Genomic DNA, 72,089 nt, shown 5'->3' with positions numbered 1-72,089 from the left:
GTAAAATGTTGTATCAAAATTAGTCAAAATAAAGTCGAAAACTGATGGAAATTATTTACTAAGGGACCAAACCTTGATAAAAGGTCAACTAGATAACCTTTTTTGAAAATAGTTTCTCTTATATTATTCTGACCACATCAGTCTTGGGTTTTATTATGTTTTGAAAAGGGTCATATTTATACAAAAATATGAATAGACTCAGGAGTGATCTCCTGTAAAAACAACATCGGGTCTGAAGAAAGACTAGTCAAATGTAGGCTGTAGAAAGGATATGTAAGGCACTCCGCTGTCTGTCTATTCAAATTCAATGTTTTAGGTAAAGAATACGGTAAAAGCGTGGTTTGCGATAGTCACTAAAAAACTTAACAGCGAGGTAGATATGCCATATACAGATATTCTACAAAAGTAGACGTTCTTGTTGTACATTAATACATTATGAAAGATTCTTCTCTTTGTTCTTCTTATTATTATTTCTGATCATGGGAATATCCTCCTCCGTAAGCATTATTTCCCTTCATAAGTATATTAAATAAAATTTTCATTGAATTAAGAAGAAACAAATAGGTAAGCAAGAGCTGTCACAGGAGACAGCGTGCTCGACTATTTCGATGCTGGATAGTGAAACTGGGCACATTTGAGGAAACTGGAGCTGTCACTGGAGTGTTTATTAACTCCAATGGTGAACGAAGATATTGCACAATTGCCTGAGTCTGTGTCAAAAATATTAAGTAATAAGAGAGGTACAGACAAAGTGTATCAAAACACTATAAGTATAGCCTAAGCAAAAAGTGGGCATAATTAATAAAATATTGGTGCAAGAGTTATGCATCTTGTGTCATATGATGTGGGTGATAATGTGGAACAACTACTTCAAGTTTGAATCAAATGCATATCATAATAACTGAGAGATAGTGAAAATGCATCAAAATTAACCTTTAATTCTAAGTAAAAGGGGACATAATTCATGAAAAATCGGTGCCAAAGTTATGCACCTTGTGTTAAATGGTGTGGGTGATGATGTTGAACAACTATTTTAAGTTTGAATCAAATCCATTCTGTAATAACAGTGATAGAGTGAAAGTGCATCAAAACTTTAACCTGAAATTCTAAGTAAAAAGGGGTAATAATTCATGAAAAATTGGTGCCAGAGTTATGCACCTTGTGTCAAATGATGTGGGTGATGATGTTGAACAACTATTTTAAGTCTGAATCAAATCCATTCAGTAATAACAGTGATAGAGCGAAAGTGCATCAAAACTTTAACCTGAAATTCTAAGTAAAAAGGGGGAATAACTCATGAAAAATTGGTGCCAGAGTTACGCACCTTGTGTCATATGGCATCCGCGATGATGCTGAACAACTATTTTAGTTTGAATCAAACCCATTCAGTAAAAACATAGATAGAGTGAAAGTGCATCAAAACTTTAACCTGAAATTCTAAGTAAAAAGGGGGAATAATTCATGAAAAATTTGTGCCAGAGTTATGCATCTTGTGTCATATGATGTGGGTGATGATGTTGAACAAGTATTTTAAGTTTGAATCAAATCCATTCAGTAATAACAGAGATAGAGTGAAAGTGCATCAAAACTTTAACCTTAAAATAAAAACTAAGTGGAAAGGGGAGATAAATCATGTAATATTGGTGCCAGAGTTATGGCCCTTATGTCAGATGATGTGGGTGACGATGAGGAATAACTATTTCAAGTTTGAATAAAATCCATCAAGTAATTACAGAGATAAGTTGAAAAAAGCGAAAGTGTAAAAAAAAAACTTTAACAAAGGTGGGGACGCGGAAAGACGCCGACGCCGACGCCGGGTCGAGTAGGATAGCTCTCCTTATACTTTGTATAGTCGAGCTAAAAATTAACGATGACAATAGCTACTTTTTAATGTTTCCCAATATTTCTAAACAGTAATTTGGGTACAAAATTTAAATTTATAACTTTAATAATGTTGAATATCTTATTATTAGCTTATTTCTATTATTCAAACGCGGTTAATCTGTTCCATTCCAGTCTGGGGATTATGGGTATTACAGTGAAATGACTGTGGGGTCCATTGGAACCCGATTTAGGATGAGTGTAATCATCTTTTAAAGTACATGATTATTTGAATATATCAATGTTTTTACATGTACAGTAATAAATGTTTATTTACAATTTCCGATTTCCACGAACTTAACAAACGGTTGATCACGTATGACAGGGCATTACCGCACACGGGATAGAAAAATAAGTAGAAAGACAAACAATAAAACATTCACTGGTGATCCACAGTTTTTCGTGCGCATTTTCATTAGAATCCGTATTTGCCAGTCTGGTCCCCGAATTGTGGCTAGGACAAGTTGTGCGATGTTTGATTTAGTTTGTCTCGTTTTTCATGACACAGAAGCATAGTAATATAAAATAATGAGCTATGGAGAAAAGTTCGACACTAAAAGAAATATTTAAAAGCCTTAAATACAGCTAGCACTTCATTTCATTTTCTTTTCCGATGTCTGTATACATTAGCATTGCTACAGTTGAAAACCCACTATCACTTTCGTTTTCGCTTGAACAGATGATTATTGGCGTCGAGTTCATCTTTCTTTAATCTTGTTTTTGTGTCGAGAGATATACGGGACTTTTGCATGCGCACACCTCCAGTTGCAAATGGCCAAAATATATTTCTGCTATAGATGCATTGGCACACAAAACGATGGTTTAAGTATGTAATCAAACCTTTATTGAAAAGTAATAATGTCTCAAATGGTGATAAGGATACTTAGTATATCTAACAAAATTTCTACTAAATATGAATAGATAATTATATTCATGAATATACCAATCAAAATGAAAATACATAAGTTCATTTCCTTCTCTGCATTTCCTTGATATGTATGATGTAAATGTATAAAACTTTGTTATGAAAATAATCTTTTTGTGCATATTGTTTAAACTATCTTTAAAAAGGTCGAATATCGACTGGCAATTAGTTTTATACAGAGGCCTGTAATGTTTCTTTCTGTCCACTGGCTTGTTAAACCTGTTGGCTGAACGACATGGGTTGAATGTATTGAAACATATTCAATCACCCTTTATCAAGTGCTTGCCGGAAACACTGCGATTTCGTCCTGCCATAAATCAGTACAATAGAAGTCCAAAACGCAGATAACTTTGAAATATTACAACCACTTCAGAACACTGTGTAGTCATGCTAGTTTCCATGCAACTGAAAGAAACTAAGTATACATCATCAAGAGAAACTGTGCATATTTACGGGACTTTCATAATCAATATTTTTTCAAGGAAGAACAAAAAGACACTGACTTATACCCTTTTATCGATGAGATCAGCATACACATCTTTAAAGTTATCAGAATATAATAAAATACTTATAAAATCTGGCTTAACTGTACAATTATTCAAAATTCAACAAGGAGGCAGTGTCATGAATTCATCTTTTATCAAAACGGACAAACAAATTGACAGTCAGGCCAAAAGACACATAGTGTATAGAGTGTGTAAATAGTGTAAATATACCGATACTCTTTTTTCATACTACCAAAACGGTTTTAAAGTTACAGCAATGTCTTCATTATTTGACCAATGGACAGATAGACAGGCAGAGAGACAGACAGACAGACAGGCGAATGGGCGTACAAACAGAGAAAAGTAATCAACATAAATATTTTCAGTTTTATTCATAATTCTGTACCAATTTGCGTTTGTACTTTGACAGGGTCCACTTTTTGTCATAGGTTTTAACTACTATCTGTCATTGATTTCAATATTTTGACACAGCAATAAAATAAGAAATAACAGACACACATGTTCACTTAACATTTGCCCTCTATGCATTCAACATAACTTATACTTTTACAGTTACCGCAGGTTGCAGTGTACTGTTGAAAACGGAATAAATCAATTGAATCTAAATCTCCTGGACTGAAAAAAAAATGCATTATGTACATCTCACTGCACCTCTTGTTGTTAATGTCTCAGTTTCTTGAAAATATTGGTATTTGAACAGGTTTTTATTATATTTATTTAAGTTATTTTTTAGATATATCAAATTAATGTTCTTGCTAAATATACTGAGCGAACTGTAAACAGCGTCATTATGGATAAACGTCTTGGCTGACATTTCACTCAGCGTTACACAATCAGCAGAGTGAAACGATATACTGCCTATAGAGCCATGTTATCACCTAAATACTGTTATATTCTAAGCATGAAGTGGCCATACCTAATTGCTGACCACTGCTGATGAAAACTAATACTACATTGACAAAGTGGTCTAGATGTATTCTGTTGGTGTATGAGAGATTTAACTGTAGTTTATTAAGTATAAAGTAAGATAATCAGTAGCAATCCATGTTCTAATATGTGTATTTATTTAGAGAAACTTCATAGCATATTAGTTCAATAAAACACAAAATGACATTTAAACTGATTAAATATCATTTTGTAGGTTCCACTGGTTTTGATACTAACATATGTAACATTTTACAAATAATCATGTGCTGTTTTCAAGCACCATTCCGTATTATATTTGTTAGATATACTAAGTATCCTTATCACCATTTGAGACAATATTACTTTTCAATAAAGGTTTGATTACATACTTAAACCATCGTTTTTTGTGTCAATGCATCTATAGCAGAAATATCATTTGGTCATTTGCAACTGGAGGTGTACACATCTGTATCTCTCGACACAAAACCAAGATTAAAGAAAGATAACCACGACGCCAATAATCATCTATTCAAGCGAAAACGAAAGTGATAGAGGGTTTTCAACTGTAGCAATGCTAATGTATACAGACATCGGAAAAGAAAATGAAGTGCTAACTGTATCTAAGGCTTTTAAATATTTCTTTTAATGTCGAATTTTTCTCGACAGCTCATTGTTTTATATTACTATGCTTCTGTGTCATGAAAAACGAGACAAACTAAATCAAACATCGCACAACTTGTCCTTGCCACAATTCGGGGACCAGACTGGCAAATACGGATTCTAATGAAAATGCGCACGAAAAACTGTGGATCACCAGTGAATGTTTTATTGTTTGTCTTTCTACTTATTTTTCTATCCCGTGTGCGGTAATGCCCTGTCATACGTGATCAACCGTTTGTTAAGTTCGTGGAAATCGGAAATTGTAAATAAAAATTTATTACTGTACATGTAAAAACATTGATATATTCAAATAATCATGTACTTTTAAAGATGATTACACTCATCCGGAATCGGGTTCCAATGGACCCCACAGTCATTTCACTGAATAGGCTAATAATAAGATATTCAACATTATTAAAGTTATAAATTTAAATTTTGTACCCAAATTACTGTTTAGAAATATTGGGAAACGTTAAAAAGTAGCTATTGTCACCGTTAATTATTTACGTATTTGTTTCTTCTTAATTGAATGAAAATTTTATTTAATATACTTATAAAAGGAAATAATGCTTACGGAGGAGGATATTCCCATAATCAGAAATAATAAGAAGAATAACAAAGAGAAGGATCTTTCATAATGTATTAATGTACAACAAGAACTTGACTAGTCTTTCTTCAGACCCAATGCTTTTTTACAGGAGATCACTCCTGAGGCTATTCATATTTTTGTATAATTATGACCCTTTTCAAAACATAATAAAACCCAAGACTGATGTGGTCAGAATAATTTAAGAGAAACTACTTTCAAAAAAGATTATAGTCCCTTAGTAAATAATTTCCATCAGTTTTCGACTTTATTTTGACTAATTTTGATACAACATTTTACTATTTCATTACCCATTTTATACGCGTGTATACGGCATGTAAAGCCGGGGTTTGACGTGCCTTTCATTCCTTTCCATGTCATCTGTGATAAACATAATGTAAACAAAACAGGAACAACAACAACAACAACAAACAAAAGCAAAGAAAATTAGCTTTTGAACGGTTTATTACAGATGTATTACATACATTTTATCATGTTTCTGACTGTATTCCATAAACTTTCATTCAATACAGTACAACTAAATAATGTTATTCGTGTCAATATTTAGTGTAACGATAATGTGAACACATTGTCATACCTTATCGTATTCGAAAAAGCGTAATACGCACTGTATTTTACATATTAGAGTTTCAACTCTTTATATACGTGAAAATTGATCCCGCAGTGTTATTTTCAGTGCATGGAATGTGCTTTGTGAGGTAAATATTTTATCGTTTGTTCAGTGTCGTAAAGTTTACTTAAGTTTCTGCCGTCCTAAAAAGTTCACGTTATTCCAAGCAAATGTCGCCTTGACTTCCGGCATATCAAAACCAGTCCGTACAAATGAGTCTTGTTTTTTCTTAACATCCACAAGCCGAATTATTTCCTTTTTCGCTTTCTCGGTCTCTCGTTTAAGTTAGAACTTGGTTTTTCCCACAGCGGCCTCTATTTCTGAAAGGTGATTAAAGACGCACTGGTATGACGTTTTTGGTCTGATAAAGACATCATTATCACCTCTTCTCTGTAAGTTTCTCTTCGTTCCAGTAACTTTCTCGTCTATACACGAACGGGATATTAGAGTGTACAAGTTCTTTGGGGTATCCTACGGGTTGCAGAAACACGTTAAATATGTAATTATTCAACATTTGGTCAGAGAGCTGTACCCGTTGTACGGGACGTTTAGACGGGGGCGGATAAGCCCCATAAATGTCAGCGAACGTAATTTCTTTGCTTTCCAACGCTAAGCGTAGAACGGGATAAATCGAACGGTTTTAAGTTTTAAATCGCCTTTATATAACACCAATATTAGGCTCCACCCATGCCGTTCTCGACCGATAATGAACATGTATACCTTATAGATATCAATAAATGATCAGCCAGATAAGGTCAACTGACATATACCAATTAATGTCAGAATCTAAGTAATTTGTATCATCATAGTCTTGTTAGTACCCGAAAGTCATAATCAAATGTTAGCAAAGGGTCAATTGAGAATGGTTGAGGCTGTGCGTAGCATTGTTATATTGTTTACGTCAATAAAGTAGCCCGACTGTCTGTCTGCCTTTAAAATGCTAAACATTACTAGATGTACATGTGAAACAGTGTGAATATGTAATGTCAAAACAAAACCTGGAAGGTTGTAACAAATGGCTATCACTTTATGACATTTAATTGTAACTGTAACTGCAGTTTTCTTTTCAGATTTAAATCAATATCTTCCGTGTAATAATTATAAGATTTTAAAGCATAGTACATTATGAAAGTTACTACCATTTCGGCTGCCAACTTCAAATTTTAATCAAACGTGTTTTTTTATTATTTGATATAATAAATGTTAACATCAAGAAATGATATCTAAAAATAAACACTAATGCAGTCTCCGTTGGACATCGAAAGAGTATAAATATTCTACTACTGACAAGTTTATAATTCAATAGCTAATTTATTTCTTCTGGTTGTATTAGCTCTGGTTTTAAAGGATATTGCAATATGACAGGACAGAATTTATTTTCAAATGGGTCATTTCTTATTATCATCATTAATATTATTTGTGTTTTCTTTTTTCGAAATTATGTTAGAAGAGCAGTCATTATTGTAATAATCGCACATTATTGCTATTGAAAGCATGAGAAAATTACTCCGAAGAATTATTATAGGTCTCGAAAAGTAATAACATGTATGATAAGCGCACTGCTAAATTTAAGCACGATGCTACATTTGTCCTATGAAAATATCGGTTGTCGAAACCGTTCGGAATATGTTTTAGAAAGATGTGGACCGCGTAAATTATACTGATAAAATATGATTTTGTTATACTTCTGTTTAAAAACAAATGCATCCATTTATTGCTGGTTTTTGTTACTTTAATAAAAAGACATGTGAAAAGGGAGTTCCCACATCATTGATGTAGAAAACTAATCGATGCTATGACAGTTTGACTGTGTATCTATCAATTTTCCTCTAGTTTTAGTGAGTTTTACTAAATTGTAAAGGGGTGAGATGTTTAATCTGACTTTGATGATAATTTCTTCTTCTTTATTTTCATTTCCAAAAAGCCTTACGTGTTTCTTCTGCTCTTGGTCGGCGAAATGGCGTTACCTTGGCTACCTTAACCAATGCGGAGCCAAGGTATTGTTCTTCAAGGGTCCGTTTGTTTGCTTCTCTTTTCAAGCATACCATTTTCATTCTGTTGTTTTCCGTAACTACCACTTGCGTATTTAACGGTAAATCCCTGAGTATTGGATTAACCTTCTCCAAGAGGGCATCGCTTTCATTTTTATTTCGTTTCTCTGCGCCGATCGCTACAATGTCCAGTATCGCAAGCAAAAGGGAAAACTGCCGACAATTGTCTATTCATTACAGCACGATTAAGACATATTTTAAGTTATCAGTTCAGTTCAGTTTATTCGGCAAATCGGCAAAATATATTGCCTTTGGCCATCTAACAAAGTGTAAAGAGAATATGGCCAAGACATACAATACAATGACAGTACAATAATAAAATGAAACACAAACATGCATGCATTAAGAAACAGTCATGCTATCTAGGGTATGAGATCTTTTAACAAAAGCAGCTTTTACATAATTTGATAATTTGAACAACATACGCTTACTATTTGTTGACATCACATGTGTAAATTTATTCAGATTTGGCCATGATACTGGCCCTAGATACTTTCGGCGAATTTCAGAATAAAGTGGGCAACATAACAAGAAGTGATACTCAGATTCAACATTCTTTTGATTACAACACTTGCAAATGCGGTTTTCTCTATCAATACCACTGTATCTACCTAGTTCAATTTCAAGATGGTGTGAACTTAACCTAAAACATGTAAGTTGCTTACGCAAACTATCATTTGTAACAAAGTCTAGATAAAGCTCATAGCAAAATGAAGTTTTATATTTGACATAATATTCTAGTTTAGACATTTCATTGATACATGAAGACCAGTTATCAAAGTAGATGTACGGATATTGTTTATATCGCAGATCCTTTAATCCCTTAATGTAATTCGTAATCTCTAATAGATTAGCTCGCACACGCGGAGCATGGCGATTAAAAATTCCAGTAACAGATTTGCGTTCCTTGTGCATTAACGGTTGCAGTTAGCATGTGGTTGATTAATTTACTGTAGCGATGTCCCACGATTCCATACGATTCTGATGGAATTGTATATGCAACATAAGCAAAAATACGAAAGACCGGGATGCAATACTATTCAAAACCGGAGATAATCACAGATCTGCAAATTCAAACACATAAATGGCGTGGGTTTGTTTCTAAGCGTTTTCGCTTGTCAGTAACTGCATACATAGACGAAGCCATGACCCTTAAACTGTTACACTAGATCAACTAGTTTTCATAGGTCTACGTACAGTGGCAACGGCAAACGAACACCAATCTACAATATGTTCTTGAAAAGTACACATCGAAAATCAAAATGGCTAGTTTTCATCAGTGTTTTATGTCTGATTGTGCTGCAAAATGTCGGTTTCGATATTTCCTTGCAACAGATGTAGACTGGTCTGTGAAATGTCATTTTTGGTTGTTGTTGTTGTCTACAAGTCTAGAAACTGCTTTCTTTATCTGGACCATCACAACAAGGTATAGCTGTCGCATGGCGCCCAACACTATATACATATAATTGCGATTAACGGAACGCACTCCGTTCGTACAACGCCTTAGCAGCAGAATATCTTTTATCCAACAAAACTTCACATTGTTCTCACCCGCAACTATGCGCTCTCGCAGATTTACCCGATATACGACGACTGATCGATTGTTATCGTTTAGAGCCTAAAACTATATGCATAATTCTATACTCGTGGTAAATTTTCGGTCTATACTCTACGTGGCATGGTTTATGCTTCATTGTGTCTGAAAGGGCGGATAGACCGTCATTAAACTTAAACACTGACTGACTGGTACAAATTGTACGTACTGCACCTATTCAAGCTGGTGAATGACGGACAGTTATTTAGGTAAAACGTTTGAACTAAGCTTGTGATCCGAGAGATAAGATCGATAATCAACGGTCTGAACCGATCCGTTATCGTGGCATTATCGTATACCTGTACGGCTCTGTGCTGTGTTACGCGTATTGAAAGCTTCATGACTATGTTTTGAAAACTGATCAACAATGTGTATGTCAGGCTGTGACACCAAGAACAAACAAATTCAAAACGTCACAAGAATCGATCAGCAAATATTGCAGGCCGTCCAAAAGTAGATCACGATATGTTTTTCGTTCTTGGCCCTGGCCTCGTTATCTGAGCGGGATGGAATCGTTTATCGGTGATAAGCAACGATAAATAAACTAAGCGCTGAGCTACATTTGCATATATTTAAGCTTAGTTGCACGCGTTCTAACATAAAATCAATATCACACGTACAAGTTGATATGCCTAACGCACACAGCGGCATCGTCTTAGCAATGCGTACGTTTCTTAGATTATAAATATGTAGCTTAGTATTTATTCTGTCAAATAACTTGAAAGTATTATGATAACTTTGGGCGAAAAGATATCCCTGAAGGAGCTAATCGCTGTGAAAGTTGAAAGGGTATTATATAGATTTCATTTTTAGTATGATAATTCGTTTTTAGTTGCAGTTTTCTAGCAAAGGAAGCCGAAAGCATGAATTGTCATGAGTATGTTTGCTTTCCCCTGAGGTTAGCGTATACAGCATGATAAATGTCAATACTTGCTACAAATTCTTCCATAGAGAAGGTGTTTGTTAGTGGAAGGATGACCAGGTTCTACTTTTTAAGACAATATCTGACGTCTTCGGAAAATACTTTTTTGACTTTCACAAAGTTTACCTTTTGTAAATTATTGTAACTGTATAGTAATTTGTAAAATAGAAAAACTACGGGGTTACTTCAACAACAGTCCGTGCAGTGTTTTACATATTGTTCTTGTCTTCTACAATATAGCGGAAATTTTCTCTAATACCCGAATTTATTGCATTTTACAATACAACGCTTAATAAAATGTATGCACTCTGGATGGTGAAATCAAAACTTAATTTGAATGAAAAGATGTCGTTAATATATCTATAGGGAGGCGTAAAATCTATTAGTAATAGATCTAGAAATGAAACATTCAATGCGTTTTAGACATTTTGTTTTAGTTAGGTTGCGCTGCACTAAATGTGTTTTTCAGACAATCATATAAATGCCACTGGCAAATCATGTGATATCAAGAAAAGGGATATAGGTTTCCCACGAGGCAGACTGTTTTTGTAAAAAGGCTCGAAAAGCAACCTGTAAGGTCTTAATTTGGTAATACTTAAAGGTATATCAGCTCAAAATTTCGTATTTAAAACATGAACAATTACTTCCTATAGTTTTATGTTTGTATGAACAGCACTATGCATTAGCTTTAAACTTGTACACACTGCATACATGTATAAATAAATACATAATAAACGTGTACAACCGCTGAAATAAAGGCTTAATTTTATGTGGCTCAATATATTAACATACAAACTTAATTGTATTTTTAGTAAAGTTAAATACATTTGAAGCTGATTTTATATATTTCAAGTAAATATAAAATATAAATGTGAAAGACGGCCATTGGATATTTTTAAAATGTAAGCAAATGACACTTGTTCCACCTTAAACGAGACAGCCATATTTCCTTAATTTTGAACATTTCCCATCAACCAATTATTAAATCTGTAAGAATATCAGCTTGAATCATATAACGCAACCAGTCAAAAATAGCAGACACGTCGGATGGAATCTGAAGTAATGATATATAAGTACACCATCCCGCATGGCCCGTAATGTTTATCAAAGACGTCATTATGCATATTAAATTATCTTTTGTACAGTAAGTTCGTTAAAGAAACATGTGTTTTTTTTTTCTGAAATCCACATTAAGATTCCCGGTAGTCCTTACATTTCACTTTTAACAGAAACATATCTATAACGTCCGCGCATACATGCCCGAAACGTTAAATTAGCTTTTCATCATCAGTTTCGTCCATTATTTCGTCGAAGTAAGTGAACAGCTTATCTAATTTCCTGGTACAGCTATTATACTCTCCAACGCTATTGTGAACGTTCAAGCAGATATGGTCCCTCTGCGACAGCCAGCCTTCAGTGCACCCGAGACACTTCCGCCAAGCGGAAACTACAAGTTTAGCATACTTTAACTGTAAAGAAAATTCTAACATACAAACACTTTGGCGGTGTCGCAAAACAAAATGCGACCAACTTTCTCCGACTTGTTGGTGATCGCTTTGGCGTAATGTATTTGCGATGAAAACTCTAGCATGCAGACGACCCTTTGCTGAGCTACTTCTAAACCTTTATTAAACTCCGCTGTTGCCGAATCCATGTTTTCTGATCGTCGCAAAATGTATTTAATATATAATATTCGCGCCTAGGCAATGACAGTTGAAGCCTGTATTTAAAGTGTGTATTACCAGGGAAAGTTGATGTGTATTGGGACTTAATCCAATGATTGTTCAATAATGTTTTGATCAAATATTTAGAATTTGTTTGTCAATTGTTTACTTAATCTTTGTTACCTGGGATACACAATTCTAATTATTAAACTTTACGATTTAATCCAATGATTGTTCAATAATGTTTTGATCAAATATTTAGAATTTGTTTGTCAATTGTTTACTTAGTAATCAGCTTTAATTTGCGCTTCAATGGCTACTTAAGTCTCAATGGGGATTAAGTTGCGCAATCAAACCGACTTAAGTGATAATCCGCTTATTAATAGGATTAGGTTGCTCAATCGATTACGTCATAATCCTTTTCCTTTTCTGCACATGCACAAAAAAACGCTTCAACACCGAAACACATCTACTCATCACTTATTAAGGAAAAGAAATTTTCGGCTCGCTTCGCTCGTTAAACAAATTATATCAATAGTATTCATAACTGATGGAGCGGCGGGACGGGATGACAGTGGAATTTGAAAGCCATCATTTTAATCGAATTGCATTTTATTGATTTACAAATTTATAAGATGACATTGCATCAAAATTTATGCGCCATATTACGTAAACTTCTGTGGTATATTTGGGAACGTTGTTCCCAAGGGGCATGTCCCCGGAACCCGCTAAAATTTCGCTACCCCTCTAAACCAAAACTCTGTATATCATTATCATCATTAATTATTTTTATATTTCAATATCTGTTTCTGTATATTTCAACGTGAAACATTGTCACGAAAACTTTAATTATATCAGGTGTTAAGTTGATCTAAATATAATATTGTCATGATTACTACAACGGTCAGCGGTTTGAAAGGAAATATATGTAAAGATTAAATCATTTAATGCCCTGATGTAAGTGTGACATTTTTATGGTGAAATTTGTCAACAGATTATGTTTTGGAAAAATTCAAAACCAACAGAATTTGACACGGTAAGATATGTTGAGAAAGCTACTGCTGGAATAAAAAAACATACACATGCTTCAGTGTGGGAAAATATCTAGAAATATGAGAAAATCAATGCAACATTTTCAGGACTGTTAGATACATGACTGTGTTATCCTGTACGGCAGGTAATATTGATAACTTACTTTTCCATTGCATTGATATAACATGGACTGTATAAGAGTTGACAAACGGTGTTCATCCAGCAATTTCACTCGCGTGCAGGCATTTCATATGCAGTAAATATGTCAAATTAGACATCCCCCCTTCCTTGAAAACCGCTCTTTAGTACTTTTGTACTTTCTTTTCTTCTATATTATATTTCAGTTCTACGTAAATTTTCTTTTTTAACGCACTATGTCACATTTGTCAGATATGTAATGTCTTACTGTATGCTCTTGTGACACGTTGTGATTTGAATTTAATAAAGGTAATGTTGTTGTTGCTGTTATTGTTGTTGTTGTTGTTGATAATGTTTCTCCCATATACAAATTTTCCCATAACTCATGAAAACGTATGTGATAGTTTTTTTCCCGTTAAACTCGGTGTTGATAATATGAATTTCAGGTAGTTCATATGCAGGGCAATTCGCAGTTGTGTGGACAGAACATATATCAAAGGAATTTCTGAATTTACTGAAATATTAGAAAAGCTAGAAAAGGATACACTGTAGATAGCAAAACCTTTTACATTATCTACGAACAAATGTTCTAAAATCATATTCTAGCAAGTATCCAGACATTGTTTTTGTTAAACATACTTGTCATATGAACAGACGTAAATGATCAATTATGTGTCATGTTTTCTTTTCCATGTTATATATGAAATATTCTATTTAATTCCGTAAACATTGATAATACCTGCCACGATGTTTGTTTGTTTTAGGTGAAATGCCGTTTTCAACAGTATTTCAGTCATGTAACGGCGGGCAGTTAACCTAACCAGTGTTCCTGGATTCTGTACCAGTACAAACCTGTTCTCCATAAGTAACTGCCAACTTCCTCCATTAATCAGAGGTGGAGGGCGAATGTTTTCAGTCACAGTATCTTTTATCAAATCATCACGGAAAACATATATACGCCTCGCTCGGGATCGAACTCTCGGCCCTGAGATCCGTACATTTGCGCTAATACCTGTCATGAATGGGGATAGAATGGTGAAAGCGATATCTCAATGGCGGTGTTGTTTCTCGTTTTGTAAAAAGACAATAAAATCTGTATGGAAACAGTGTCATGATATATTGTGAATTGTGTTCACAAAGGATTAAATATTAGGATATATTGAATAGCTGATCCAGGTTATTGTCCTGTTTTGCTAGAATTCGTGAACAACGTGAGGACAGTGTCAGCATCGACAATGTAAGCACGGCTAGTACGCCTGTACCGCTGGTATACATGGATGGGATAAGTCTGTTTGGTCCGAGACACCCTCGAGTTGCTGTCACACGTCGAGTCGTATCCATATGTGGAAATAACTTATCTAGGATACATCATGGGTCCATACATAAACACTTAAATATAGTACAATAATAATGTTTTCTGAGAAAAAATATGCCAAAAAGTCATTTTTAAAATTATTGCCCCTGTGACAATGAACCATTAGCAAGGTGAAAATCAACATTTTGACATGTACATTGCTTCCAGGCCCAAATTATCTTCTTTTTTTATCTAAATCCTTATCAATGATTGGCTGTCTTTTCGACGACAAGTGAATATTCTTTCAGAAAAATCTTACTTCGCAGCCTAGTTGACAACCCTTTACGCACAACAAGCGAGCAACGTCGTGCAAAGCGGTGGTTTTCTCTCGTACAATTTTGCATCAAAGTCTTCTCCCTAAAAATCAAGTACACCGTATCAGTTAAAAATAGCGTTACAAGTGGTCAGAAAAAGCTAAATGCAAACTAACAATACTAGGTTCAAGTTACAGGTTTGCTATTGAACTGTTTTGCTTTTTAAAATTATCTTGCCTAAAAGACGGTCAGTCATTTATAAGAAAATATTTTTAACGAAATGACTTTGCATGAAAACATATGTGGCTTTGCGCCCAGAGGGAATACCAACCACTGGCATGCGCGCAGTCTGGCAGATCCATGCATTCGCTAACAGTTCTGTCAATTTCCCAATAGGCTTTACGCGAACAGATGATCCATGACAATGCGCGGATACGCGCTGGTCTGGATCCATGCTGGTCGCAAAGCCACTATGTTGGTTTTCCTATGGCACGGCTCAAATATTTTCAAAGGATATTCGGCTTCTGTGGGGATTAATGTATTGAAACTGTTGGAGTGTAGTATGAGTAAAGAAGTATAATAAAGGTTGTTTTTTTCATACTGAGCATGCGTTTTCGCAATGTCTTCTTTAGCCATGCAAAGTTTTAATAAAATCACGTTTTGATTCAAAGTCATGACACTAAGTCTTGCATTCATTACTATTAATTCAATCAAGCGGTGGAAATCAATCCGGCGCAAATACATTACAGTTAACGGAGATAGCAGAGCTCACCGCCAACTACACTATTTATAAATAGTTACAAAAATTTGGAGTTCCAAGATTCGTGTATTAAAAAACCAGTCGTCATAATATTCCGTGTTTAATTTTTTGTACAGTAATATTTTGTGCTTCTCCGGTAAACGTCATTAGATACAGTATCTACTGCTACAGGACTATACTGTTGAATTTCGGTCCAGTCCCGTTGTTTCTATTGGTTGAAGAATTATAAATTTACAAATTTTGTTAATTATTTAAGCAAGTCAAAAGGTGACTTCAGCAACTACTCAGAAAAAAATGCGGACCTGGAAGAAATGTACCTTTTTTCTCAGAAAACATTATTATTGTAATAATAATTATATTTAAGTGTATATGGCTTCAAAGACTGATACACTATCCTATGCACGTTTCTTCCATCTGTGGTTGTATCAAGTTGTACCTGAGAACGAATTGATGCTGGTCACATCAAAGGGATACAGAGGATGCGCAGTATGTGACGTATATACGCTGACAACCTTGAAGATAAAGTGAAGCTCGTATCCGAAGGGATACCATTAAATGGTAGGTTGATACACATTCGAAGTAGAACGTCTGACTGGCTAGAATGTGATCGTTTGACCAAGACCTGTGTCAAAAACATTCCTGAAGGTGAATGACGACATTTAATTAATCAATGAATTCATGTTGAAGGTATTGGAAACAAAATATAATGCTCATTATTTCGTCAAATCGTACACTTCAAATATTTTGACGGCGTCAATACAATTGTGCGAAAAGTGCCATACAGAAATTCAAACAAAATAGATGAAAGCCATTTTAACCGAGCTGCTCAAAACTTTCTCTACTGGTAAGCTGTCCGGCGAATAGATTTATTCTGTATGTACACATAATTAATACATTGATGAAAATACATCAAAATAAACATTGTAACAGAACAGAACAGAACAGAATTTTATTAAACACTTGTCACGGTACATCGTCATGCATAATAAACAACATATTATTATAATACAGTGTCATGTTAACATGATCTTTTTAAAATATCATAATAATTATTCAACAAATAGTAATGTTTAATGATGAAAGATGGACAGTTATTATATAACATTCATAATATATTTATAATAATTCTATCAACAAGTAGGCTTAAAAATGTCGTTAAAATTGCTAATAGAAGACGCAAATATTAATTGTTAGCATTCACATTTAACATATTTTTAATAAACTTTACAAGATTTAATAATATACTCTTTTTATTTGTAGTAATAAGTTCAATAAAAAAAGTACATGGTCTATTATAATAGTACTTCTTAATGTATTTTCTTCTAATATCTATATAACATGGGCATGTTAAAATGAAATGATATTTGTCTTCAATATCTATAGTGTTACAACATAAACAGTATAATTCATTACGTGTTATTCTATTTTGCCCATATCAACCAGTTACAGTGAAATGGCTGTGTAGGTTTTAACTGATTTGTGGGTGCTGGGATATGTTTATACATCTTTATAAGAAGAAGCTACAGATGATTCATTGACATCCGGCCATAATTTCATGAAAAAACGTATTTTCTTAGCTAAGTCTGTTATTTCAAATGCTTGTTTTTGCCCATCACGCATCTTCATTGTTGACTGTTTCATCTATATAAGAACTGTATATGACTGTTGCATAGATCAAAGCACAACAATTCTGAAATTTACAGAAAAAGAAGCATAGAAATAAGAAATATAAGTTTGTTGTAGCGTGCTTAAATAGAAATAGTTTATTTGCATGACTGAAATAAGTAGGCTATTGCAGACAAATACTCCAAACCAAGTATAATTTAGCTAAACAACAATTCATATTTCTTGTACTTTACCTGACAAGTAAATATCAATATTTGTTTCAATTTAACTGTCTATTAAGACTACGGCAAAATAGTTCAGTCAAAGAAAGTGAAGATAGCAACAGGAATTCAGAAATCGTTTTGAACGAGTTTAAATCTTCATCAGGATTTTTTTTCAGATAATTTTTGTTTTCATTTTCCTATTCATTTTCATTTCTGTTCCCGTATTCTGCGTTTCTTTTGTTTGATTGTTTATAGTTGCATCACATGATATTGTGTTCATTATTCGCTTTAGTACATGCATCTTTGATATGGTACTAAATCTTTCTTATCTGCCATACCGGCTGCAAATATTTCTCTGTCGTGTCACAGAGACGGCGAGGGAATCTAAATTTTTTATGCAACAATGAAAAGAAAATTAAATGCCCTCCCTGGTTTTCGAACCCACACGGCATAAGACCTCTTAACCATAAAATTGATTGTATGCATTACCTCTGAGCTAATTTGTAATTGATAGTAAAACCTGAAATATTTAGATTGACAAGTTAGACAAAATGATACATTTAAATCTATTTATAGTCATGTTTGTAAATATCACGACATCGTTGGGACAAAGTCACAAGTGTGGTGTATCCCAATTTTTTGTCGCAACCTTTTATGGGATATGCATGTTAACTTGTGGACGTAAAATTTAATTTCTTTAAATTATTGTAGAAAGGACATATTTTCAAATTTTACTGACATGCTTAGCATAGATATATGGTTTCTTACTTTGACAGTGTGATTGCGCAATGTTTATGCTTTTGATAAAATGGCTCGAGTATGCCAGGTTAGGATAACACCTTAAATCTGCTAAAAATGTAACATTCCACTTTAAAAAAATCTTATTTTAACCATGGCCAAAGTAAGATAATTAGAGCTTGATGATCAAATTCTTGATTTAGTTTCAGCGAGTTCGCATATAGTCATATAGTGGCAACGAAAGCAAGATCTAATTAGATTAAACTCCCACTTTTTGTTTCCTTCATTAATTTAGTAAAATAGAATGGATAAATCATGAATGTATTTATTGAAAAAACCACAAGTTTCTCTTTAATGTTACAATTTAATTTTCAAGGAAATGTCCATGTGGCTTAAAACTTTACCACAGCTGCCAAGTGGTGTAATTTTGCATGCTACAATGCAGGAAAATTATATAAAAAAAATAAGTGAAATATCCCGACAGTTTCTATTCTTTTGTCTATCTAAGTTTCTTTTCTTCGCTTTAGTTTCCAGTTAAAGTGGAAATTGAGTTCTTCCCAGGCTGGTTTGAAAATACATTTTACTTTCAACACTAGATCTATATTAAGTACATGTATGTTCAAAGAAAGACGATTACTAACGTTGCACTTACATCTGTACATGTATCCTAAAACTTTGCAGTAAAATCCCTGGAAAAGCCGACTGAATTATGCAGCTATATTTGTTTGTCATACAATTCTTTTAATTCAACAATGGTTGAAGTACATTATGCTGGATGATGACGAAAATCGCTGTGCAGGCACAATAGACTGTAAAAACAAGTTCAAATCAAAGCCCTGAAATGACTGAGAACCAGTGCTCATTGAGTTATATTTCAATCGATACACCTGAAGAATCAGCATTTCATTGTGCATAGACCGATCATGACTTGAACGATGTTAGCAGAGGTCCACTAGACAATACATGCCAAATATCTAAGTTCTGAGCATTGTGGTTCAAGACAAGAAGATTTCAAAAGGTTTTTGTTATACAACTCTATGTAAAACTAAGTTTGCCCCGGGGCGGGGACCCTAACCCTAAACTCTAAACCTAAACCTAACCCTAACCCTAACCCTAGAGCGGAGTAATTCAGAATATTTCGAAAGTAAATATAAAGTTCATAATTATTCTAGAATCCGTTGCTGCTTGTGTCTGTTGTTTAAAACAGTAGTCCTCAGTTGCTCTCACACTTACACAATACCAAGATTATAAAAAATAAATATGGGACTACTTTTTACACGTCCAGAATATTTGTGTGATGCGGTCACATATAAATAAAAGGAAAGCTCAAACGACGCGAGATTGAAACTAGGTAGCTGATTAGAGCTATAGCCAGTTGCTAAAGCACTAGCTAAAAAGAGATATCCACGTTACCAGAACGCCATATTCCCAAAACATACCGAAGGTTGAACGCAAAACTGTCGTAAATCCTATCAAACAAAGAATGGCTTAAGAAAATATTGCGTTCAACCTTGGATATCCCGTCAGCAGTGTATCTACGGATGTGTATGTGATATATTTTTTACAAAAAAATACATAGACGATAAACCAGATACAAAAAGGAACATATTTGTGTGCCGCTTTATAATGATCAGAGGCAAAAACAACACTGGGGAATTTACTGCTTAATCGTACACAAACCCGGACTTCTAAACCCCTCCATGTTCCACAGTTACAAGACAGTGTAAATAAACATTATCCCTGTCAGGTGAATCCCTTAAACATGTAATTGTAATACGAGGTACAGTGTTTTTAACAGGTATGTAAACATAAAAATTCAGGTGTAAAAATATCTAACAGAAACGCCCCCAAGAACCATATGCACATGTACTGTATGACTTTCAAGAAAGCAGAGCGCCAAGAGAAACATTAATAAAGGTCAAACGAAACAGACCAAAAGACATATATATATATACAGCTTAATTCCAACAGCATATCGTCTGGGAGAACAGGAGCGAACTCACGACCCCGCGATTTCTCCCTTTTGAGATTAGCTAAAAAAGTAAAAATTAGAAAAAGAAAAACGACTTAAAATTGAAAATACGTACATATCACTAAGTTAATGTTCCAATAAATTGACCCACAATAATATATATATATCAAACCATACTGATTGATTTTGGTAAAACACCAATTTTAGATGTAGTGCATTGCGGTTTGTAGGGATATTGATCGTTTTGAGAAAAATACTGAGAAATATAGAAACCTATACCAAATGTAGATTGAAGTAAGTTATCGAAATTTCCCATGAATCTTTTTCAGTGCACACGATTGGAAAAAAAGTTATGACGTCATAAATTATGAGAGAAATAAGAACAGCAGAAAATTCATGACTGCTGAATAGTTTTAATTGTCATATTGATATACATAATGGCGGAAATGTTCATTCTAACAGATCAAAGCGCTTTTATGAAAAACAATAAAATATCTTATGCTCAAAATGAAAAGTTCACAAATATTCAAAGAGGTAAGAAAAAGACTAAATAAAGGTACTTAGTCAACGAATTTCTGTTATATGGCGCTACAAGTTTGATTTAACTCTTAGCCTGCTGCAGGCGAATTTAACAGCCTTTGCAAACAGCTTGGAACCAGATCAGACGCCGATTAAATCGGCGTCTGATCAGGTTCCAAGCTGTTTGCTACTCTGACAATATTTCTTCCAATTTTGGAGCAAATTGAATGAACTTTACTATTTTAGCAGATGACATTTCCAGCAGACGACAATTTATCTAGCATGCTAAGGGTTAATATCTAGCACTTCTGTCGTCAAATAGCATAATTATATACCTTTTCGTCTGTATGTCTGCGTAAGTTCAAGTTAATGCGTTGATTCTCCTATTAAAATATATAAGTCTAATGAATACATATTCCATTTAAACTTGAGATTACTTGAAGACATTTTAGATAGGAAACATAAAAATTGCTCTCTAGGTATGCTTTAGTGCCAGCAGACTATTAGGCATATTTTACCATCATCATTTGACGTCTACAGTGCTTTTTTTTTGTTTCACGTAAGGACATTTATAATACTACACACTGTGCCTTTCCACTGAACAGGAATTGGTCCCAGTCACATTATCAGAGTTTCTCGGTGCTTCCGAGGGATCTACTTTTCAGATTTATTTACTTCACAACAGCGGGTGGCGGCCGTAAAAAAAGTCGCCCCTACTTCATCTCTTGTGTTATTATATTTTCTGGTCCTTCCGGATAATTGATTTCAACTTATTTTGATTTGAAAATTGAACACTGCTTAAGCCGGTGCTAAGGGGCTTGGGCAGTGTTGCATTTTCCATTACTGCTCATGAACAGACTCAATCAAACCGAGTCTGTTTGTCTTGTTTCGAGGGGTCTGCCTTTCAGATTTTATTTTTGTTGTACTTTCAATGTTTGCATACTAGATGATCAGCAAGATAACACTTCCAAACATGTACCGGATTCCTAAATTACATATACAATCACATTAAGCTCGTTTCCTAGCTAATTTAAACTCTTATACAACTACTCATTTATGTAATTGTATTACTTATAATACATATTTTTGCCATAAATCAGGGTAGTGGTATTGAAGACTTCATATAATTAAAATGTACTTGTTGGATATTTGAAGCAACCCGTCTGCTATTACTTTACCGTTAGAGTTTTTTTTTCGTTGCGGGCCTACTTTGCGATGTATGACTCTATAGATTTGTTTGGGTGTTCTGTGCTTTCGGGAAATCTACCCTCACCTTTTTATGTTTCAATAACCTTACTAAATAAAGTCCTACAGAAGGAATGCCGTTGTCATCCACTGTAGAAATGTTCTATTAAATATTACTGTCGTAATTCAGATTTTCTTTTGTAATTTAATATCAATATTCTGTGACAAGGTTTATCAAAATATGTCCCTTATTGAGCATTTGTAACACTCTTGGTCATGGCAATTTTCCAGTTGCATTTGGTAAAATAACAAAACGTTTCATTACAAGGGGTTTAAACACGGTTTATGTTAGAGATATAGTGCATATTTGTTGTTCAGCACGTTACACTTTCCTCTTTGATTGTATCTAACCAAATAGGCGAAAGGCGCCATAGGAAGTACTTAAAGCCCATTTGAACTGAGTTGGTTCGATATTTGTCTGCTGCCCTTCTTCGTCGGATCCACACTGGTGTTTCTTCTGTTTTTGCACTGCCTTTTTGCTCTGCCTTCTGCAACGGCATGAAGTACATGCATAAATGATTCGTTAATAAAATCTTTAAACATACCCGTTAGAAGCATAGAACGTATCACAGCAAAATACTAGCAGACTCGATTTCGAGTCTGTTCCGAGGTAAAGTTAATATGTTCAATACCCCTCATACACACTATCTCCGGCTTTTAAAAGCGTAATTCTGTAATGGTGATTGAATTGACAGCATTTCTGTGTTTTATTTGCCTGCCGTGGTTGGTAGGATATAAATTTTACTGGTAAAATGGATTAAATACAGTTATTAAATACAGTATTAATTTTATTATCGGTTGCCATATTGATGACATCATTTCCGGATCCAGAAGACATACATGTATATTGTTTTTGCCTAGGACCAATGAATAATTTGGTATATGTGGCTTCATTTCTCAATCATTTTCGAGCGGGGATACAAACAGCATTAGAATAATGACTGTAATTGATTCAACATTCTAAATTTCATAACAAACTATCAAAGGTCCGTGATTTATAATTCGATTCTGCGAAAGTTGGAATTGTCATTCACACAAAGTATTGTCCGACATGTATCTTGAACATTAAGTATTGTTTCGAAAAGTAACGAGTGTTGCGTTTGAATATTTCAAAATCACCTAGATAAACCACTTTCACAATGTCTCAAGAAGAGAAAAGTACTCAAATCCGCAAAAATTATAAAAGTGATTGAATGAACGAAACTTTAAAAACTTTGTTACATGCATATGAGGATGATAAATATTGTTGAATTTCAGCATATTACGAGTTTCGTTTCCTTTATGTTTAAAATGTTACATTTTACAACCTTTGCGCATGCTCAGCATATAGATATATTTTGTAAGGATGTTTAGGAAGAAACAATTTAGATCATGACAGGAGAGAACTGGACACATCTAAAAGCATAAAAGCATATCTATTTTTGTTATTATTTTTGATTATGTTAAAAGTGCACTAACATGAATTTTCAGTAAGTGTAGAATGTATGTTTTATGATCGAATTCTCCATTTACTTTATTTTCAGGACCGTTCACTAAGAAAAGTTTTGGAGGGATACAAAATGCCTTGGAATTATGAAAGAGGGTTTTCTCGTTTGATTTATACAACACTTGATGTAGCTGGAGTTCAGCGTAAGTTTGTGACTTTTCGCTCAAAAGTTGCTGAAAAGAAAACGCAAATCTGGAATGATAAAAAGTTAACGAATGATAATGGCTGGAAGCAAGGGTGAAGGTATTAAAATGACAGAAAGTGATTGTGATTTTATGATTGTCATTGAAAACACCATTTGTGTAGACAGAGCAAATTTTACCGGACACTTTAACGTACTCGAGACCGATTATTCGAACACTACTCCCGGATACACAAAAGTAGTTCTGAAATATTTGGATGCAGGAATTGATTTGGAAAATTTCTGCATGTACAATTCCGTGGCTGGTTCTCCGTATGTTTCAAGCACAATGTTCAGAAATTTTTGCTAACAAGGAGTGTGTTCGGAGAATATTAGTCTACTCGTTTTTAGTTCATCTGGGTACAATACCAGTATATACGAGCGTACTTCAACTAATGGTCCCGCTACAACGAAAGAATTGGGAACTTTGAACGTGGATTTTGTTCCGTCTATGTATTTTTACGGAGGCAGTTATTTAAGTAAATGGGCCAACAGGGTAAGGTATTCGAACATGCCATCTGATGATTTAATTCACGAAATTTCTCAGACTGAAGGTTATATTGTACCTGTTGGGTATAAGCAAAGTGATTGCCAAAACATTGAATGGCGAATATGTTACACTACTGCAGAAATGAAACTCATATCATCACTTAGTGATACTCAAATAAAATTATACGTCCTGCTAAAAATGATTGCAAAGAAAGTATTGAAACCTGTATGTAGGCAAATTACTTCTTACATTGTGGAAAACGTTGTCTTATGGATGATGGAAACACAAGCCGCTTGTCATTTTGCTCCTGAATTACTGGTAAATTTATTGAAAAGGTCTTTGTTGTTCATAAAGTATTGCTTGTTAAACAATCACTTTCCAAACTATATGATACCGGAAAGAAATATGTTTGGTTTGGAGGTCGTTGGCTACGGAAAACAACGAACAACTGAATTTCTTTCACAATGTTTGGAGGACACAGTGTCGTTAGTTCTCAAGATTCCAGAATTATACAGATGTGTTTCATGTATGTTTGATAAACCAGAGAGAGTAATACGTTCGTATGGTGAATGGAGAAATGAAGTTGAAATCTTATACCTGATTTCATTACTCCAACAAAATGATAACATGATTTCATTTCCTTCATCTATAATTGAGATGGAACGGGAATATTGGAAAGATGAGAGGTATAATGAATCTGGTAGTACCAGAACATATAGATCTGCTTCGTGCAGGAGAGCTAGGAGAAATTATGAATCGATATCTATCTCGAATTAAAGGGGTAAATCCACTTTAAGAGTTTTGCAAATTTACTTTTTTTTGTTTTATAGGATTCGCATGTGAACTCTATGAGGCATTTAGTAATTGTTGTTGCAATTAAAACTCATCTGCTTAAAGATATTCCTCTAAGACAGAAACATTTTTGACATGAACATTAAACTTTGATTTGAATGGACTTCATGTCGCTATTGTATATGCATTCGATTATATTCTTAGAAGTATTGAGAGGTTGCTTAACTGTTAATCTAATATATTTGTATACATTTTATCATTGAAAATACTAAACTGAAACGTTAATAAAACATTATCATCTTTGTACCTCTTTCTCAATTTATTATATTTATCTATTTATTTGTTGGGTTTAAAGTCGCACGACACATTTATAGGTACGTTGGCACAGAGGTGACATGCACTACTCCGCTTTTTTTAATTGCACTCCTCTTTTTTTTATGTCGTTCCCACGAGATACTAACTCGAGGGAACGACTTAGTATGTCGTGGTAAGGAGCTACTAAGTCGTGGGAACGACATAAAAAAGAGAAGTGCAATTAAAAAAAAAAGTATTGCATTGAAAAATAAAGTAGCGCAAAAAAAGGAGTAGTGTAATAAAAAAAAAAGAATAGTACAATTACAAAAAGAGTAGTGCATGCTAGCTATGTCGAGGGAACGACTTAGTAACTCGTGGGAACGAGTTAGCTATGTCGTGGGAACGACTTACTATCTCTTTCCCGTGAGAAAGTAAGTCGTTACCACGACATACCTATCTCGTTCCCACGGGTTAGTCAACCCTGACACTGTATGTGGGCCCATCTCTGGTTGGTCTTTGTCTCATCCAGAGTCAATCCGCCCGAACTCGGTCTGGTGGTGTTTAGAGTGGGTCAAACCTTCCAACTGGTGGTATCTGTCATTCCGTCGGTAACAGTGGGGGTTGGACCCCAAGTCGGTTGGTATGAGCCGTTCCGTAAGGGCTTGCTTTGGTATGCCGACGGTAGAGGCCCCATATACCCTCTGACACTGCATGTAGGCAAATCTACGGCTGGTTTGTGTCCCCTTTGGTGTTAATCCACCCGCACTAGACCTAATGTGAGTTGGAGTGGGTTGGGCCCCAGTCAGTTGGTATGAGTCGTTCCGTCGGGAATACCTGAAATGTCACCTATACGTACGCCCATCTCCGGCTGATTGTTGTCACCTTATATTATATTGTCCAGGTCCATTTTCGGGCATCCGCCGTCGCTATATCGGAGTAACCCCGAGGGAACGACTCCATTCGACGAGGGATCCGACATTCTCCAACGCTCACCAGTCGAGTCCGAAGGGATTGACTCAGCAAAACCCAGCTAGTAATTGACCCACAGACAGTGTCTGGGTCACGTTCTGTCCTCCGCCGTCGGCAATCACGAGTAATTCCGACGGAATGACTAACACCAGCCGACGAGTGGTCAGACCCTTTCTAACCGCAGATTGACTGAAGGTGACAAAAAAGCCGGACACGAGTCCACATATATTGTCAGGGGCCTTTCGGACCTCTGCTGTCGGTATGCCAGAGCATTCCCGACGGAACAGTTCATACCACCCGACTGGGGTCCGACCCACTCAAACCCCTACTAGGTCGTCCATGATAATCACAGGTATAATAAATAAAACAAACAATTTGATTGGCTGACTAACTCGTGGGAACGAGATAGCTATGTCGTGGGAACGACTTACTCTGTCGTGGGAACGAGATAGTAAGTCGTTCCCACGACATAGCTAACTCGTTACCACGAGTTAGTAAGTCGTTCCCTCGACATAGCTAGCACGCACTACTCTTTTTTTATTACACTACTTTTCTTTTATTTGCGCTACTCCTTTTTTCTCAATGCAATACCTTTTTTTTGAAATTGCACTTCTCTTTTTTTATGTTGTTCCCACGACTTAGTAACTCGTTACCACGACATACTAAGTCGTTCCCTCGAGTTAGTATCTCGTGGTAACGACATAAAAAAAAGAGAAGTGCAATTGAAAAAAAGAGTAGTGCATGTCACCTCTGTGCCACCGTATATAGGTCATACAGCTCTGATGGCGGAGGACGACCCCAGGTGCCCCTCCTTGCATTATTTCATCACGAGCGGGCACCTGGGTAGAACCAACGGCCTTCCGTAAGCCAGCTGGATGGCTTCCTCACATGAAGAATTCAACGCCCCAAGTAAAGCTCGAACCCACATCAATGAGTGGCAAGTGATTTGAAGTCAGCGACCTTAGCCACTCGGCTACGGAGACCCCTTTATCAGTTTATTGGTGGGTGCTAGGATATATACAGTCAAACCTGACTACAAAAACCTCCCTTTGGAACTGAAAATGCTGGTCTCAATGAACAGGTGGTCTTTCAAGACAGGTAAAGTAACTTTTTTGGTTAAATGGAAAGAGATATTAGTGACTTTTGAAAGCAAGCTTTATGACATTTAGTGAGAGGTTGTCTACAGCACGGGTTTGACTGTATTTGTTAAGGAGAAAGAGCAGCATATGCTCTATTGATATTCGATATCTCAACGACGTTTTTGCAGTGGAAGTTGGATAAGGGAGTTCATCACTTCTTAAGACGTACTAAATTACCAAGTAATAGAACAAATAACCAAACAAGATTATGTGGGATAAGGCTGTGACTTTATTATAAATTTTCAAATGTAAATTATGGCATATTGTAAATATTTAACATGGCATATAGAAAAATAATGAGAAAATGTAAAAGACACTGCTCCAGCTAAGATGCATGGAAGTAACATAGCAGCATGAAAGTGCAGAAAACTATGATAATAAGCGCAGAATACATTAGACCTATTAGGAAATTGAAGGTTCTAGTTATTCTCACTAAAGAGAAAACGAGACGAACATGCTCTCAGAGATCCCTAGGAAATGAGATGATAACTATGTATTTATACGAATGTAATGCATACTATTAAGATTTATAATATGCCTTACCGAAATGCATATTACATGTATTGAGGGTCATTCAATATTTTATGAAAATAAAATATCATATATTCGCCAAAACGAGATATGCAGTGAATATCTAGCTCACGTTATACAACTGAACAGCAGATGTTTGACAAACATTTAAAGTCTACTGCCAGAAGACATTTTTTGCTATAGTACCTATGATTTTAGATGTACCAAAAGCTATCCAAATGGGCTGCATATTATATATATTGTATATCTTTAAACGTTGCAATATCATTCAGTTACATGTAGATCCATATTATCCCGAATAACGCGCTTACTATAATCCAGGGTTCATTCTAAAGTTGTTACATAACTGATGACGGTAGAATAGATGAACGTACAAACGGAAAGACAATGGAAACAGTGGAATAATTTTCATATTCTCTTTAGAACACTCTAAGTATAAGTATATGCATGGTAAAATGTAAGTTATTTTGTACTTGGCAAGTTTATCACTTTATCCATCTGTTGCGACGCGGACAGACGGACGAAAGCATGGTAAAATGTAAATTATTTCGTACTTGGCAAGTTTATCACTTTATCCATCTGTTGCGACGCGGACAGACGGACGAAAACACAAACAATTAGAAAAATTTAGATAACATAAATTCTCCAAAATATCCATCAACGAATAAAGTATCTTGAAAATGTCGGACGGACGAATGGCCAGAAGAAACGAAAATGAAATTATGTACATGTTTCAACAATATCTGACTATGAACCACGTTTTTTTGAAAAGAAACTCAGTTTAAATTACCAAATGATAGACTACGCGTATTGTCATAGCAACAGTTTTGACGTAGTTAGAAATATTATGCATATCTCTTTAACTTCAAGGGTCTAATTTTCCCATATGCTCGATTGAGCCCATTTCCAGATCAAATTAGAAGATGAGAATATTGTTTTCTACAAGGGGCAAAACTAGGTCGCTTTCACTTGTTCATGCAGTCGGATAATGTAAGCTGTTGCCTCTTAAACAGACTGTAAGTAAAATATAATATCAATGTGGAGCAACATTAAACTTTGATTTTCCTTATTCTTTCAATTTCTTCCTTTAGTTCCCTAAGCATTATTTAAAAACGTCTTTCCTGTTATGTGAAAAATTCTGAACGATTAGACATATGTTTGAATCTTTAGTGTTTTAGAATGCTATGCGATTTGTGAACGTGACACAATATGTACATCCAATACACAAAACAGAATGCCATTTGTTTAAAGCAAATGGAACTGACCACAAGTTTAACAAAACTTTAATGGTGGCCTTTCCCTTCAAATATTCATAACAAAATTTTCAGGTTTTTAAAGCTCACAAAATTTAACAATATTACGATATTAAAATGCAATATTTGTATAAAAATAGGAGAAATAAAAACAGAACAAATAGAATGAATACAATAGACGTAGGCTTAATATGATAATTATATAAATTTACAAAAAAAAAACTATTTCGTGAAAGGAATATCTTTCATAAAACTGCTGGTTTTGCCATTTTCAGGCGGTGTTTTAACAGGAGAGCCAGCGTGTTTTACTGTAAACACACCTTTTACACATGCGCGTTCCGTGGCAAAGAGTAATTGCATTACGGTCCCATGACAGATAATTGAAAAGAAAATGACGTCAACGCTGATCAAACAACACTGAATTAACAACATTTACCGACCTGTCCGTTGTAGGTGAGAAATGCATGATTGAAAAGGGATAGTAAACTTTCCCGTTCATAAGCATGGTTTTTATAGTATACCTAGTGGTAGGGTATAACATGTACGGTTTATTTTTTCTTTCTGATGCCAGTGGTATATATCAAAATATCAGCAGGAATATGTTAAAAAAAGGGTCTTGAATTGAGACTCCATTCCTTAGAGGTGTTGATATAATAATGCATGTGTGAAGTTTCCTCTATTTCTTGTTATTTTTAAATTTCTCAAATTGTTTTTTGTATCAAAATATTTAATTTGACGGTGCTAAATTGGAAATTATGCTAACATACATTATTATATATTAACTGAATGCGATATACACAACTTTCTTACTAAAGCATTAGCTTAAAGGTCATGTTCGTAGTATAACCTTAAGATATCGTAACAAAACCCAATTACAAGGCCGAATTCTGAAGCAATATTAAAATGAACAGTGTGTGCGTGTTTGATTTAATTTAGCGTCTTTTTCAACATTTTTTAAGTCTAAACGACGTGTCTATTTATAACAGAGAGCACAATGTCCAACTTTATAATGCAACCTCACTGACACGTCACGCCATGATACCCCACCTAGTCACAATATACTTATCCCGGGTCGACCTCTGTTAATACTGAGCACCAAGCGAGGAAGTTACTAGAACCATTTTTACGTAGTTGGCATGTCACGGCCGGGGAGCGACCTCCCACACTCGAAGCGGGCGCTATAACACTAGGTTATCAAGACTAGGCTGATAGGGATTAGGTCAGATATGATTATCCTTATGGTGTGACGGTTTGTTTGTATCTTATATAAACGTCTCATGTTCTTCTACTTTTACCATTTTATCTAATCTTTCTTTAAAGATTATAGAACTAGTTTATTAACTGCATCTGACAATACGTAAGTCGATGACATTAAGCTATATGAGCACTTGTGTATCGGTATTTTTGTATGTTGCATCCTATTATATCTATTCATCAAAATGCGGACAATTCGAAAATAAATAATAAGAATTAAGTCGAGTTTTTTGGTATGAAAAATTCTCCGCACACCGATATTTCTCATACCTTACTCAAACAATGAGTCATAATGCACACTTGAAATATGATGTATAGTATATGAAGATGTGATATAATATGTCTACAGGCGTCTTCGAATCCAAACTGTTCTACCTGTGAAGATAATGTAACCCGGATCAAGTTATATTTAGTTTTATTGATGGAAATTGTTCTACATGACGTGATTCCGTAATAAGCCATCTGGAAATATTTGACAGACAGCCCACAATTAATCCAACACAAATCCAAATTTATGTAATGACATTAGTTTCAGGTGCATTCTTTAGTACTATTTTAACACACTTTGTACTTTTCTTGAGACTAACAATAAATCGCGTTGTTTAAATGAGAATTTCAAAGTCTAGTGCGAGGTTTCAAGCATTTTACAATACTTATTAGAAGCCATTGCTGAAAGATTTCCTACCAAGCCTAATTTCCTTACCCGCCAAACTTAGGAAGAAAAGGTTATAAAATGCCGCCTAGGTGCAAATATGTAACTTGCATGTTTTTTTCAATGACAAAGACAATCTGTATGAAAGACAATATAGGAAACAACCAGCTCGTATTTATATCTTAACTGATACACGAAATCTTTTATTTTGTAGATTCACTTATGAATCAACTTTCTATGATTCCGCTACAACTAAAACAAACCAATCAGTACAGAATACATGTATATAGAATCGCCCAAAAGCTAAATTAGAATATCTATAAAACAGTACTTCACCGCTACTTAAACAAACCATCATTCTTGGAGAAACCAAGACATATAAATTCGATTGGTAAACTGCATACGTAGTCCTACTTCATCACCAGATGAAACGTCCTTTAAACTCCCATCAACATCTCATTAATTTAAGTTAAGTAAAACCAACACTTCAGTTGTTAAGATAATCAAAACAAAAAGAATCATAGTAGATAGAGGAGAAACCTTAGGGCTTTTCTGCGAATAATGTCCTTAAACATATGTATATAATTATATGAAAGCAATGCTGTAAACTGACGAAATACTTTTGCTGAATCAGTCAAGGGTGAGTTTTCCTTTGTTTATATTGTTATTTCTTATTAAAATCTTTAGTCATAGCAAACTCACATTTGAAATGTCATAAATCAAATGCTGGAATAAGATGAAACACAATAGCTATTTCGTTTTCATAGATCTAGCTCGAAGTTCAATAAAAACACTACATGAATATAAAAGGAAGTGAATAAAAATGAAAAAAATAATATATATTTATATATTAAAGCATTTCCTTTTCAAGTAAAATATCTACAATCTTATTTTCCAGGAAAGTAATCTAAACAGAGATAGCACAATTCACAGAAAATGTCTGGGAAAGCGGATGAAGACATTTCTCGATTGGTATATACAACACTTGACACGTTCGGGTATCACCTAGAGTCCGTGTCTTTTCGTTCAAAAGTCTATGATTATATGTCAAATATAGCAACTTTATGTAATTCTAGGGAAGGAATACCACATTCAGTTGTCTTTGTGGGTAGCTTAGGTGAAGGTGTTGGATTATCGGACAGCGATACAGATACAATGGTAATAATTGGTGACACCATATGTGTAGACAAAGCAAGCGCTCAAAGACACTTCAATATTCTGGAGCTGGATTATGCAACTTCTCCTCCTGGATACACAAAAATAGTTCCTGTGAGCTTGGATAAAGAAAAAGACAGCTATGCTTGGTTTAAGTCATCATATATGTACATATCTCAGACAGGGTGTCCATACATATCTAGTGCTGTCTTTTGTAAAACTGCTTACAAGATGGTAGAAAAAATATCCACTAACCGGTATGATGGCTTAAACAAAACAGAGATGACGAACAATGGCCCAGCAACAACAAGGACAATTGAAGCGTTAGGTGAACATGATATAGTTCCTTCTATATACGTTTTCGGTGGAGATCATTTACGTAAATGGAAAGACAGAACCAGACTGAATACTTGGCCATCAATTAATCTAGTTCAGGAAATTTCTCAGAAAGAAGGTTATATTGTACCTGTTGGGGATAAATTAAGTGACAGTCAAATTTTGGAATGGCGGATATGCTACACTACTGCAGAAAAGAAATTGATATCAACTCTAAACGATGTTCAAGTTAAATTATATGTATTGTTAAAACTCATAGGAAAGAAAATATTGAAACCTGTTTGTAAGGATATTACTTCATACATAGTAAAAAATGTTGTTTTCTGGGTTGTAGAAACAAATCAGGAAAGCTCGTTTTCTCCAGAGTTGTTGTTGAAGCTAGTACAAAAATCATTGTTTTACCTTAAATACTGTCTAGAAAATAATCATTTTCCAAATTATATGATACCAGACAGAAACCTCCTGAATATAGTATTCGGTCATTATAAAACAAAGGTCATACGTTTTTTATCCGATTGTTTGAAAGAGGAAGGGTCTATAGTTGTAAGGGTTCCAAAACTGCGTGAATTAATGTATTGCAAGTTGACATCGATAGAGAGAACTATCTATAGAGATTGGAGAAATGAGGTAGAAGAAAGATTGTTTAAATGTATGACACAAAGAGCTGAACACATTACTTTTAGTATGATGTTAAAGAGTACATTCTTGTATGACTTAGAATACGAATTCTTTAAAGATGGAAGATATATGGAGACAAATTTGAAATTTGTAAACATGTTCGTGCCGGAATGGTTTCAGTTAATGCTTGGAGGCAGAATAAGAGAAATCAACGAATTGTTTTTGCGAAGGCTTGAAGCAGTTCGGCCACTATAAAAACTGTATAGTAATGGTCTAAACTGTAACTAAATCGTGCAAACTTTTCACAGTAGATACAGATGTTTAATTACAAAAATCTTACCATTCCTATATGAAAACCATATGAAAGGATAATTGTGATAAAAAGTAATGGTAGGAAGCCAGAAAACACAAACAAACATCCGAACCAACAACCCAAAACCACAAAAACGTTACCTAAATTCGGCTCCATTGTTACGTATACTGTAACAGAGTATGTGAACGTCAAAGAATACAACGAAATATATGTATCTGAAATTAGCCAAATGAAGAAGTTGCTTTAATTATTCTTTTCACTTTATTGTTTAATTATCAAATCCTTAAAATTCACAGTTCGTTTATGTTTTATTTCCGAACGCTTAACGTTAAATAAGTATGTCATTGAAAATACATCAAATGTACTTTCCTTATATAGTTTAAATCTTAAGACATCATATAATCATTTTTTGTGTGTTATTATCTGGTATGCGCAATGTTTATGTCTATGGAGTTTTCTTCCTTGGACAAAATTAAACCATATACTTGTAATACAAAATTTATTTTGTTAAATGTCAGTATTGTTATTATTTTTGGTCCTTATATACGAATACTTGTATACCTCGAATCACTTAAATCTGTTTACACAATGACACATTGCATTCCAGTTGGAATAAAGAGGATTTAAAAATCAGAGAAGATGCTTTAAATCTCAAGTTTTCATTTTATTTCCTTTTTCCTCAAATATTAATTCTACACATTTAGGACGTATTTCTCATTTCAGGCTTTAGTAAGATATTGTGCTCATTTTCAAATCCCTTTCGTTTTATTGTTTTGGATATTGTTTTGCTGTTTCTAGTACCTCCACCCACCCCCTCCCCGAAAGTGAACAAAAAAGTAAAACCCAATAATTTGTTCACCCTTTGTACATTTATTACATTCACCGTATTCAAATTTCTTGTGTTTCTCGACATTGTGTTAAAGTACACCAACGCCATTTAGCACCCTGCGCTATTAAGTAAACAACTTCTAACCCTTTTTTCAAAAAAATCGAGCGCAGCTCATGTAACAATTTGGTTGAGGGCACATTTCAAAAAGAACATGAATTTTGTACTGACAATTTGTTACTTTACAACATACATCATTTTGACGTCATACTTAACGTCACGAATTAATCAAGACACTAATCCATTGAATAGTTTCCCATATCCGATGAAAATTGAATACAGTGTTTTGTATTTGTTTGCAACTAACAGACTGCATTTCATACAGTAAATGCATATGTATATAATTATTTGTATCACATTCATTACATTGACTGATTATGGTTGCTGATTTGTGTTATTTTGTTATTTCGTTCTGTCGCAGCAAACGTCGCCCCGCCAAACGTCATTATGGCGCCCGCCAAACGTCCCCGACAAATGTCTCCTTGACAGACGGCACACCTCGGAACGTCGCCCCAACAAACTTCGGCCCGACTAACGCTGTTTGCACCCTCTTCCCCATTGAACATCGCCCTGACAGACGTCGTCTTTTCGCCTTCTGGAATGACATGGTAGTATTAACTAAATTGGAGACAAAAGGTAGTAAGTAAGAGTTTAATATTAATGAAATATTTGTAAGTCCCTAATGAAGTGTTACCAGAGCGTACTGCCCACTCTTACCCCAAACCCTTACACATCCAAATATACGACCTACAATTACAAAAAATATTTTGCATGAAATGTAGATAGACGGCAATACGCATGTGTACGTACATGCGTGCGTCCGTCCGTGCGTCCTTCCGTCCGTTCGTCTACTATATGTCCATATTATGAATTTGTCGAACTTTGGAAAATCGCTTTAAGCTTGCTTCAGTGACATGGATTGTCGTTCGAACAAAAACCAGATCCCTATTTGAAAGGTCAATACCATACTTGGGTGTAGACGTTTGGCAAGTGTCATGACAGATCTTGTCCGAGGGAAACCTTAACACTCGTACAGAAATCATTTTTGACTTCCTCAATAATATAGCTAGTGCCATGCAAAACCCACGCCCTAAAGTCAAGCGTGCGGCGTTTTGTAGGGCGACGTTCGGCGAGGCGAAGTTAGGCAAGGCTACATTCAATGGAGCGACGATTGTCAGGGTGACGTTTTGCAATGCGACATACAGCCTGGCGACATTTAGCTTGGTTCCCGGCATGTACTAATATTACGCAGCAGTTAAGGGGCAGGTAATCCAGACTAGGGGACGTTTGGTTGGGCGACGTTCGGCAGGGCGATATTCGGCTGGGCGACGTTTGTCAGGGCGACATTCGGTGGGGCAACGTTTATCTGGGTGATGTTCGGCGGGGCGACGTTTGGCGGGGCGACATTCTGCGAAACGACGTTTGTCGGGACGACGTCCGGCGGGGCGATATTTGGAGGGACGTCATAATGACATTCGGTTGGGTGACGTTAGGCGGTGCGATGTTCAGCGGGACGACGTTTGGCGAGGCGACATTTGGTGGGGCGACGTTTGTCGTTTTGTCGCTGCGAAAAAACGAATCAGCAACCATAATTCTAATACTTTCGTTTTTATTTAAACACTTCTATCGATGTACTAGGGTAGAAAATGTTAAACTATTGATATATGACCAGTGAAACTACAGTATTGCGTTTTGACCATCGATATTTCTATTCCTGAACCCCATATCTCGAAAGTCAAAATCACGAAACCTCGATGATGAGCGTCGAAATCACGATAGTGAAAACTCAAAACTACGACGGTAAAAGTCGAAATCACGAAACCATGATGATGTAAACGCTATATCTTTTTGCGTCTTCACCATCCTTGTTTCGTGTTTTCATCATCATGCTTTCGACTTTCGTCATCGTAGTTTCGACTGTCAGCATCGTAGTTTCGACTTGCATCATCGTGGTTTCGACTTTTACGGTCGTGCTTTCAACTTTCGACTGGGAGTCGAAACTACAATTGTGAAAGTACAATGAGTTTTCACCATCGTGATTTTGACTTTCACCATCGTTGTTTCGTGTTTTCGCCGTCCTTTATGTTGAATTTCACCATCGTGATTTTGACTTTCATCATCGTAGTTTCCTGATTTCGACTTTCGAGGTATGGGATCAGGAATACATTCTCGATGCTCCAAACGGAACACCGTATGAAACGCCTTTATATTTTGAGCAAAGAAACGTCTCCTATTACTAGGGTGTCTTAGACTATGTGATAAACTATTTTAATGTCTTTGGTCAAAACTGCAAAGCCGATGAGAACTACATAGCTCATATATATAATTTTCCTCAGACAACCTTGTCAGTACCAATACTATTCAACGATTTACATAAGAGACTGAAAAATAATTTCAGGGAGCAGACAAATTACAAAATGTATCAAACAAAACTTTAAAACATTAAACCAGTAATGATCTACTAAATTCCTAGGCTGGAACTATATACCTACATAATTTGTCTTTTGATGAGTTCCCTGCGGAAGATGTCTTAAATATGTAAGAACCAATCGGCCTGTACAGCTTACTAGTAACCTCTTACAGGGTGTTACTCGCCTTTTGGATGAAAGTCCCTTTAGCCAATGTAGTTTGGATGTTCAATGGATATCTAATTTAAAGGCAAAACTGTTAAAACCTGTTTTCATGAACCGCTCAACCGAGGTCTCCGCACATGCATTCAACATAACCGGTGTATTTCATACATTAAAGGAACAGATACTAAAACATTGAGTTATAATGCGCGCTTGAGATATGATGTATTACATATGAAGATATGATATAATATGTCTAGAGGCGTCTTCGAATCCAAATTGTTCTGCCTGTGATAAAGTTATATTTAGTTTTATTGATGGAAATTGTTCTATATGACGTGATTCTGTAATAAGTCACACACGAAGCGAAATCAGGAAATATTTGGCAAACCCAACAAAATTCCATTAATGTAATGACAATAGTTTCATGTGCATTCTTTTGTACAGTTGAAATACACTTTGTACTTGAGACTTACAGAAAACCGCATTATTTAAATGAGAATTTCAAAGTCTAGTGCGAGGTATCAATCATTTTACAATACTTATTAGAAGCTATTGCTGAAGAATTTTCTATCAAGTCTTACTATCTCACCCGCCGAACTTAGGAAGAAACTGTTATAAAATGCCGCCTAGGTACAAATATGTAACTTGTATGTCTTTTTTCAATGACAAAGACAGTGTGTAAGAAAGACAATATGTAAGAAAAAACAGCTCGTATTTATATCTTAACTGATACACGAACTCTTTTATTTTTTCCACTACAACTAAAGTAAGCCGATCAGTACAGAATATATAGAATCGCCAAACAACTAAACTATAATATTTATAAAACAGTAATTTACCGCTACTTAAACAAAACATCATTCTTGGAGAAACCAAGACATGCCATTGCGATTGGTAAACAATATAATTCCTACTTTATCATCCATTAAAACGTAATTTCTTTTAAACTCCCATCAACAGAAATTACAAAACATCTCATTGAATAAATGAAACCAACACTTCAGTTTTCCAGATAATCAAAACAAAAGGAATTATAGTAGATAGAGAAGATACCTTAGGGCTTTTCTGCGAATAATTTCCTTAAACAAATGTATATATACGAAGGCAATGCTGTAAACTGCCGAAATACTTTTGCTGAATCAGTCAAGGGTAAGTTATTCCTTTGTTTACATTGATATTTTATCAAAATCTTTCGTCATAGCAAAATCAAATTTGAAATGTCTGAAATTAAATACTAGAATAAGAGGAAATACAATAGCCTTTTCGTTTTTCATAGACCTAGCTCGAAGTTCAATAAAGACACTACATGAATATCAAAGTAAGTGAATAAATATGAAAACAAAAATATCTGTATCTTAAAGTATTTTCTGTTCAAGTAAAATATCTACATTTTTTCCAGGAAATAAACTAAACAGAGATAGCACAATTCATAGAAAATGTCTGGGAAAGCGGATGATGACATTTCTCGATTGGTATATACAGCACTTGATACGTTCGGATATCACCTAGAGTCCGTGTCTTTTCGTTCAAAAGTCTATGACAATTTGTCAAATATAGCAACTCTATGTAATTCTAGGGAAGGAATATCACATTCAGTTGTCTTTGTGGGTAGCTTAGGTGAAGGTGTTGGATTATCAGACAGCGATTTAGATGGAATGATAATACTTGGTGACACCATATGTGTAGAAAAAGCAAGCGCTCAAGGACACTTCAATATTCTGGAGCTGGATAATGCAACTTCTCCTCCTGGATACACAAAAATAGTTCCTGTGTATTTGGATGAAAATAATTTGAGTCATATTTTGTTTAAGTCTTCATATATGTACACATCTCAGACAGGGTGCCCATATATATCTAGTGCTGTACTCAGTAATTATGTTCATAAGTGGGTAGAAATATTATACAGTAAAAGATATGATGGCTTTAAAAATGGAAAGGTGACGAAAAACGGTCCTGCTACAACGTTTGAAATCATGGTTTCATGCGAGCAGGATATAGTTCCTTCTGTATATTGTTTTGGGGAAAAACATTTAAGGAAATGGAAAGACAGAACCAGACGTAACACGTGGCCATCAATTAATCTAGTTCAGGAAATTTCTGAGATGGAAGGTTATACTGTGCCTGTTGGGGATAAATTAAGTGACAGCCATTTTTTGGAATGGCGGATATGCTACACTACTGCAGAAAAGAAATTGATATCAACTCTAAACGATGTTCAAGTTAAATTATATGTATTGTTAAAACTCATAGCAAAGAAAATACTGAAACCTGTTTGTAAGGATATTACTTCTTACATAGTAACAAATGTTGTTTTCTGGGTTGTAGAAACAAATCAGGAAAGCTCGTTTTCTCCAGAATTATTGTTGAAGCTAGTACAAAAATCATTGTTTTTCCTTAAATACTGTCTAGAAAATAATCATTTTCCAAATTATATGATACCAGACAGAAATCTTCTGAATGTAGTATTCGGTCATTATAAAACAAAGGTCATACGTTTGTTATCCGATTGTTTGAAAGAGGAAGGATCTATAGTTCTTAGGGTTCCAAAACTGCGTGAATTAATGTATTGCAACTTTACAACGATAGAAAGAACTATCTATAGAGATTGGAGAAATGAGGCAGAAAAATATATTTTAAATATATGACACAAAGAGCTGAACACATTACTTTTAGTATGATTTTAAAGAGTACATTCTTGTATGACATAGAATGGGAATGGTTCAAAGATGAAAGATATATGGAGACAGTTTTGAAATTTGTAAACATGTTCGTGCCGGAATGGTTTCAGTTAATACTTGAAGGCAGAATCAGAGAATTAGAAGACTTGTTTTCTCTAAGGCATAAACTAGTTCGGCCACTATAAAAACTGTATAGTAATGGTCTAAACTGTGACTAAATCATGCAAACTTTTCAAAGTATATACAAATGTTTAATAACAAAAATGTTATCTTACCATTCCTATACGAAAACCATATGAAAGGATAATTTTGATAAAAGGTAATGGCAGGAAGCCAGAAAACCTAACAAACATTGTTACTGTAACAGAGTATGTGAACGTCAAAGTATGCAATGATATATATGTATTTGAAATTAGCCCAGAAAGAAGTTGCTTTAATTATTCTTTTCACTTAATTGATTAATTATCAAATCCTTAAAATTCACATTTCGTTAATGTTTTATTTCCGAACGCTTAATGTTAAATAAGTATGTCATTGAAAATACATCAAATGTACTTTCCTTCTATAGTATGAATCTTAGCCATCATATAATCATTTTTGTGTGTTATAATCTGGTATACGCAATATTTATGTCTATGGAGTTTTCTTCCTTGGACATATATAAACTATATACTTTGAAATACAAAATTTACTTTGTCATATGTCAGTGTTGTTATTACTTTTGGTCCTTATATGCAAGTACTTGTATACCTCGAAACACTTGAATCTGTTTACACATTGAAACGTTGCTTTCTACTTGAAATAAAGAGGATTTAAAAAACAGAGAAGATGCTTTAAACCTGAACTTTTCACTTTATTTCCTTTTTCCTAAAATATTTTAAATCTATACATTAAAGACGTATTTCTCATCTTAGGCTTTAGTAAGATATTGTGTTCATTTTCCAATCCCTTTCGATTTATTGTTTTCGATATTGTTTTGCTGTTTCTAATAACGCCACCCATCCCCCTCCCCGAAAGTGAACAAAATAGTAATACGCAATAATTTGTTCACCCTTTATACATTTATTACATTCACCCTATTTTTCTTGTGTTTCTTCACATTGTATTAAGGTACACCAATATTTTAAGCACTCTACTCCATTAAGTAAACAACTTCTAACCTTTTTTTCAAAAAATCGAGCGCAGCTCATGTAACATTTTGGTTGAGGGCACATTTCAAAAAGAACATGAATTTTGTACTGACAATTTGTTACATTACCCCATACATCATTTTGACGTCATACTTGACGTTACGAATTAATCAAGACACTACTCCATTGAATAGTTTCCCATATCCGATTAAAATTGAATACAGTGTTTTGTATTTGTTTTTGCAACTAACAGACTGCATTTCATACAGTAAATGCATAGGTATATAGTTATTTGTATCACATTCATTACATTGACTGATTATGGTTGCTGATTTGTGTTATTTTGTTATTTCGTTCTGTCGCAGCAAACGTCGCCCAGTCGAACGTCGTCCCGCCAAACGTCGCACCGCCAAACGTCGTTATGGCGCCCGCCAAACGCCCCCGACAAATGTCTCCTCGACAGACGGCACCCATCGGAACGTCGCCCCAACAAACTTCGCCCCGACTAACGGTGTTTGCACCCCCTTCCCCATTGAACGCCACCCTGACAAACGTCGTCTTTTCGCCTTCTAGAATGACACGGTAGTATTAACTAAATTGGAGACAAAAGGTAGTAAGTAAGAGTTTAATATTAATGAAATATTTGTAACAATTACAAAAAAATATTTTTCATGAAATGAAGATAGAGGGCAATACGCATGTGTACGTGCGTGCGTCCTTCCGTCCGTTCGTCTACTTTTGTCCATATTATGAATTTGTCTAACTTCGGAAAATCACTTTAAGCTTGCCTCAGTGACATGGATTGTCGTTCGGACAAAAACCAGATCCCTATTTGAAAGGTCAATACCATACTTGGGTGTAGACGTTTGGCAAGTGTCATGACAGATCTTGTCCGAGGGAAACCTTAACTCTCGTACAGAAATCATTTTTTACTTCCTCAATAACATAGTTAGTGCCATACAAAACTCAGGCCCTAAAGTCAAACGTGCGGCGTTTTGTAGGGCGACGTTCGGCGAGGCGAAGTTAGGCAAGGCTACATTCAACGGGGTGACGATTGTCAGGGCGACGTTTTGCGATGCGACATACAGCCTGGCGACGTATAGCTTGGTTCCCGGCCTGTACTATTATTACGTAGCAGTTAAGGGACAGGTAATCCAGACTTGTCGACGTTTGGTTGGGCGACGTTCGACAGGGCGATATTCGGCTGGGCGACGTTTGGAGGGGCGACATTCGGTGGGGCAACGTTTTATCGGGGTGACGTTCGGCAGGGCGACGTTTGGATGGGCGCCATAATGACGTTCGGTTGGGTGACCTTAGGCGGTATGACGTTCAGCGGGACGACGTTTGGCGAGGCCACATTTGGTGGGGCGATGTTTGTCGTTTTGTCGCTGCGAAAGAACAAATCAGCAACCATAACTCTAATACTTTCGTTTTTATTTAAACACTTCTATCGATATACTAGGGTAGAAAATGTTAAACTATTGAAATATGATCAGTGAAACTACGGTGTTCCGTTTGGACCATCGATATTTTTATTTCTGAACCCCATATCTCGAAAGTCGAAATCACAAAAGCTCAATGTTGAACGTCGAAATCAAGATAGTGAAAACTCAAAACTACGACGGTAAAAGTCGAAAACACGAAACCATGATGATGTAAACGCAATATCATTTTGCGTTTTCGCCATCCTTCGTTTCGTGTTTCATCAGCATGCTTTCGGCTTTCGTCATCGTAGTTTCGACTTTCAGCATTGTAGTTTCGACATTCATTATCGTGGTTTCGACTTTTACGGTCATGCTTTCAACTTTCGACTAGAAATTGAAACTACGATTGTGAAAGTACAATGAGCTTTCACCATTGTGATTTTGACTTTCACCATCGTTGTTTCGTGTTTTCGCCGTCCTTTATGTTGAATTTCACCATCGTGATTTTGACTTTCATCATCGTAGTTTCCTGATTTCGACTTTCGAGGTATGGGATCAGGAATAAATTCTCGATGCTCCAAACGGAACACCGTATGAAACGCCTTTATGTTTTGAGCAAAGAAACGGGTCCTATTACTAGGGTGTCTTAGACTATCTGATAAACTATTTTAATGTCTTTGGTCAAAACTGCAAAGCCGATGAGAACTACACAGCTCATATATGTAAGTTTTCTCAGACAACCAATACTATTCAACGATTTATATAAGAGACTGAACAATAATTTCAGCAAGCAGACAAATTACAAAATGTATCAAACAAAACTTAAAATCATCAAACCAGTAATGCTCTACTAAATTCCTAGGCTGGAACTATAGGCCTACATAATTTGTCTTTTGATGAAGTTCCCTGCGGAAGATGTCAAATATGTAAGAACCAATCGGCCTGTTCAGTTTACTAGTAACCTCTTACAGGGTGTTACTCGCCTTTTGGATGAGTCCCTTTAGCCAATGTAGTTTGGATGTTCAGTTGATGTCAAAAGCCAAAACTGTTAAAACCTGTTTTCATGAACCGCTCAACTGAGGTCTCCGCACATCTTTTCAACCAAACCGATGTATTTCATACATTAAAAGAACAGATACTAAAACATTGAGTCATAATGCGCGCTTGATATATGATGTATAGCATATGAAGATGTGATATAATATGTCTACAGGCGCCTTCGAATCCAACATGTTCTGCCTGTGAAGATAATGTATGCCTGTGAAGATAATGTAACCCAGATAAAGTTCTATTTTGTTTTATTGGTGGAAATTGTTCTATATGACGTGATTCTGTAGTAAGTTACACACGAAGCGAAATCAGGAAATATTTGGCAGACCAAACAAAAATCCATTAATGTAATGACAGTAGTTTCATGTGCATTCTTTTGTACAGTTGAAATACACTTTGTACTTTTCTTGAGACTTACAGAAAACCGCATTATTTAAATTAGAATTTCAAAGTCTAGTGCGAGGTATCAATCATTTTTCAATACTTATTAGAAGCCATTGCTAAGAATTTTCTATCAAGCCTAATTTCCTAACCCGCAAAACTAAGGAAGGAACTGTTATAGAGTACCGCTTAGGTGCAAATATGTAACTTGCATGTCTTTTTTTTTTCAATGACAAAGACAATGTGTAAGACAGACAATAAAACAGCTCATATTTATATCTTAACTAATACACGAAATCTTTTATTTTTCCACTATAACTAAAGTAAGCCGATCAGTACAGAATATAATAGAATCGCCCAACAACTAAATTATAATATTTATAAAACAGTAATTTACCGCTACTTAAACAAAACATCATTCTTGGAGAAACCAAGACATGTCAATGCGATTGGTAAACAGTATACGTATTCCTACTTCATCATCCATTAAAACATAATTTCTTTTAATATGCCATCAACAGAAATTACAATAAATAAAACCAACACTTCAGTTGTTAGGATAATCAAAATAAAAGGAAGTATGGTAGATAGAGGAGATACCTTAGGGTTTTTCTGCGAATAATTTCCTTAAACATATGTATATGCAAGAAGAAAATGCTGTAAATTGTCAAAATACTATTCCTTTGTTTACATTGATATTTCATCAAAATCTTTCGTTAAAGCAAAATCAAATTTGAAATGTCTGAAATTAAATACTAGAATAAGAGGAAATACAATAGCCTTTTCGTTTTCATAGACCTAGCTCGAAGTTCAATAAAGACACTACATGAATATCAAAGTAAGTGAATCAATACGAAAACAAAAATATTTGTATATTAAAGCATTTCCGGTTCAAGTAAAATATCTACAATCTTTTTTTCCCAGGAAAATAATCTAAACAGAGATAGCACAATTCATAGAAAATGTCTGGTATTTACAGCACTTGATAGTTCGGGTATCACCTAGAGTCCGTGTCTTTTCGTTCAAAAGTCTATGATAATTTGTCAAATGTAGCAACTCTATGTAATTCTAGGGAAGGAATATCACATTCAGTTGTCTTTGTGGGTGGCTTAGGTGAAGGTGTTGGATTATCAGACAGCGATTCAAATGGAATGATAATACTTGGTGACACCATATGTGTAGAAAAAGCAAGCGCTCAAGGACACTTCAATATTCTGAAGCTGGATAATGCAACTTCTTCTCCTGGATACACAAAAATAGTTCCTGTGTATTTGGATGAAAATAATTTGAGTCATATTTTGTTTAAGTCTTCATATATGTACACATATCAGACAGGGTGCCCATATATATCTAGTGTTGTACTCAGTAATTATGTTCATAAGTGGGTAGAAATATTATACTGTAAAAAATATGATGGCTTTAAAAATGGAAAGGTGACGAAGAACGGTCCTGCTACAACGTTTGAAATCATGGTTTCATGCGAGCAGGATATAGTTCTTTCTGTATATTGTTTTGGGGAAACATTTAAGGAAATGGAAAGACAGAACCACACGTAACACGTGGCCATCAATTAATCCAGTTTAGGAAATTTCTGAGATGGAAGGTTATATTGTGCCTGTTGGGGATAAATTAAGGGACAGCCAGTTATTGGAATGGCGGATATGTTATACTACCGCAGAAAAGAAATTGATATCAACTCTAAACGATGTTCAGATTAAATTATACGTATTTATTAAAGCTTATATGAAAGAAAATACTGAAACCTGTTTGTAAGGATATAACTTCTTACATAGTAAACATGTTGTTTTCTGAGTTGTAGAAACAAACCAAGAAAGCTCGTTTTCTCCAGAGTTGTTAAAGCTAGTGCAAAAAATCATTGTTTTTCCTCAAACACTGTCTAGAAAATAATCATTTTCCAGATTATATGATACCAGACAGAAATCTTCTGAATGTCATATTCGGTCATTACAAAACAAAGGTCATACGTTTTTTATCCGATTGTTTGAAAGAGGAAGGGTCTATAGTTCTTAGGGTTCCAAAACTGCGTGAATTAATGTATTGCAACTTTACATTTATAGAGAGAACTATCTAGATTGGAGAAATGAGGCAGAAAAAAGATATTTTAAATATATGACACAAAAAGCTGAACACTTCAAGTATGATGGTAAAGAGTACATTTTTGTATGACTTAGAATGGGAATGTTTAAAAGATGAAAGGTGTCTGGAGACAGTTTTGAAACTTTTTAACATGTTCGTGCCGGAATGGTTTCAGTAAATACTTGAAGGCAGAATCATAGAACTAGAACAATTGTTTTCTCTAAAGCATAAACTAGTATGGCCGCTATAAACACTGCACAGTAATGGTCTAAACAGTGGGGATATCATGCAAACGCTTCACATACAGTTATAGTATATCCTTCATTTTCCATAAATGTAAACCATAAAATATTCCAACTTTAATAAAAGGAAAAGAAAAAAAAAAAAGAAAAAAAAAAAAGAAAGAAAACTAGAAAATGCTTTTGTAAAAAAGCGCATGTCTCCCCCAATGCAAAGTCCTATAGGCAAGAAGTCAATAGGGGTCAGGAGCGAAAGTCAAAGAGACACTGATGGTTGGGTGCAATAGGGATCATCTACTTGGCATGTCCAGTCATCCCGCTAAATTTCAACACTCGTGGCCTAGTGGTTCTCAACTCACTGTTCAGGCTCCTGTGACCTTGACCTTTGATCATGTGACCTCAAAATAAATAGGGGTCATCTACTCTGCATGTCCAATCATCTTATTAAGTTTCAACATTGTAGGTCAAGTGGTTCTCAAGTTATTTCCAAAAAATGATTTTACATGAACAGGCCACTGTGACCTTGACCTTTAATAGACTGACCCCAAAATCAATAGGGGTCATCTACTCTGCATGTTCAATCATCCTATGAAGTTTCAACATTCTGGGTCAAGTGGTTTTCAAGTTATTGATCGGAACTGGTTATCAATGTTCAGGCCCCTGTGACCTTGACCTTTAACGGAGTGACCCCATCCAATAAGGGTCATTTACTCTGCATGAACAATCATCCTATGAAGTTTCAACATTCTGGGTCGAGAGGTTCTCAAGTTATTGATTGGAAATGGTTTTCCATGTTCAGGCCCCTGTGGCCTTGACCTTTAACAGAGTGACCCTAAAATCGTTAGGGTTCATCTACTCTGCATGACCAATCATCCTATTAAGTTTCATCATTCTGGATCAAGTGGTTCTCAAGTTACTGACCGGAAATGGTTTTCAATGTCCAGGCCCCTGTGACCTTGACCTTTAACGGAGTGAACCCAAAATCGATAGGGGTCATCTACTTTGCATGTACAATCATTCTATGAAGTTTCAACATTCTGAGTTAAGTGGTTCTCTAATTATTGATCAGAAATGGTTTTCAATGTTCAGGCCCCTGTGACCTTGACCTTTGATGGAGTGATCCCAAAAACAACAGGGGTCGTCTACTCCAGCAGCCCTACAACCCTATGAAGTTTGAAGGTTCTAGGTCAAATGGTTCTTCAGTTATTGCTCGGAAATGAAGTGTGACGTACGGACGGACGGAAGGACGGACGGACGGACAGGGCAAAAACAATATGTCTCCTGGGGGAGACATAAAAATCCTAAATTTCCTCATCGGCAGACTAAAACCCCATGAAATGTTATCTCAATTAGGCTCCATTGTTCCCGCCGTTACATGACTGAAATACTGTTGAAAAACGGCGTTAAACCCAACACAAACAAAAGGCTCCATTGTTACTGTTACAAATATGTGAAAGCCGATGTATGCATCGAGATATCTTGAGAAGCAACATGCTAATTCGGTAAGTCACACTTGACTGAGCTACTGATATCGAAAGCTGTTGTAATTACAAGCTGGCCAATTAAACTCCGTGACCTTAGAAATAACCTCTGACGTTAAACTATTCTTTCCTAATTGAGGCGACTCTCTGACTGAACGAGTTCCATGGATTACATATTACTAAACCCGAGGATGATTGATTGATTCTTTTATTTCCTCCATTCTTGAAGAACATAACATATGTACATTCAGTCGACCAGATAGACATATATCAGCAAGTTTAAATGTAAGCAACTAAATATTATCGTTACCTTTAAATGCATGGTTAATATGTGAAAACAAACCCCATTGCGACCCTCTAATTATGCGCAACAAATTCACGCATCGAACCGTAATGGATTGACCGGGTCAATGCCTTATTGCCGTATTTACTCTACTGAAAATTTGTTGTTGGATTTAACAATTTATGTTAAATAACTAGCGTAAATACTTTACCTGACATTTTTTGGCAGTATAAAACAGACATTGCAACCAAATTTTTTCAAGATGGTCATTTTATATTTATATAGATGTGCCCTAGAAGGAAATTTTGCTATGCTTTACTTGTTAAAATTCACATTTCGTAAATGTTTTATTTCAGATCACTTGACGTATAATTCACCCATAAGTATTTTCATGTTATTATCTGATATGCGTAATGTATAAGTTTATGGAGTTATTTCCCTTGGACGAATATTAAACAACATACCAAAATATTTAAATCCTTTGTCCCACTGAAAATTTCAAACCGCCATCTTTGATTACCCACAATACCCTTTCAATGAGCCGATACCAATGCCATTCAACAATTTATATAATAGACTGTAAAATAATTTCAGGGATCAGACAGATTACAAAATGTATCAAACATAACTTAAAAACATTAAACCAATAATGCTCTACTTAACTCCTAGGCCAGAACTATAGGCCTGCATACTTTGTCTTTTGGTGAAGTTCCCTGCCGAGATGTCTTAGATATGTCCGAAACTCTTAAGCTCCTACAAGCTGATATCTAGCCTTTTGGATGAAATTCCCTTCAACGAAAACTTACAAGTCTTGCCGTTTGGATGTTCAGTTGATATCTCAAACCAAACCTAGTCAAATATGTTTCCACGAACCACTCCACCTCTGGAAACTATGGGAATATATATCGGAGAACACTGAACACATGAGCTTTCGTTGCAAGCATAAGGGACCAGGCCCGGATCCAGATAATTTTAATTGGGGCGAGGGTGGAGGGGCACAAGTTTAGAACGGAGGCGTTATCAACGAGGCGCAAAGCGCCGAAAAGGGTTGGGAATGAGAAGGGGCATCCCATTATGTAAGGGGAGTCTTCCCCTGGAAATGTTTAAAATGTAGGTATGAAATGAACTAGATCGGGGCCTAGGGTCTGTCTCTTCCAAAACGTACCTAAGTCAAAAACTACAACTCATATATTATTTGAAGCAAATTAGTCTAACTACAAATCGCTGTTTTAATTCTTGAAACTAATACAGTATAGCACATACCTCTATTTCAAACTTGGTCTTAAACACTACCATTGTTCAGCACAATAGTCTTTAACGACCAGCCTAAGCTGTGAACCAAAAGTTATATTACAAGGGCTATGCGAACATGAACAGATGCTGAAAATATGAGGGACCCTTGCCTGAATTTCCCCTGCTAAATTTCCAATTTCATTTCATTCATAGCTGTAATATTTTCTTTTTATCATCGCCAAGATATGCATTCGACAAATTATGTCGACGGTCTGCTCGGAAATGTTTTACATTTAGACTAACCTTTAGTCGCCACTGGAGCCGCTCCGATTCCAGAAGCTTTCTTGGTTCTGTAGCGTGCCAGGTGTAAAGCACCCATTCACGGGACATTTATCCAAATGTTAGTATTTTTACAGTCAGACTGTGTTACCACTGGACCACAGCGTTCTCTCTTCGCTTGCTTGTTTTATCATTTCTTTTTTGCTTACGCGGCGCTGCATCCAGCTATTGCTTATCAATTAATTTGAATGTTGAAACCTGTATTCAATTTTAGGTCGATGCTTGGATACAACCGAAGTATTATTTTGCATTCTTACTTTACATAATGGGGCCTTAATTCAAAGTCCGAGTTGTATGTTAGGAATATGTGTACTGGTGAGGATAATTTGTTTTGCAATATTTCAATATTAATAATAGTGTTACCTTTCCTGTCATTTTGATTACAATATTTAATAAATATATTTAATAAGTATACCAAACTATCTACGGCTTTCTTCCCTGACTTGCACACAAAACATCCAAAGGACAACTGTCACTACCATGATCTACCATGTCTATAGTGGCATATTTCTGCCACGAGATCGCTAGGTAGCTATCGCTATAATTTGTAAACTTTCCAGGAAATGAGTGCTTTTTTTATGAACACATTTCAGCAATACATGATACTTTCTCGACATTTTTATTTATTTCCTGAAAATGTTTTAGCGCAAAATTTTGCGTTAATGCTGGGAACTGCCACGAGATGCTCGGTAAGTATGACGATGATATTCTAAACTTTCCAGCAAAGTTTTGCATTTTTCTGAAAACACAATCGCAATAAATTATTTTTTCTCGATATGCTTTTTATTTCCAGGAAACTTTAGGCTATTGTGATTAACTTTTCCGAAAAAGTCGAAATATCAAGATAATTTCTGAAGGTATCGAGAAAGCTTATCTAGCTTATAAATGGCAGTTGTGGGCAATAACACAAAAGGTAACGAGAAAATAATGTAAATTATCGCAATAATATTTCCAGGAAATTTTCCACTAATGAGAAAATCTTTTCAGAAAACTTCGTTTTATCAAGATAATTGTCTGAAGTATCGCGATAGCTACCTAGCTATCTCGTGGCAGAAATATGCCACCATACATGTCCTACTTAATTAATTAATAAACACGAATCATCGCAAGTTTCTTTAACATGACTGACAAAAAATGCATTTGATTTTTACAAAAACAACATGCATTAAGTTTAAAAACCGTTACGTCCGTAATTCCCTGTATATCCATACAGTAATATGGTAGCGCTTTTCTGAAACTCAATAAATGTGTTTTAACGGACCTGTAAAAATGATATTGACCGAGTGCGTCCTCGGTCAATATCATTTTTACAGGTCCGTAAAAATACATATTGACCGAAACAGAAGTCTATAATTATATGCCCTTCTCAAATGTACTGCGTCCTCGGTCAATATCATTTTTACAGGTCCGTTAAAACACATATTGACCGAAACATAAGTCAATAACTGTATAATTAATTAACTTTCTGAGCAGATTCAGTGTTGTTATATTTTCTGGTCCTTCGGGATCATTGATTTCAACTCATTTAGATTTGAAGATTGAATACTGCTTAAGCCGGTGCTAGGGGGCGTGGGCAGTGTTGCATTTTCCATTACTGCTCATGAACAGACTCAATCAAACCGAGTCTGCAATTTTCACTGTTTGCCTTGTTCTCGGTGCTTCCGAGGGATCTACTTTCTAGATTTTACTATTTAAGGTAGTATCACGTTTGAATTTCCGGTGAATGACAAAAGAAAGAATGTTCAGTTCCTTTCAGAAATCGTTATGTTATGATTTAACCAAATAATTTCCGTTTCCTAATAGAATGGAATAATTCTTATATCTTGATATTGAGATTTGGTACCTTTATTACAGACAATAAACTAAAACAATACAAATTCTAACGTGACCTCAGTGAGCTCAACAAAGTATTCTCAAGCACAAATATGTGGAATGTAAAGTAAGTTACACACTACAATATCCAACCAAGATACTTACAAAAATAATGCATATGCAGAATGGAGAGATAAAAATTATTTTAACAGATCGTGAAAACTAATGACAAATTTTGACAGGTGTATGATGACTCATGACCTGCTTAAAAGTTTGCTGTTATTTCTAACTTCCAGACTTATTTTCTTAAAATTGATATTTTATATTGTAGCTTACAATTCACAAATTAAAACAATAAAAGAATATATTGTTACCTTACAGTCGTTTTTTTTTCTATCCAAATCACGTAAAAATTCCTATTGTTTCACTTATTTGTCACTACTTAGAGCAACTCACAGGGTTGCAATCTTACAAAACACATCCCTTATTTCCATATAGATATTGAGGATTTCTAATGAGCACATGTATTGGAAACACAATTTTAATAACAATTGTGTATTACAATAATGCGATGACGTGTCCTTAAAGTCGCCACCGGTAACACTACACCTATATGAAAAACATTCAGTGATTTCAATAGCAGGATAGAAGAAGATAAGAAGAAGCTCAAATACCAGAGGTTTCCCTGTTTCATAGGTGTGACAGGTGCTAAGCACCCATACTCGAACTATTATCCTAATGCTAGCAATGTTTTGTTGGAGGAGCTGGGGCTCGAACTCTTGACACCTGGTTTCATTGTCAGACAGTGTAATATTATGTTGAAAAGGCACGATGAAATAGGAAGACAGAATTGGGCTAGCGCTGTCAAAAATTTGTTGTATCGCTATGGCTTTGGTTTTGTATGGCTAAGTCAAGAGGTCGGTGATGTTAGCAATTTTATTTGTGTCTTTAAACAAAGATTAATTGACTGTATGAATCAAATGTGGCATGATAATATTCATAGCTCGACTCGTTGTGATACATACAAACATTTTAAAACTTGTTTAAATCCCGAAAGGTATTTGTGCTTGAACTTTTTATGTTAGAAAATCACTTGCAAGATTTAGATGTTCTAGCCATAAATTTGCTATCGAGACTGGTCGCCATTTTGCAATTCCAAGAGAAGATCGAATATGTAGATACTGTTTCATTAATTTTGATATTGAATGCATAGAAGATGAATTCCACGTATTTTTTAAATGTTACAAATATAGGCAAGAAAGACAAATTTTTATATATTCCTGGTATGCTGGTGGAAATGAATTCCCTCATTTTATTAATCTCATGCAATCTTCAAATGATGATAGAATTAAATACATTGCTTTTTATGTTAACGCTATTATGAAGCTAAAGGATAATGAATAGTTACATTTCTGTGCACAACTCATATTATTATATTTGTTTTATTGTAATATTGTATTATGGGCCGGAGGCCTTTATTTACAAAATAAACTTTGTTCTTGTTGTTCTTGTTCTTGTAACCAGTAGACCACTGCGTCCGATCCTCATTCAAATGGTTAATTTTCTCTCCGATTTTTGTCTGAAGTTCGCTTTTAAACCTGCCGATCAATCCGAAACCATAGGGGCAAACCGGATAGAAATAGCGCGAATGCTTAAAGCATAATGCACTCTTCTCACTACCCATCCCCTCCCCATCCCCTCCGCCCACCTCGGCCCTGGAACCTGTACGTCTTGGAGAGTGAACGTATATCTCTAACTAAAGTCTGTCCCACCTAATTTTGGACCTCAACTTTGGGCCGATATAACCTACTGAAACGCGATCCAAAGGAACAAAATATGTTTTTGTAAACTAAAAAAAAGTCACCCTCTGGAATTTCAAGGATTTTTGTTAAAATCGTCTGGTTTTCCTGTGTGGCTGAAATTTATTTTCTCTATGGGAAATCCCTTTTGTTTATTTCTGGTCGCCATTGCCGATAGATCTCCAAATTGGAGGATTACGGCAAATCTCTCGTGTTTTGATTCGAAAAAACACATGTGGTCATCGGGGTTGTTTCACAATTACTTTTTATGCAACATTTTCAAAATAAAAGTGTTGAAACCAATTTGTATCCCCACACAACCTATTTTCAAACACAATCTATTTTCGACCGCCTAGGACTTTGTATGATAAAAATCTTTACAAGCCAAATTTATCAGTTGTGATTGTTTCACTGTTTACAGCAGAGACAGAACATGTTAGGAACCTATTCGCCTTCAGTTTTGGTACTTAGAAAATTACATAAATTACATTTATGTAGCAGTACTATGTTTTCATGAGGTTTTTCTTATTACTAAAAAACCTGCATATTTCCTTGTCTACTACCTATTCTTGCTTAAGCCAATATCAGTATTTATATATCTTTTGCACTAAATGTTTATTGCTTAACACATGCTTACTGCCAGAATTGTGAAGCATCTCATTATTAAATTATTTTGAAAATGCAATCATGATGCCTGTCCTTGCAACATTTTTTTTTTCATTTTCTAAGCAATTTGAAATATTTGGAGTGTCAAAAGCTTAGCAATTATATAATACATTGTCATATGTGACAACTATCAATGTAGCAGATGTGACACCCTGGTTCTCTTGAGTAATTGAGCACATGATATATATTTCTTTAGATAATGCACTAACTTTTGGCTGCCATTTACTTTACCCTACCCCCTGTAATTTAGGTGCCAATTTAGGCAAGTGTACCTACAGTATTTTGATCTGCCATGTTGGTTTTAGTGTTTGTTGCCAGACTTGAATTTTGGGTGTATTATATTTGCCATGTTGTAATGAAACTACAGTAAAAGTTTAGTGCTGTTTCATTTTGCTGGAAGGAAAATACCACCTGTGGTTGAATTTAGGTTGTAAATTTTCAGCATGACTTCCTACTGATGGCTTTCAAAATCATCCTGCCAGGGATTCGATCAGTTAGAAACTTGAAACTTAAATTGTATGCTTTTGTAGCACTTATGTTGATAGAAAGTGTTAGACAATAAACCAAAGATTTGGACTTGCAGTTGTCCAAAACTGCACAAAAAAACTTGTTAAGCGGTTGAAAACTGGTTGTGCCGGGATATTTTATTTTTATTGTGAAGGCTGTCAATGGTGTAATGAATGAAAATATTTTATAATGCATAGTTGATTTCCGAACGTTTAATGGATGTTTTCACGCGCATTTTGAAAATTCCGGTTGTTCAAAGCTGTAGTATTGCAAGACGGTCAGTTTTTCGTTGAAATTGATAGACATAATGATGGACGTAAGAAAAGTCGTCAGTAGCGTAAAAACCTTTTTCGAGAAGGAAAAGAAGACCGGGAAGCCATGGTATTTAGGCAATATAACGAAAAGACTTGAAGTTGCCACAGGACTCCCGAAAACAACTGTCATGAGACTTGTTAATGTTAGCAGCAAGCAGAAGGTATAAAATTAAAATTAAATACAAATTCGCTTACTTTGCATGGAACCTGCCTTTATCCATTTCCCCTAAAATCCTTGTATCAACTCATCATAATTTTGTTTACATATCCACTCTGTTTAAATGTTCACGTCCGAAAATACTACAACTTGAATTGAGTACAACCCAGCTTATTCGAAAATCCGTGATCTTTTCCCTTGTCTCGAAGAAATTCAGGCATCAAGTGAGTTATGCTTTTGAAACAATATCATAAAATACAGTATTGTTCAAATGCATAATTCAAAAAAGACCTGCATCGTAGTTCGTCTTACTCTACTCGTTTTAATTCATTTTAATTCCACTGGTCTGACTGGAAGACATTTCCACTTCAACACTTGAAATTTTCAAAATAATGTCCAACACAGAACTTTTTACGTGGCACAATGACATGTAGCCAATCAGATCTGCAGTTTGAAACTGACGTCATATAGTATAGTACCGAGAACTGCATAGAGGGCACATGTATTGATGACGTATTCATTAATTTAAGGTTAAAGTATAGTCTACACATGAAAGAGACTTTTTAAAAATTTCTTTGCGGAATTAAGACCAGAAGTTTCATGAATTAGCTCTACTCAGGCGTATTTGTAAATGAGAATTTGGGTTAAGTGATATAACTGAAAGTAGAGTGGGGTTGTGTACGCCCACGCGTGGATCCAGCGGGGGTGGGGGGGGGGGGGGCAGTTCGGGATTCACCCCTCCCTGGATAATCCTGAAAAAAGGAAAGAAGAGAATAAGTAAAGAAAATGATTTTTCGAAAAGGCTACATTAGGACCGCATTTAAAGTGTATGTTGCTGCTGCTGCATATGACCTCAACGTAATTCATATTTATGTTAATTATCTCAAAGAAACAAAGACTTACCTTTACGAAAACTTAACTGTATTATTTTTCCACAAATTCAACAAGTGCGCTCATAAAAATGTGAAAATAAGGGGTACTGTATATTGTAAATAAAATTGCAGTGGAAAAATGTTCTTAAATGTCCCAGAATGCAGGAATTGAATCGCAGAGTTTTAAAATTTTCCGTGGGAGCCATGCCCCCGGCACACCTTTCCTGGTCGGCAACTTTTCTATTTCAGCATGTTCAACAAAAACTTATTGACAACACTGTACTTGTAAATGGGTAACTTCCACACAAAAAAAATCAAATTATTTACTGTATAAAGGCACATTTTTGTCATACTAAGGGTTCGGTCGCCCCCTCCCATCCCCCGCCCCACTACACATCCGCAGAGTCTAGTCCGGATCCATGCTGTTTGCTAACAGTTTCTGTAATTCCAGTAAATTTTGAAAGCGAAGACCAGTCTGCGCAGATGCGCGGGCTGGTCTGGATCCATTCTGGTCGCAAACGCATTATGTTGGATTTCTCATGGCGCGGCTCATATGGGTCATCGCCAGAAATGAAACAATAATACGACGAACGAGAATGGAAACATTCAGACCAAAAAAAAAAATATCTTATTTTAACAAGACTTTAGTTTATTTTTCACCTTAATGGTAAAATTCTCCGAATATTCCTATTCCATTACCATTTGAAATGCAGATGTTTCCATTTATTATGTTAAAAACTTTGAATATTTTACTCGTGGTGTTTCGCATCAAATTTTAGCGTACTTTTGAAGAAATAATGGTCACTTAATGCCTTATGTATTATATTAACAAGGTGCTTTTGTTATTGTGCAATGCTGTAATGTTTGAGTGTAAACACGATGCTATGTATTTCATTGATCCAAACTAAAAAGAATCTAGAGAACGAAAATTTTCTGTTAGCGATATGCTTAATTTGAACAAAACTTAGAACTTAAAACAAACCCAGAATATCTTTTTTATACATCAGAAATTGTTTTATGCATGTCTGAGCTGTATCCTGTAAAAATGTATGGACCCAAGGTTACACACCTGTGGAAACACATCTACATTTATCAGTATTTAACGATTGTCATGTATGCAACGGAAATAGTTGATCGACATTCAAAAATAAATATTTTATCATGTAGTATCGCATCGGACCTTTAATATTTCTTTGCAGAACACATCTACGGTATATCTCAGGCCTACAGCACGTTGCAAGATAGACGAGTTCGACCAAGGCGTGGTGCGGAGAGTAATTTATGGCATGAATGGTAGAAGCAAGCATATTCCTGTTAGAGCATTAATGAAAAAGTTGAAGGAAGCTGATATAAACGTTTCAAAATCTAGCATTCATAGAACTGTCCTGAAGATGGGATTTAGGTGAGTGGACAAAATACAGAGAATTAAATCGTCTGTTACAATGTCCCGAATTTGAGTCATTAAATACAACAATTGTCATATATAAGCAATCAGTCCATTGTATAAGTCAGTAGTAATAATTTACTGACCGTTAGGAATACCTCCGGGTGCATTTCCACTCATATTTCATGCATGGGCGAACAACTGACAATGTACAATTTCTTCGCATGGTGAATCAATCACCACAGGTGAGTGCTCAAACCCACAAAGTTCATGGGCAAGCATCGCTAACCGTGACTCGGCTGCCGGCAGTTGACCCTACTTAGTTAAGGCCTACAAAAAATTCTTTGTTTCCGGTAACATGCTAAAAAAAAACTTAGGGTTAGGTAGGTCGGTATTTTTTTTTTTTGGAATTTTCTTTTATCAAGGGAGACTTTTCGGAAATTAATTTTGTGTCAAAAAATGAATAAAAATTAAGGGGTTATGCCTTTAGAGCATCAGTTAGTTGATTTCTAACATCACTGGCCATGTTTAAAGCATAAAAAGTGCAGTTTTGCAACTTTTTGTTAAAAAGTTGAAAAAAAATATTCTCCAAGGCCATAAAAACATATAGGGTCAGGCCAAAAATTTAGGGTAGGTCGGGATACCGGAAACAAACAATTTTTTTTTACGCCTATAATAATGTGTGTTGCCCAGCTCTTCGGCCGCGGTATCATGGAATCATTTCTGGTTGAATTGTTGTTGTCTAAACTTCTAAAATAATATGACTTAAAAATATCTCTTCAATTTGCCGTAAAAAAACTGCTAATTAGTTATTATTGGATTTCTGCAAAACAAGGAAAAAGAAACCAAAAAAAAAAAAAAAAAAAAAAACCCGCTCGTCTGTAAGGGGAAATAATACCGCGTCGTATGAGATTTGTATGTCAACACCGGTTATGTTATCTGCAACGTATCTGCACGTGACAAACAGGCGAACTGTCAATTCAGGGAGAGTGAAGACGATGATTGATAAGGAAATTAAACGGTTCGTACAATGTTTATATATTATTCAAGAAAACGTTTGAACACAACAAAAGTTATTTCATGTAGAATGGCATAGTTAAGAAAATTATTGATTTCCTACTTTCGGTTTCGGACTTTATAATAGTAGTAATTGCCAATTAGTAAAGAAAAATTAAAATTTATGTACAAAAATATTACTATAATCGTTTTCTGAAACATTGAACATAAGCTTTTGAGCAGCCCTAAGTAATTTAGAACAGTTGTAGAAATTAACCACAGGAAAGATAACTCTTGCATTGTTGCAAAAGCCCAGATTCATGATTTCCAAAAAATGTGTCCACAAAACTCGCATTCACTTTTCAAACCTATCTTATCATGTTGCGTAGAAGGTATTTTAAAAAATGTATGATTTTAAGACTTAAAAATGTGCAGATTACAAATTATACACTGTTTTCGAAAGTGAAAGTACCATGTATTTGAATGGGGCTAATTACTCACTTATATTTTTTTTGGTGCCTCTCCCCCATGAGTGGTGGGGCATATAGATTTGTTCTTGTCCGTCCGTCTGTCTGTCCGAAGTTCGTGACACGCCTAGCTCAAAAAGTATTTGATATAAATTAATGAAACCATACATGAGTCTTTATCATGATATGAACTTGCGCACCTTCTATTTTTCGTCTGGCTCCGCCCCCTAATTTTAGAGTTATGGCCCCTGAAATAGTCAAAAGATACATGACCCTTACATTTCCTGGTTGTGTGCGCGCACGTGTGTGTGTGTGTGCGTGTGCTTTTTTTTGTCGTTTAATGTATAAACATAAGATTAGTAGTTATATCTCCCACATGTTTACATTTTGGCAACTTCTATTACACCGTTCGGCAGGTTTCCAACAAACCTTACAGGAGTTATCAGTGCCAAACCCAGCTATACATATCGGCATGTTCATGTTGTTTAGTGATTTTCATCTGACTTATGGCCTTTGATTCGTCGTATTTTACATTGTTTAACTTATTTCCTGTATACATTTAGGCTGAATTTCTCAAAACCTTATGAGTGCTTAGTGTGAAGTATAGCTCTGCATATTATTCTCATGTTCTGATGAAATGATCATGACTCGTTACTTGTCAAATTCTTTGATCTGTGCTACCTCTCCTAGACCGCTTTGTTAGAATTTCTGCATAGTACTGATGGGAACTATACGTTTTTCCTGTTAAACGACCTCTACTTCTTTTTTTTAAAATGAGTCTGACCGAAATAAATTATCTTATCTTATCTTATCTACAATTAAGTCATATCATGGACTTTAGTAAAACAAGTATCAGTTTGTTTATGATAACGCTATTTTCGTTTAAATAATTGAAGTAACGTTGATTAGGAAATAGGACAGAACTTTTCATAGGTATATGGTAGGTAGATATTACTTTTTATTTTATTGCTGCATAAAATAATTTTCTTTTTTAGAAAAACATGTGCACACATTGTTTTAAAGGGTCTGATGTCTTCTCTTAATTCTATAAAACAAAAGCTAATCTATTACAAATAAGCTGTAAACAAAAATAAATACTAATATTATATACCCTTCTCAACTGCGCTCATTGGTCGAAAGGGATGCACGCGCGGGTCTGCAAAAAGCGATATTGACCCACAAAGGTGACAATGTCTCTTGTGATATCACTTTTTCTTATGTGTATGAAATATGGGCCAGTCAAATGAGTGCATTTGAGAAGGGCATATAATTATAGACTTCTGTTTCGGTCAATATGTATTTTTTGCGTCCTCGGTCAATATCATTTTTACAGGTCCGTTAAAATACATATTGACCGAAACATAAGTCAATAACTGTATAATAAATTAACTTATGTTTCCAATTAGTTCCCATTTTGGCATAAAAAGAAATCCAGTTTGTTCTAACGGATATAAAAACATTATTACTACAATTTGTAAGAAGATCCTTGGAAGCATAGAACGTAACCAAGCAAAACGGTAGAGTCTGTTCATGAGAGGTAATGAAATCTGCAACTCCCCTCTCCTCTCTCCCCTACAGTAGAATTTAATGTTCTCCATTATTCCAAGTGACCAGAAATATACCAACACTAATTTAACAAAAGATTTCGATGGATTCAATAGTAATTCGAGTAATGGTACTATACCATAGACTACAATTTTTTCTTTTCAATGTAACTGGTTAAAATACTTTTCATAACAGTTACTTCATAACAACATTTCATAGTAAAAACTCGCCCCTTTCCGTTCCTTTAGTGTCATTGAGTTTATTGAAAAACCTTTTATAATGGTGTTCCACTTTAGCCGATATTATGCTAGTCTTACGTCGTTATAAGCTACTTATGGTGAGCCGAACCAGTGATGAATTAATTATACTAATCAAAGCACCTGCATAACATTATTTCTACTCAGCTAGCTTGCCTTAAAGACCGGTAATTCTACTAAGTATATATCAGCTCGAAAACCCATTCTTTCCGATCCTACGAGGATGATTAAAATAAGTACAAAGACTTCAGCTCGAAGTTTCATCGAGTCGGTAATTTGAAGGAATTTCGATTTCTAATTCGGGGGGAGGGGGGGGGGGATTACAGGAAAAAAATCAAGAATGAATATCGAACAGGAAAAATCTCAGTTTCCCCTAAATGCACACGTTTGCAAGCTCGCACGGACGCTAGAAGGAATAATAGAAACTCTTGGATTTGCTCAAGATGAAATCTTATTAGCGAAATACACATCTGTGTTTTCGAGGCACATGACGCATATTTTAGAATGACTCCTGGACGATATAACATATTATATAGTAATATAATGTTACTAGTTTTCGAGTAACTTCGAAGCCAGATTTTACATGAATCGGCAGGAAATGATAAATATATGTGTTCATCATATATGTAAAAATACAAAAATATAACTGACTTATCATTCTACATTAAAATAGCCACAGAAAGTAAAAAAATATCTTTTTCTCGCTCAAGATATCCGTATTGTATTCATGTCTGTGGCAGTAAATTTCTCTCTCTATATATTTTACCGAACAAATTATCTAAAATATGTCACGTTAACCTTATCATTATAGAAACAAATAACATGTAAGCAAAATACAACAACAACAACAAAAATAACAAGAAATATCTTTAAAAATGATGGTCGGCGAATTGTAATAAGGAAAGAAGTTTATGAATTTTTCATCTAACATTCATCTTTCATCTAACATTTTTCAAATTGCAAAACTAAACACCGCACTTTAACAATTTAAATGGTTCTCTTTTAATTTTTCGCAAAGGTTTCGTAGGGTTGCAGTTTTGTTCGTTTATCCTTAGACGAATAATTACAGCAGTAGTTTGATGAAGATTCATGAAGCGGTTCATGAGAAGAGGTCATTGAACGTGTTTATATTTTTAGCTAAATTGGTCCCTATCCCCATTTGTAACAAAATAGCAGGATACCTTACGAAATTGTTACACATCGAGTTTGATAAAAATCCATTACATTTTAGTGGTTAATGCGAAGAAAGGCATGTCTACTTTTAGCTATAGTGGTCCCTAATAGGGCCCAAGTTCCTATATAAATAAATTTGGAAGAGGACCTTATAATGATGCTCCAGACCAAGTATGACAAAGATCCACCAAGCTGTTCATGAGACGCTGTATAAAGGCATTTCTAGTTTTAGCTCTAGCAGCCCCTAAATAGGGGTCAAATGTCCCAGCTGAACAAAGTTGGCTGCGGGCCTAATAAAGATGCTACAAATCAAGTTTGATTAGAATACATGAGAAAAAATCAATTAAAGCATTTTTTATTTATTATTTTTATTTATTTCTAAAATAGGCCAACTGATCCCGCTTTAACAAATGCATATTCGCTATTCATGAATCTTTGGACAATGACGTCACACCTATAAAAATGTAAAGGTCAAGCAAAACATTCAATTGTAATTATTTCAATATTTCTGTTTCATAAGCAAAGTTTGACCGTAGTCATATCACATAGATAAACTGTACGCAGCGTACCTTCATTTCAGTGTAATGAGATTCAGTCATTATATAGCATATACATGTACATAATAAAACAGATTTCAACTGAGTTCAATATTTGCATACCATACTAAAGAAAAATATTCATGTATAATAAATCAGTTAAATAAATTATAACAAATATATCAAAGCAAACAAGTACTCATTTTAATATGCAATCTGGGTAAGTCACAAAAGCAAGAAACCTTTTCATATACAGACGACAATTGTAAAAAGGAAAATCTTTTAAAAAGCACTTCTCTACATAAAAGACTCTTATCACACCCTTATTCATGTGATACGCAGACCGTATTCAGCTCTTTCTTTAATTTGATATATGTTGGTATTTGAACAGGTTTTTATCATATTTATTAAACTTACTTACCATTTTGAGATATATCAATATTCTTGCTAAATATACTGAGCTAAGGTTAGCTTTAAAACTGTGAACAGCGTCGTTTAGGATAAACGCTTTGTCTACATTTCACTCAGCGGAGCACAATCAACAGAGTGAAAGAAATTATCTATAATGCGTTATCAAATAGTTTGATTTGCAAACTGAAGTCACGTGGCATATGTAACGAATTCGTTTTTAGACGGCGTTCGCCGAAAAATAAAATTTATTGAATAAACATTGTTATAGCAACTACAATTACAAGTTTTCAAAAGGCATGTATTTTACAAGAACAAGATGGCAATGGCATCAGTATAAAATATAACAAATTTGCGAAATGGATAAATTGACTAAATTTCTTATTATCATTCTAGATTTTCCGACATTAGATTTGTGAATTTTTGTATATTTGGCCGCGTTTAATAATACCGTTTAAAATATTTTTTTTCTGAGAGATCTGTACTTGGGACATATTGGAAGAAATGTTATTCAGATTTAATTCTTACATGTAAACTGTCATCATTAGATCCGGGAAACATCAAGTCACTGTTCAAATATTTGTATTCTTCAGAGGACACGCCTGCAGAGTAATGTGCTTTCCTTCACATTAAAAAGTAACCCATCTTTTGTTTTATAATTGTATGTAAAATATTAACCTAGGGATACAGTGAAGGCCAGGCTAAAGTCTAATTTTTTCGTGCGCTTAAAAAAGTTCTCTGGTCTTTTAATATAACTTGTGCGCGATATATAATTATTCTGTAAAATTATTTATATTTATTCTCTTATTGATAATTTCTTTAATGATTTTATTGTAAAAACCAAAGTGCGTCCACGGACGTAATTTTAAAGTTTAATTTTTTTATCCATTATCGTACAAGTCGCAAAAAAATTTAGTTCACACAGTACAATAAATCATTTAAGGAAAACTTAAATCGAAGTTTCATCGCATCATCATTCGGCACTCGAAATATTTGATTAATTATTTATTATAAGTGGTCATAAAATATTAGTGCATATTATAGTGTTATCTGTATAATTTCGACTCGGAGTTCCGTCAAGTAATTTCTTGAAGTAACTCGAAGAAATTCAGTTAACTCATGAAACTGAACTAGTCATTATCAGAGGATTTGTACATGTATATATTTTGCAATGAGTACATAAGTTTACACCTGTAATCTTCTGATAAGTTTCTCATTTACTAACGACACAATCATTCAAGTGCTAAATATCCAACAGATTATGAATGTAGATAGTTAGATAGATATATTAACTGTTAGACAGACAGACTTAGATACATGTATGTACTCACAAGGTCGACAGATATCATACTTTGCAAACTTCTTTTTATATACCATTTTTGGAAAGACGGACATATTATATTATGGCGCATGCGTCTGTCTGTCTGTCTGTATGCCCATCATGAGCGCATAAACCAAATCAGAAGGTCAAAGGTCAAGGTCACAAATGGAGCTCAAAAGTTAAATTTGTCCTTTATATTATGTGTCCAGAGCATAACTTTATAACCATTCAAGGCATTGAAATCAATCACGGCATATAGGTAGGTGGCGACGACCCAATATTGTACTACTTTTATTCAAAATTGGACACACTTCTCGAAACTCTTAATGCACTCTCAAGGTCTTTGCAATATCTTTCTTATTACTGACAGTATAATTTCTTGGAATTTCTTAAACATTTTGAAAAATAACTCGATGTTAAGAACAAAATAATGCCATGATATTATTTTGTTTATTTCACGGTCTAATCTCAACTTCAAAAATTCATGAAAGAAACTTTCAAATGTTAATGTCTTGATTTTACAAACGAATACACTATGTTATAAGGCAAGATAAACCTGACGAAATAAAGTCTTTATTCTGCCATATTTTTGAACAAAATAAATTTGTTTAATACCTGACTTTGTAATTATAAATGAATAAAACTCGGCGGTCTAGTGGTAACACGCCTGACTGTCAATCTAGAGGTCCGGTATTTGAACCTCGGTCATGACACTGGACCACACCTAACTGAGAGGTAGGCCAGTACTGGGCCTTCCTAGGAAAGACGGCTTCTCGTTTCCTACACTCAGGCCACGTTAAAGAACATGTCCACTCGCAAAGAGCAAGACAGGCATGTATTGAATGAAATTCTCCCTGTGTTCAGAGGGCTTTCCCTCGCTCTGTCCCCATGGTCAGATCACTCTGTGTCTGTACTAGTAGACGATGAATGTGAATGCGCTTGTATGTAAAGCACCTTCGAACGTGTTTATCATGAAAATGGTGCGCACATTTGTACAACTTGACTGTTACAAGTTTAACAGATCATTCTTGGCAAATTGTGCGAGACATTTCATAAATGTACTTTTAGAATTATAAAAGAAATCGCCAAAAATATAGAGGGGGTGTTATACGTTTAGTTTTGTGCATTTAATCGAATTTAATAGAATGTTATTTAAAATGTCATGGTGTCACTGATAGACCGTGTCTGTGTTACCATTCCTAAATTTCAACTATTTCAACAACGAAACCGCAATCTGAATTTCTGTTGATGAAATATTACATTAACTTTTCAGTATAATATCCATATATATTTTGGTTCTTTATCTTTTCTTACAGAGCTAAATAGATAACAACTATCCCAAGAAGTAAAATGAATAGGCAATTTGGAGAAGAAGAGTTATCACGTTTGATCTATACCACTCTTGATACAGTAGGATTTCAGCGAGAATGTGTCACATTCAGGTCGAAAGCCCAAACAAAAATCAATGAAAGCTTAAACAGTAACTTTGCCAAGTATGAGATACCATTAACACATTTGTTTGTTGGGAGCACGAGTGAAGGTACTGCACTGGGAAATAGCGATACCGACTTTATGACAGTAATACCAGATAGCGTATGCGTTGATAAAGCAAACACAAGTGGTTACTTCAATTTTTTTGAGGCTGATTACACCAACACAGCCCCGGGATACACAAAAGTTGTTATTGCAAATTTGGATGAAGAAAGCCCGTTTCAGATCTTTTTTGATGATTCTCAAATGTACAAGTCCTCAGCTGGGCGTGCATACATATCTAGTACAATTTTCAGAAACTTTCACTATCAAATTGCGCAAGCGATACCTGTGTCTGCATACTTTCACCAGTCCAATGAAAATGACTGTACTAAGACAAGTGGTCCGGCGACGACATTGCAAATTGGGTATGCTTTAAATGTAGACAATGTCTTTTCTGTGTATTTCTACGGCAGCAGTCACTTACGTAGCTGGGCTGTTAGGTTAAGGTCTTGTAAATGGCCATCCGCGGATTTAATTCGGGAAATTTCGCAGATGGAAGGTTATATTGTACCAGTTGGCAATAAGTTCAGTGACACCCAAAACATCGAATGGCGCATATGTTATACTACTGCAGAAATGAAATTGGTAGAATCGCTAAACGATGTTCAAGTTAAATTGTATATCCTACTTAAAATGGTAGCTACCAAAATGATAAGACCACTTTATAAAGAAATGACCTCTTATGTAGTTAAAAATGTAATTTTTTGGGTGTCGGAAACTCAGCATGAACAGCAGTTTCGTCCAAATTTATTGGTTGATTTATTGTGGAAGTCTTTGATTTTCATAAAATACTGTTTAGAGAACAATCACTTTCCAAACTATATGATATCTGAAAGAAATATGCTGGGCAACGCGGTAGATTGTAAAGAAAAGCAACACACAATACGCTTCCTGTCGGAATGCTTGGAAAAAGGAGGATCGATAATCCTCATGATACCAGAATTACAGGAATGCATGAACCGTATCTTAAAAGTCCCAAATTTAGTACTCTACAGAGATTGGAGAAATCAAGTAGAACAACTTCTGATTGCTTCGGCAATATACAAATCTGATCATTTTGATTTAGGAATGTTGTCCAAAAGCACACTTTTTGGCGACTTAGAATGGGAGTATTTTAAAGACGAAAGGTACCTAGATACTTGGATCAAGCTTTTCAGTTTGGTAGTACCAGAGTGGATGGGCCTGATACTTACAGGAAAAATCGGAGAAATGATTGAACTGTTTTTCAAAAGATTGCAAGCAATGCCTTCATTATAACGGAGATTTGTTTTGCAATTACCCATTACATTACCATTTCTAAAGTCTATGTAGGTGTAGTGCGGCAAAATACATATACAGCATATTTGTTGAAAATACATCAGTTGCTTCTTGCTTCATCCATTTACGAGGATCGTTCAAGATTTTAAGAACTTGTGACGCCGATGTCTAGGGGAAAAAGTAATTAAACGTTTGATTATTTAATCCCTAAACGTGTGTCAAGTTCAAGTGATGCAAAATTATTTATGCATGCTTCTCTTTACGTCAGCTATAACACCAAACGCTAAGTCGACGCGATTTTGTGCGTAATTGATACGAGTCTCAAACAATGTGATATTTCAAACAATTAACATGCATTATAAATGTTATTATTTTTGAAAATGTAATCATAAAACTCCGTACAATATCTGAGGGCGCGTTCAGTGTGCATGAGAGGTCCTCTAAAAATATTTGTTAAATAGTGTAGGCGGTTATTTGAGTGCAAGAAAATTGAGCGTGATAGTCTGAAATTTTATATATTTGCGAATGCCTTACACATTGTGCAATTGAAGTGAACTTTTTATTTCTCACTTTATCCCATTTAGCCGAGGTTTTATATTCAAAAGCGATACCTTTCGACAAATATCAAAGGTTTTAAAAATACACTATTTATCACCATGGAAACGGTCAAAAATTTTAAATCATCAGTGATATGTTAATTTTCATGTATTTTTCTAATAGTGCAGTGGACGCAACAGTGCAGTGGTAACACTGTTTGACTACGAAAGTAGGGGTCAGGAGTTCGAGCCCCCACTTCTTCAACTAAATTTACTAACATTGGGATAAGAATCCCGTGTATGGGTACTTTACACCTGACACGCTAAAGAACCAGGGAAGCTAAGCTAACTAAAAGTGAAGAGAATGACTTGATGTCACTACCTACTGGAACGTTTGGTATTCTGGCTTTTGCATCTGTTCAATCAATAAACCAATGCCAGCTTAGAACCTTACACAGAATTCGATATAACTGTGTCGCCAGAAGTATATTATGAAGACGCAGACAATATAAAAGGATTCTTATAACAGCAGCTCGATCTGGGATGCGCGCCCAGAGTGATCCGACCTTGCAAAATCCACGAGAGCAGAATACAAAATCCTAGATCTAGCTACTGTTATATTGACCCTCTTATTATATACCTCTACCTTGTTATTTGTTGTTTTGTTATTGAACGTAATCTTCAAAGTTTATCCATATTAAAATGGAACTAAGTGAAGTTTTTATGTGCACTATTTATAGAACTGTGTCAGGTCATGCATATTAATGAAAGTAGTCCGGCAGCATACAATACGAAAGGTACAATACGGATTTCAAAATGTACCCTGTGGCTTTCTCTAATTATGAAATACAAGCTGAATTTTTACAGAATTTATATAGGTATACAATAAATGGTATAATTGTTACTAAAAGCGTTGTCATAAATAACGCTCAATCGAAACCGGTAAAGTGGTATTTTCTAAAACGTAATTTCGGTCGCACATACTCTCTGATATAAAGTTATTGGCGTGTTGTGTCTGATATCAATGAAACTTCGCAAAAATAGGCAATGAAGCTTTATATATGGTATTATGTGTTTTAACGGCAGGTTACCTCAAGTAAACATGTTTCTGGATTTATCAAAGTGCAACATATCGGACAACAAGTATGATACATTATGTTAGTATACAGAATAGTTTGATTATTGATGGTGCTGATGATTATGCAAATAAATGCCATCAATAAAATATGTATTGCTCCCGAAGTTAATTATAGTTTTTAACAAATAAATAAAGTACACAGGTACAAGGTAGCAATCCCACGTGAGTTTTGAATACTGTGTAAGGAGAAAACGTCTTGATTCAGGTAACATTTTGCCTATAATTTTCTTTACTATTTTATGGCTTTTTATGAAACAAAGTGCGTCGAAGACAGCAAAGTGAGTGCTTTCCTCCACACAAAGCGTCAACCATCAGTTTTCAGTACTTCTACTCGTCCAACTGTTTTTCTTGGAGTAACTGTGTAGATAATGTATTCGCGAAGTGTATGAGAAAAGTACTGAGAACTGAGCACAGTCGTTTTCTGCGGAGGAATACACTTTCTCTGTTATCAACGCCTTTTAGCCTATATTCCCGTACCGCCAAAATTCGATCAGTTAACTGAATTCGTCGTACGCATATTTCTATACAAAGAAATATTGCAAGGCAAACGATTAAATTGTAAAAAGTAACCATTTTTACAATAAATTCAAGATATGAAGTTAGTACTCACCAAAACAATGCATCGGCAAAAGTTTATCCGGTTGCCATTTTGATTAAACTCCAGGGTCACGACCTATTTTCGAACAAGGGAAGCTACTTCAATAATCAGTCTGTTTTAATTACACTGCACACATAAAACAGCGCTGCACACAAATTTAAACTGATTGTAACTGGTAAACAAGTGTAACTTTTGAAAAATGTAATTTGAAAACTATTTTAACAGTCTTAAACATATTTACAGTTTTTTGGCTTTAAGTTTACTGCTCATTTTCTATGTTTTCACAGTTGGGGCACAGAAATGGAGCCCCACACCTCAAAACCCTTACAGGGGTGCAGAAAGCAAGGTGGGCCCACCCATTACACCTGTTACAACACCCCCACTTTACAATAATGATGTAGAGAAATTTAGTTGCGTCAGGGGAGAACTTCTTGCAAATTATGCATTTTTCCTCTTCATCAATTTCTTCTTCACTGTCGCTGTTAAGTCTTATTAGCAGCATGCTGAGAGTTCCTGCCCCTGATCACTGAAAGACCGGATGTACTGGCCACAGGAGACTTTACAGTTGTACTGTTTCAGTTGTTATATTTTTTCTGTTTGTCATTATGGTCCTTGATTTTGTCTATAATTTCATCTTCTGTGATAGGTTTTCCACCAATAACTTTGCTGAGTGTGTTTCTTTCTTTTTCAGCAGTTTGAACATTTTCAAGAATTTTGCCACCTTTACACAATAAAACATTTTCAGCTGATTTTGGCACATTGGAGTTTCCTGAACTTTCTGTTGGTGGATTCTGGGATTTGAAGGTAGTAGCTGGTGCTACTACTGAATCAATGACAACTGCTGAATTGAATGGATGGATTCCGCATCTCTTGAAAGCAGCAACAATATCTGGCACATTGAGGGTAGATAAATATACCTTGCAGGCTAGTTGACATCATATCTGGTTATTAATCGCCCGCCTGACACTTTCATGTACTTTGGGCAAGCAGAATTCCAGGCAACCTCGAATGGGCCAAAACAGCTCACGTCAAGGGGCAGGAGAATGTGCGAACAGTGAGGCGGCAAAACAAACTATATGATTTTCTGAGACTTGGCCCATTCTATTAGCCCAAGAGAGCAGTGTGACTTGTGACCATCATACAGGACTAACACATAGTCATTATCACGTGAAGAAAGGTATTTCTGCAAATGGTCTTTCGTGTACTGACAGAAAATTTCAGTATTTGACCATCCATTTGGTGAGACTGTGCCCTTTGATCCAGGAGTAGAGCCGTCCATCAATCCATCAATCATGCGTGCGCCTGGGAAAATGAAAAAAGGGCGGAACCTGCTGTCAAATCCCATTGACACACCCAATGAGAGTAGATGTCTGCGACTTGCCTGAAGTTACAGCCTGTGTCTTGTAAACTTGTAAAATTTTCCAGCGACAAACTTTGGTGGCTTATGGTCAATATTCAGTCCTTTTTCATCGACATTGAAATTCTGTTTGTTTATCTTCAAGATCATATTTCACTGAAATTCTTTTAAGGTCTGTGAAATAATTGTCAACTGCATGTCTAGTTGCACTCTTTGCTCTGGCCATCTCCAATGCTCTTGGCTTTTTCAATTTAAGTTCTGGCCAGCGTCACAAGAAATTATAAAGCCACTTGTCAGATACAGGTCTGTCATCCTTTGTTCTAAGTCCAAGTTCAATGGCATAATCTGTGGCTATGTTCATGGTTTCTTGGCGGGTATAACCATATCCCACTTCTGCCATAGTGTTAAGATGTTGAGCCAGAAGAGACTCATGCTGCTGACTAAAGATTGGAAACACCCCTGACTTGACAGTGTCCACACTGATCCTTCTAGCAGTCCTATCTGCAAGTGTTACAAAAGGTACACCATATGTTACTGAAGCCTTTCTTATAGACAATTTCTTATTTTTGACAGCAAGGAAGGCTCTAGTAAGGTCATCTGTGTCATATGACCTATAAGGTCCTCTAGCAGATACAGGAGGCTGAAAAAACAAACAAATGCAGGATAGGTGTACTGGAATTGCATCCACTTATTATCCAATTAAATTCCAATTAGGAAAATAAATGATAAGCATAGTCATATATGTGGATGTAACTTTTTTCGGTAAGTATACGTTGCGGGACATATGCGTTGACATTTCTGCCCTGGAAATTATGCGTTCTAAGCAGACGGAATGTAAAATCATATATATAGCTAATAAAGGGCGATTATAAATTGCATTTTTGGACATAGTAAATTCCAGCCATTTTGAATTTTCTTTTAAAAGAATAATGCTTTTTTACCTTTCTTATCTCCATTCCGGCGAAGACAACTTTTTTGACAGTTGTAGTTGTCCGTGCAAACAAATGGTGCGCGCGCAACCGGTGTAAAGGTAAAAAAGGAAAGATATAAAACATTTCCGGGGCCGATCGAATATTTAAGTTGTGATCGAATTTGACAGTAAGAGGATAATAATTCGTCATCTAATAAGTGTAAAATATAGGTAAAAGGTTATTTGAATTGAAACTTTTTCTCCGTGCCTACGGTATTCAAAAGTCACGTTGGTTGGCCACCCTGATGTATAGTATATAAACATATGTAGACAAATGTTCGCGGAACAGTCCATTTTCGGCATCGTATATATGAGACGCACTATGAGAAAACCAACATAGTGCATTTGCGACCAGCATGGATCCAGATCCGCACAGTCTGCTCAGGATCCATAAGCCTACTGCAATTAGAGAAACAGTTATCGAACAGCCTTGGATCCGGACCAGACTGCGCGGATGCGCAGGCTGGTCTGGATCCATTCTGATTGCAAATGTACTATGTTGGTTTTCTCATGGTGCGGCTTATGTATTCGCCAAAGTTTAAATTCGAAGAAACCATGGAGACATACTTAGGCTTAAAATCATAAATTTACACATGGCAAAATATCCACTCAAGGGAGGCAACTTCAAGAGTTTTAACTCGTATAAAACACGGACGAAGCGGGACAACATCACGGATCAGTCATAGGTACATAAGTCATGACACGCTATACGACATAACAATTGTGTTTCAACCAACGGCTAAATATACAAATAATCAAAGGGGTATTGATTATGGACAACATCTGTCGAGCATCATCAAAAATATGCAAACCAAAAATACCTTGTCAGTTTATAAAAGGTCAATGAAGCTTATCACCAATATCTCGAAGAAATTTTAAATCTACATAGTACTGATGCCAACCTTCCAAGTAGACCAAATTCTAAGAAACTTTACTCATTAATTAAACATTCCAAACAAGACTCTTCTTCCATACCAGCCCTAAAGTATGATAAGAAACTCCATCATGAGGAAAACGCTAAGGCCACAGTACTAAACAAGCAGTTTCAGTCAGTCTTCAGCC

The 72,089-nt window shown here is 35.3% G+C and overlaps 3 protein-coding genes across 4 annotated transcripts; all 3 read left to right on the top strand.

Moving 5' to 3' along the window:
• The first annotated feature begins 31,723 nt into the window (after positions 1-31,723).
• LOC123523488 (uncharacterized) lies at positions 31,724-34,132 on the top strand. The gene is made up of 2 exons (XM_045301157.2): positions 31,724-31,848; positions 32,107-34,132. The coding sequence occupies exon 2, from the start codon at positions 32,145-32,147 to the stop codon at positions 33,570-33,572; it is 1,428 nt and encodes a 475-aa protein (XP_045157092.2). The 5' UTR covers positions 31,724-31,848; positions 32,107-32,144; the 3' UTR covers positions 33,573-34,132.
• A 4,393-nt stretch (positions 34,133-38,525) lies between these two features.
• Positions 38,526-39,734, top strand: LOC128555900 (uncharacterized). The gene has a single exon (XM_053539703.1). The coding sequence runs from the start codon at positions 38,526-38,528 to the stop codon at positions 39,732-39,734; it is 1,209 nt and encodes a 402-aa protein (XP_053395678.1).
• Positions 39,735-57,869: 18,135 nt separating this feature from the next.
• Positions 57,870-67,677, top strand: LOC123524772 (uncharacterized). Of its 2 annotated transcripts, none has more exons than XM_045303234.2 (2): positions 57,870-57,956; positions 64,955-67,677. In XM_045303234.2, the coding sequence occupies exon 2, from the start codon at positions 64,989-64,991 to the stop codon at positions 66,426-66,428; it is 1,440 nt and encodes a 479-aa protein (XP_045159169.1). In that variant the 5' UTR covers positions 57,870-57,956; positions 64,955-64,988; the 3' UTR covers positions 66,429-67,677. The 2 variants fall into 2 exon arrangements, with proteins under 2 accessions (XP_045159169.1, XP_045159170.1); XM_045303235.2 differs by lacking the exon at positions 57,870-57,956 and adding an exon at positions 59,263-59,338.
• The last annotated feature ends 4,412 nt before the right edge of the window (positions 67,678-72,089 follow it).

This window comes from Mercenaria mercenaria, chromosome 3 (assembly GCF_021730395.1).
Source record: "Mercenaria mercenaria strain notata chromosome 3, MADL_Memer_1, whole genome shotgun sequence".
Lineage (NCBI taxonomy): Eukaryota > Metazoa > Mollusca > Bivalvia > Venerida > Veneridae > Mercenaria > Mercenaria mercenaria.
The sequence above is the reverse complement of the archived record's forward strand: the minus strand, read 5'-3'. Positions and strand labels throughout refer to the sequence as shown.

Excerpts from the sequence above, each read along its gene's own strand:
- LOC123523488 (XM_045301157.2), top strand. The coding sequence starts at position 32,145 with ATGTCTGGGAAAGCGGATGAAGACATTTCTCGATTGGTATATACAACA.
- LOC128555900 (XM_053539703.1), top strand. The coding sequence starts at position 38,526 with ATGTCTGGGAAAGCGGATGATGACATTTCTCGATTGGTATATACAGCA.
- LOC123524772 (XM_045303234.2), top strand. The coding sequence starts at position 64,989 with ATGAATAGGCAATTTGGAGAAGAAGAGTTATCACGTTTGATCTATACC.